Raw genomic sequence first — 72,089 nt, forward strand, 5'->3', positions numbered from 1 at the left:
TAATTTATCACACAACAAAATTAATTTTACTTGGGTGAAAAATAGACGGGTGAAATAATTTTTGTAATCAAAATTAAATTGCAAGAAATAAACGGTAATAAAAGGTTTAGCACAATTACTTCACTAAAAACTCATTTTTTTAAAAAAAAAATAATTCTTATAGTGTTTCAATTTAGAAAATCTTGTAATATTTTGAAAAACAGTTTTATAAAATTCATTTTCAAAAATACAAAGATTTTCTTTTTTTAAGCCGAAACAAACAGGCCCTATATGATGTTTATTAGTATGCAATTAAGCATTAATGATGATATGTAACAAATAAAAAACATTAATGATGATTGATGACCATTACATGGAAATAAAGACCATTTTCAAGTGTTTTTAGAGATTTTTGACCTAAATCATGAAGAATAAGACATTGATTTGAAGCTACATGCGAAGGAAGATAGCAAATAAAAATTGGTGGATTTTATAGTATTTTTACGCCTGGGGCGGGATTCTTTGCGCCTGGGGCGGAAATTTTACTGAAGAAGCTGGTTTGCTCACTGTTTTGCCGTTTCAGGCGAATTTCTTGTGCCTGAAACGAAACTTCTTACGCCTGGGGCGGAAATTCTGTGCCTCAGGCGGAAAACGTTATTTTTGATCAGTTTTATAAAAGGGAAACATCAGATCTGGATCAGTATTGAATTTTTACACGAAAGAACAGCTTTTGGAGCGATTTTTGGAGGATCAAGAGCGACCAAGCAAGGATTCCAGTGTGGAAACACATCAAGATTCTTCTTGTAATCATGCTTTCTTTCATTTTATTTGATGTAATTTTTGAATTTGCAATGTCTAGCTAAATTCTCATGATTGGTCCTTAGGTGATTCTAATTACTTTTGATCTTGAATTATGTGATTGTCATATGATATGATTAATGAATTACGAAGTTAGTTTCTATTGATTATTCTTTGTGCTTAATGCTTTGTATGAATTCGCGACTTATATGATGATTGCAATGATTTGTTTTACTATGACGATAGGAATAAATCATCGATCTAGGAATGATTAATCAATTAACTTTCACTTAAGACATTTCGGATTGTTAATTGAGATTTAAAGATTAAAGTTTTTCTTCCTCACATGATCATAGGTCTTACTAAGAAATTAGGGATTGATGATCATGAGAGAGGATTATGTTACCAAGACATTGGGCATAATCAATTATGTTTTAATCAAATCATGAAACTAATTTGAATAATTCGTTATCATACATGACATTACCAAGAGAAATAGTAATTAGATGACCCAAAAAGGACCAATCGTTTTTCTTACATCAATCTAAACACCAAAGCAATTCCAAAGTTTAAAAATTTAAACTTGAAACCAAACAAGACCCCCCTTTTACAATTTATGTCAATTTACATGAGTATGTCATCAATTTACAATTGATTTACAACAATCCCTGTGGAGAGAACGATTTTATTATACTACTTGACGACTATTTAGTACACTTGCTAAATTTCTATCAATGATATCGTACCTTATTTAAGATACTTTTACAATTTTTATGCAATACATTTTACCACGTAAATTTCCTCCGATTAAAAAAAAAATACATAGAATGTGTATCCTTCTCCGGAACCCACATAGATACCTTATGGATGATGCTCTATGTGAGCTTGGGTAGCAAAAGATATTAGAGCATCTTCAATCAACATAATTTATCAAAATTGTTCTAGGTAGCTTATCTCTTATTTAATGGGCTGCAATGTGTCACATCACATTTTTATAATTTACAATAATTTTACTTTAATGGTGTATATTGAAACAACTTGTAAGATACTATAGGTCCGTTTGGTATGATAAAAAGAAAATGAGAAGAAAGAAAATTACGCAAACCAATTAATAAATCTAGGGTTTGCGTAAATTTATTTCCTCTCACTTTCTTTCTATCAAACTAAACGGACCATATAACTTAATTATTTTCTTTTGTTGGTTGAATACAAAAATAATTAATTATATATTCATATGGAACTATATCTTAAATAAGATGCTCTACAATTTTTTATAAAACTCGTATTGCCAGGTATATATGCTCCAATGAAAACAAAAATATGCTCCAATGAAAACAAAAATATTTGAAACTTGGTGATAAAATCTTTATTAGAGTAAATTATTATGGATTATACAAATGTAATGTGACACACTAGAGCTTACCAAATAAAAGATAAACTACAGAAAATAAATTACATAAATTATGTTCAATGGATGCTATTATACACTGTAACATTCCATTTCAAAGGATCAACCTATTTAGATATACAAATGAAATAAAACAAACCGACAAGAATTATATAGTTGGTGGGTAGGTCAAAGGCATAAAACCCAACTTGATTAAAGACTACAAAGCGATGATTTATTCAAATAACTCTAAATCTAACTAAAATATTTATCATCCACAAGAGAAAAGTCACATTCCAACCAACCACAATGTCTAAGATATTCATTAAAAAACATCCTTAATTATATCATATGATCTCTAAATAATAAAAGATTTGTATGGAAGAATTTTGAAAGACCAAAGAAGATTTGGTCTCAAATCTTATAGTTGAAAAATCTCCCTCTCAAGAAAGTAGCTAAGCAACTCAAAAGTAAACTTCAACATTCAACATTCAACATTGCAACATTGCAACATCATTTAAGGATCCCAAAGATTTTAACTATGTTCTTTTTTGCATTTTCTAAAGGATGAATAATCCATCCTAGATAATGTCCTAGATGCAAATGGAATCATCCATCATAATAGTAAGTCCAAGACTAGTTGCAAGGTGGGGTGAAGTTGCACTCAAAAAATTGAAATTTATAATTAAAGCTTAGTAAAAAATCTATGGTATGACCATTTTTCTTCTTCCATTCACTCTTAGTAAAAAAATCTTAAAGAATTAATGATGAACTTCTTTTGGTGAGAAGTTATCTATGAAAAAGGAAAACTATATATGGATTGGTTTTTCACTATTTGTGTGTGTTCAAATCAAGTTGGTCATGCCCCTATTTTAAAACAAGGTTAGAAATTTGCAACTAAGCTTGATATACTATAGTATTAGTAGCTAGCTCCTATTTTAAAACAATATATTTTACAAAAGAGAAATGTTAAACAGTGTCTCAGTTAATGATTAAGGAAATAAAAATGATAATATAATTTTGAAAGTAGTACATTCAATACTTTGAATTTTTAAAAAAGAATCTTTTTCTATTTAAAAAACTTTTGTTTTTATTTTTAATTTTTTAATCATTGTCTAAAAACACTGTTTAACATGATAATTTTAAGCATAACAATTTTGTGGAGATCCAATTGAACCATATATAATATATTAATACAAGTTTTGTGGGTCATATAACTTGGATAATTACAACCTATGTTGCTAATGAGTTAAGTTTGTTCTTGTAAAAGAAAAATGGCTTTTTAAGAGAGGAATCACATATCATATACTATTGAGGAATATATAAATATATCTGGAAAAGAAAGAAAAAGAAAAGAAAAAAAGAGTATATTATGAGGGACATATTCCACAATCAAAGGTGAATTATTGAATCTTATATTCTTTATCTCTTTATTCTTTATAAATTATTATATAAATCAAAAGAATAAACCCGATAAATTACTAGAATCAATTGATACCACAAATCTGAAAAGATCACACCGGCTAAAACAACCTAATCTTATAATATATAAAAATAAAAAATATATAAATAAAATAACAATTAGATCCCCCATGAAAACGTACATGTTATTATTTTAAAAAAAATAAATATGTTATTAAGCCTAGAGAAAGGTGAGAGAATCGGTCCAAGTGATAAGAAGTAATGAATTTATTTACAACTAAAAATAAAGTACGTACATGCCATTTGAAATCAGCAAGACATGCGATTAATGGATAATTGAACTTCACTCAGTCGATATTATGTTTGACGAGTACAAACACACTGAAAATGAGGGAGTCGATCAAATATTTTGAAGTCTATTATTGTCACCAAGACTTTATATTTGGTCAAAACACAATAGAGCTAGACAATTAGGTTTAAGAACATGTTTCATGCATGTTAATAGCTGCACTATCACCATAGCGGTCGAATATTGCGAAAACCACAATGTGAGGAAGTTGCACACAATGGATTAGGTTGATAGATCATATCACGAAATGGAAAATGTTGAGTCGAACATGGGATGCCATGATCATCTATGAAGAGAGAATTCATGTACTTCTTCCCGCACAAATAGCCAAACAAGATAATATTAGTAGGCCGCTACGTACATTAATTATTATGGCCAAAACCCACTTGGGTTGGTGCATTGGTATTGGCTTGGGATCTGGAAGTGTGCTCCTCTTGAGGTCTGAGGTTCGATTCTCTCTGGTGCCAATTTGAGTGGGCTAATTTAGCTTATTCAAAAAAAAAATTATTATGGCCAATAAATCTAGCATTTGTCTATAAATATTGAACTCTATTCTTTTCAAAATACTCAATCCATCAAACAAGTACTTAACACTGGATTGAGTATTCTATAGATGGAATGAGTATTTTTGAAAAGAATAGGATAGCCCCACACATTGTACTTAACACTCGTTGAAGTAGTCAAATAATCCACAACTGAGAGATAAAAAAAAATTCTTCGTGTAATAGCTTGAAGAAAAATTAAGGAATCACTATTTAACAATAGAGTTTAAAAAAACAAAAGTTTGTGTCATCATTTATAGAAGAAAAAAAAGTGTCAATTTTAAATTTCACTAAAAAAAAGAATTCAATTTTAAATATCTAATTAAGATTTTGTAATGTTATTTGATTTTGACTTATGCATATCCTCTTGCTTATAGTCTTGTACAATACATACACTGTGAATCAAGCCCTTCTTTAAAGAGTCATTAATTTCTAAACGATCGCCTCATATTTGAGCATGATGAATCACTTTGTTCTGACCCGTTGATGATAAAGTTTTTAGCCTCATACGAGAATGGAAAAACTAGATAAGAATCGTATTGGGTGAATTGTGTCCTCGTACAGATCTCTCACTCAAAGGTATTAGCAGTATGCAGCTGTCCTTAGACAGCAGTTATGATACTTGCTGTACAGAGAATGAAAAAGGCAAGACTGCAGCAAAGTGAAATCTCATATTGATGGCACAATCAATGGAGAGCTGTTGGAGATTAAAGGCTATAATTGCAGCAATTCAAATTAGTCAAATAACCAGTATTCTTATCTCCTCAAATAAAGGAAACTTCTCTATTTTTTAGGATTCATCAAGCTATAATTATGCAGAGCTGTTGCACATTATTCTCTATATATTTATCTCTTTTCCAACTCTTGTAATCAGCGTTCACAATTTTAATAAAAAACAAAGCACTTATCTTTCTCTCAATTTTCTTTTTGGTATCACGAGCCTTTTTTTGATTTGTGAACACCCACCCATTAAAAAATCATGACTTCTCTATCCCTCAATGTTGGTAATTTTATCACTCTAAAACTCAACCCTACAAACTACCCATTGTGGCGTGAACAAGCCTTAGCCCTTGTAGAAAGTCAAGATTTGGTTGGTCATCTAACAAATGAAGACCCAGCCCCTACTCAATTCACAACCCCAGATCCCAACAACACCACTAACTCAGAACAATTTGTCCCAAAAATAACTGACGAATTCGTCAAATGGCGCAAGGCAGACCGTCTTCTCCGAGGTTGGATAATCGGAACTCTCTCCGAAGAAGCACTTGGACTGGTTGTTGGCATAGACACTGCTCATGCCGATTGGTCTGCACTCAAAGATGCATATGCAGAGGATTCACAAGAGCGTGAGTTTACACTCCGTCAACAAATGACGTACTTCCGCAAGGAAGAAAATCAAACTATTGGTGAACACATTCGCACTTTCAAAGGTCTATGTGACAGCCTTGCTGCAATTGGGAAACCAATCCCAGACAAAGAAAAGGTATTTTATCTCCTCACAAGTCTTGGCCCTGATTATGAAACCTTCACAACCACCATGTTAAAACCTCCAAGACCATCATACTCGGAGCTTATCTCACAACTCCAGAGCCTTGATCAACGGCGCAATTGGTTTTCCCGCCGTAACAACATGCAAAACTCACTTACTCCTCAAATGGCCTTTTACGGACAACAACAAAGATCTCGTCAAAATTCTTCTCGAAATCGGGGGAATTCTCAAACCTTCACATCAACAGGACGAGGGTTTCATGCTCAACAGTCTAGTAACCAAAACAAAAGTCACCCCACGCTGACCAAGCAACAACGTCGTCCTCCACCTCCAGGAGAGCGCCGCATGACTCCGGCAGAGCGAGAGCTTTATCGAAATGAGAAATGTCAATATTGTGATGTTGTGGGTCATATAGCAAAAATATGCTGGTGGGTGCCAAAGAAACCCACACAATCTGATGATATACCTCAAGCACTTGCAGTACTCACTTTGGACAACACAATTGCTGAGACAGAATGGACCTCAGACACCGGAGCCTCTAATCATATGACAGGTAAAGCAAGTATGTTGAGTAACATACGACAATATTCAGGTACAGACTCTGTGCTCATTGGTGATGGTTCTTCTCTACCAATTCATGGTATTGGAGACTCCTTCATTAAGCAAAAAAATGTTACACTACCTCTTCATAATGTTTTACTTGTCCCTGACTTAAAAAAGAATTTGCTTTCTGTAAGCCAATTAACCAATCAATATCCTGTTAATTGTGAATTTTCTAATTCTGATTTTTGTGTAAAGGAATGAGAAACGGGGGAACCAATGATTACAGGGAGACGCAAGGGTGATCTATATGTCCTCTCATTTGTGCTTGAATCATATTTTTCTTATCGCTTCAAATCTGGGTCGGCGGATATTTGGCATCAACGTCTAGGACACCCTCAAACTTTAGCTTTACAACTTCTAAAGAATAAAGGGCTAATTGATGTAGTTGGAACTTTGAAATCTAAACATCTTTGTGATAGATGTCAATTGGGAAAACTTAGTAAATTACCTTTTTCTTCGTCTGAGCATTTTAGTTTTACTATCTTTGAAAAAATACATTGTGATTTATGGGGCCCTGCTCCTATTTTATCTATTGCTAAATTTAAATATTATGCATGTTTGGTTGATGATTTCTCTAAGTATACATGGATTATTCCCTTACAACATAAATCTGACTTTGTTAATGCTTACTTATCGTTTGAACAATATGTTAAAAAACAATTTAACAAAGAAATTAAGATATTTCACTCTGATGGAGGAGGAGATTTCATCAACTCCAAACTTTCAACTCATTTTCGTGCAACAGGTACTATCCATCAGGTATCATGCCCATATACCCCCGAACAAACAGGTATGGTTGAAAGGCGACATAGAATAATACGTGAACTAGGTATGACTATGTTGTTTCATAGTGGTGTTCCTTTATTTCTATGGGTCAAAGCCTTTACTACAGCTGTCCATCTTATTAATAGACTTCCATCATCTTCTCTTAATTTTGAAACTCCTTAGTTTGCCTTGCACGGGACACATCCAAACTATTCTTCACTACGAGTCTTTGGCTCTAAATTCTTCCCCTACACATGGGACACACGACGTCACAAATTTGATCCAAAAACTATTCTTTGTGTTTTTGTTGGATATAGTGATACACATAAAGGATATAAATGCTTTCACCCTTCTAGTAAAAAAAATTTTATCTCACGGCATGTTGTTTTTGATGAGTTGTTTTTTCCATATAAGAGTAATCATCACAATACAATCCCCTCTCCTACACCACATGTAGTTAGTATATTTGACTCTTGGCTACCTCACACTAACCCTGATTCTTGTGCAGACTTGATAGAAACAGCTCCAACTCCACCGTGCTTAAGCCTATTACCAACAAATTTAATGCATTCTTCTTCCTTACAGCCCCCTACAATGCATGTCAATCATTTGGAACAACACGCACAACCTAACCCAGAAAACCTTGAAAACTCTCAACATCATTTACAAACTGAAGAAGAAATTGAGTTTGCGACAAATGCTTCAACCCTACAGCCTGAGCCTGAATCATCTCTCCAGACCCAATCTCCACAAAATTTACCTATGCATTCAATGACTACTCGTTCACAACATGGAATTATAAAGCCTAATCCTAAGTATGCCTTAATCACCACACCTAGTGCCGACATCCCACGTAATCCGCATAATATTCATTTAGCTTTAGCTCATCCTGGATGGAAGGCAGCCATGGATGAAGAACTTGAGGCCTTACATAAGAATCAAACTTGGAAACTTGTTCCTTGCACCCCTAACCTACATGTTATTGGCTCTAAATGGGTCTTCAAATCAAAACTCAAATCAGATGGATCATTAGACCACCTCAAAGCCCGCCTTGTAGCAAAAGGATATCACCAAGTAGATGGAGTGGACTATACCGAAACCTTCTCCCCCGTAATTAAGCCGGGAACCATCCGATTAATCATGACTATAGCTCTTGTTCAGAAATGGTCCATTCGACAACTAGACGTTAAAAACGCCTTTCTACATGGTGTACTTTCTGAAAACATATACATGGAACAACCTCCCGGCATCGTTGATCTTCAATACCCTAACCATGTCTGCAAACTTCAAAAAGCTCTTTATGGTCTTAAACAAGCGCCTAGGGCATGGTTTGATCGCTTTAGTTCTTTTCTTATTGATTATGGTTTTTTTTGTAGCTTGGTTGACCCATCTTTATTTATTTTGCATTCCACTGTAGGATCTTTAATTCTTCTCCTTTATGTAGATGATATACTTCTCACGGGATCCACTGCTTCTCTAGTTTCAGATTTCATTCAACTTTTGCAATCTGAATTTGCTATGAAGGATTTGTGACCTCTTCACCACTTCCTTGGAATTGAGATACTGCCGACAACCGATGGACTCCATCTATCCCAGACCCACTATGCTCTTACTATCCTTGAACGAGCTAACATGGTTGATTGTAAGCCAATGAGCACACCACTTGAAGCGAAAACCAGGATTGCATCAAATGACACTCCCCTTGATGATCCAAGTTACTTTCGTGGGCTTGTTGGAGCTCTACAATATCTCACTCTTACTCGGCCCGATCTCTCCTATTGTGTTAACTATGTATCCCAATTCATGCATTCTCCTACAATTATACATTTAAAAATGGTTCGGCGTATCTTACGATATGTCAAAGGAACAATCAATGTAGGTCTTCATTTCACTTCCAATACTACACTTGATCTCTTTGCATTTTCTGATGCAGATTGGGCAGGTTGTCCTACTACTCGACGCTCTACCACCGGATACTGCACCTTTCTTGGAGGAAATATCATCTCATGGTGTGCAAAGAAACAACACACAGTCTCTCGTTCCAGCACTGAAGCTGAATATAGGGCCATGGCAAACACAGCAGCTGAACTCACATGGTTGACATTCCTTTTGAAAGACCTTCATGTTCCCCTTGCCTCACCTCCAATACTCTATTGTGACAATATTAGTTCTCTTCACATGACCATCAATCCAGTTTTTCATGCCCGCAGCAAGCACATTGAATTGGATTACCATTTTGTTCGCGAACGAGTTGCACTAGGCCTTCTTGCCACTCACTACATTCCCACCAATGATCAAGTTGCTGACCTCTTCACTAAACCAGTGTCAAAGTTTGCTCTCGTACATTTTCAGCCCAAACTCTGCCTTCAACCTCGGCCTCGTTTGAGGGAGGGTATTAGCAGTATGCAGCTGTCCTTAGACAGCAGTTATGATACTTGCTGTACAGAGAAGGAAAAAGGCAAGACTGGAGCAAAGTGAAATCTCATATTGATGGCACAATCAATGGAGAGCTGTTGGAGATTAAAGGCTATAATTGCAGCAATTCAAATTAGTCAAATAACCAGTATTCTTATCTCCTCAAATAAAGGAAACTTCTCTATTTTTTAGGATTCATCAAGCTATAATTATGCAGAGCTGTTGCACATTATTCTCTATATATTTATCTCTTTTCCAACTCTTGTAATCAACGTTCACAATTCTAATAAAAAACAAAGCACTTATCTTTCTCTCAATTTTCTTTTAAAGGATCACCCAGATGCACGAGCACAGACTAGTGTACACTCTCTACCCATCATGAGACTTGTCCAGAAATTGATTGTTATGAACCGACTAAACGACGAGCAGAATGCTTATTTTTTATTTTTTTTTTATAAACACATACACTTTAATTTGCTTATGCTTCTATTGTATTTGATGCTATATATACAGTAAAAATCACACCATATCCGGACAGCTGGTGGTTTGCATATGTTCCCTTTCTTAAAGATCGAATAGAATAATTTTACAAGCAAGCTCAAATCAAATTATCACGAATCACAACCTTGTTAAGCAAGTTTTTTACCACTATTTTGAAACTTAAGGTCGCGTTTGTGAAAAATATTACTATACAGAAAAGTTTGTGAATAAGAGATGAGAGTTTTTTAATATAAGTTCATGAAGGAAGCTAAAATACTTGTGATTGTTACATTGAGTTAAGAGTATAATGCACAAATGTTTTTGACACCGCATTTTTTTTATATAAAGTCTACGTACCGATCCGTATAATTTACAATATGTGCTACAGTGCGAGTTTAAGACCATTTTCTTTTGTTGTGTATATTTTAGTCCATGTGAGTTGGAGTGTTGGACCATTAAGACATGTGAAAAGAATTCGCAGGTTCGCAGATTGATCCATTTGGACCCTCTATTTTTTTAATATTGAATTATATATTTTATCATTTATAATTTGTCGAATGTCTAATATTTGTTAGATCGATCTATCAAGTGTGAGTGAAGTCTCACATTAATTGGAATAGTTGAGATTGAATACTTTATAAGTGAGATGACTCATAAATCTAATGCATTTTGACTTTATTGTAAACTTTTGTAGTCTACTTTGGTACGTCTTGTGCTGGGGAGGTTGTTTGTGTTAATATATTCCATTTTAGCTTCTTCAAAAAAAAAAAAACTTAATGCCTTAAAGTTTTTGGCGAAGATGTGGTGTTAGAGTCATTTGTAAGGTTGTTCAATGCCCAATGTGTCGTTCCAATCTAATGAACGAATTAAAATTCAAAGATCGATATATTATATGAAATTAGAACACACCTACTTGTGAATTAACAGTCATGATTACGAGAATAGTCGATATCGGAACCACCGATATGTTAGACAAGGTTTTCCTCTGCCTAATCACATGCTCCAGGATTTGAGGTTTTCAATGGGGCAAACCACAAACGAGCGCTCAACTTATTGCTAGCTTGACAACGTGACGGCAAAGGGGACCTAGCCTATTTATTTATAAGATAACAACCCTAGCCATACAACCCATCATGTACACTAGAGGTTGAACTTACACTTTGTTTCTGCACAAATCAAAATTAGTGCCCAAAGCCCATTATTCTTGATCACAATTATCAGACTTAAGCATAATCAAATGAATCAGAACAACATCAACCTGTTTTTATTAAAAGTATATACCTAAATATAAAAAGACTTATACCTGCAGATTTCAGTGAAAATTCCACACATACAAAATTGGGATTAACCGTTAGAAACCCAATTTTGCACGAAAAACTCTAGAAAAGCAACTTCTTGCGGATTTTCACTAAAATTCGGAGGAAAATCAGCAGGTAATTAACAAATTTTTAGTAGTGACACATTCAAGCTCAACCGATAAAAATGTCAAAATTGTTAGATTGGATGCTATAACCGGAGTTCGAATCCCGATCACTCCGCTTTATATGTGTGAATTTCTAGTGGTCTGGCATTTCGTTTATGTAAAAAAAATCTTTGTCCTTTGAAAGAAAAACTTGAAGATAAAATCAATTGGGTGTAGTTTTAACCACGTCGACTACTAATTTACTATATAACTTGTTACCTTTCATTATGCTCTAGTAAATTATTATTCCAATTAACATATTCGCTAAATCACTCCCTTTGCAAAGATTCATTCCTATGCTATATATTTATCAAAACACTAACACCTATATAAATACATAACCATACCCTTCAACTTTATTACTCAGAAAACAATACAAACAAAAGAAAAACAATATAGAACAAACCACTTCTTTGAAAAAAATGGCACCTCAAGCAAATCTTTCTATTGCCAAGATTGGTTATGAGATTGAAAAATTCTTTGGGAGGCAGAAAAGTTTTGGCAATAATAGCAACACTCCAGCAACACAAAATCTTTGTCAATACAAATGTTATCCAACCTATGGAGCTACCAAGGTGGTGCATACTAATATTGTTGAAGATCTCACTTGCAATGAAGTTGCTTCAAGATTTATTGAAGAGAAGAGAAAAGATCAGTTGCATGTTAAAGGTTTGGTTGGACAGTGATCATCAATAATTAATGTCCGTAATATATAGATTAATAGATTAATTAGAACTCTTCTTCTTCAGCAGTCTAGTTAATTTTCCTCTTTGTATTGAATTTAGAGGACTTTTAATTAAAGTTGTATTTCTAATTTTCTATAGAAATCTTCTTCGGCAGTAAAATTTATATCTCCAGTTTGTGCTTTTAAATGACGGTCTATAACTATAATTTTGACTGTAATATAAAAGTTTTAGAAGTTTATGTGATTTTTTAAGAGTATACTAGCTACATCCCCGTGCGTACCTTCGGCACGTTATATTTCGTGGGGGGCGTTGGATCGTCAAGGATGTGATACAGATTTTAAAAAAAATATTTAAAGTGAGGTAAATTGTATATAGGGCCCGTTTGAAATTAGCTTATTTTTAAGCTTATGCAAATAGCTTATGCAATTTTATGTATTATTATAAGTTTGTCAAGGTAGTTTATCATAAAATAACTTATAAAAATATAATTTTTACTAGCATAAACTTATAAAATAACATAAAACCTATTTTATATTGCATAAGCGGTTTGCAAAAGCTCAAAAAAAGAGTATTCAGTTTGTTTACAACTAAACATAAATTACATGTAAGCTGATATTGATTAATGAATAACTAAATTCTCCTCAACCGATATGTCACACAAGTACAAATACAACCAAACATGAAGGAGTTAGATTTTTCTGGGAATGGATTCTCTCAAGTGTGATTTACACTTGAGAGAATAAAGTGTAATCTAACACCATCTAAATTCATTTTCTCTAAATTTTTATATGTTTCTCTCTCTTGATCAATGATAACAAATCACACTTTATTCCCTCAAGTGTAAATTACACTTGAGAGAATCCATTCCCGATTTTCCTCAAGCCTATACTTATTGCTGCCAAGACATTAGACTTGGTCAAAACATGATAGGACTGAACTATTTTTTATGTATTTGATGACTTTTTGGCAAGTGTACCAAAATCGTCTGAATTATTCTAATTTCGACTTAACTATGAGTTTTTTTAACTTAGTTGATTTTAAAATAGTGAGTTGGTTTTTTTTTTTTTAAATTGATTGATTAAAGAGAATTAATAATAATGAAAACAATAAGGAATTGTTCAAATACCCTTAGAATCTGGCAATTTGGGCACTAGCTATAACAATTAAACTTAATGATCACTTAACAAAATAGATCAACATCGATTCCTTAGCTCAATATCCCATTTATCTAACATATAACCCTAATTCTTTAGCAGGGTTAGCCCAACATTAAACGAGGTCTAAAGTGAACTTTAAAGTGAAGCTTATATTTTAAAAATAACTAGAATTTCGACCCGTGCAGTGTACGAGTCTAATTAGTCTAATATGTAATCAAAAAAATTGTAATATTAAAAGTTATTTTAAAAAAACTTTATTGTAAGCAAAGGATGCGAGTTCGCTGTAGACAAATTTAAGTTTTTAAATTTAAAACAGAAATAAAAAGAGAGGGAATATGAGCGGGAAAAAAAATTAAGTTTAGGGTTAGTGTATCGAAATAAGCTTAGAATATATAAGAGAAGATTATAAATGCATTTAATATTAGGTTAATATATTAGAATGACAAAATTACACTACAGGTCATTTTTCTTATTTTTTTAACACTTTTGTCCTTTATTTTTTTTGGTAACATTTTGGTCTTTATATTTTATTTGTAACACTTTGATCCTTTATCTTTTTTATTTGTAACATTTTAGTCCTTTTTATTGTAACACTTTGGTCCTTATCTTATTTATTTATAAAAAATAAAGACCTAAATGTTACAAATAACAAATAATAAAGGACGATAATGTTACAAAAAAAAAAGATAAAGGACCAAAGTGTTACAAAAAATAATAATGGACCAAGATAAATGACCAAAGTGTTAAAAAAAATAAGATAAAGGAGCTGCAGTGTAGTTTTGCCTGTTTTTTAATATAAAACTGCAATAAAAAGAGAGGGAAAATGATTAGGTTTAGGGTTAGCTTCTCGAAATAAGCTTAGAATACAAGAGATAATAGAAGATTATAAATGCATTTAATATTAAGTTAACATATTAGGATTTTTAACTTTAATCACAATTGTAGCACATGTTCTAGTGATTGAAAAACTTTATTGTAAGCAAAGGATGCGGGTTCGATTTCCACTGTAGACAATTATTAATCAGTTTGGGTATCGAGTATAAATTTTTCTAATTTAATTATATAATCAATCCTATCATTATTACCAATTATACCTTTATTATATCTCTTATATTATGTTTTCAAATATATATATATATATATATATATATATATATATATATATATATATATATATATTATATTCTATTATTTTATTTTTTTTAAGAGAGAAAACTCACATCATTTCATTCATAATAATAGTTGTAATACAAGGTGGACAATAATCGAAAAACTGGGGACTAGCATAAAAGCGAGCTACCTAAGCTAAGTCATGGGCTACTCGATTGGCTTGTCTCCGAACATAACTGACCTTATAGTTTTGATTCAATTCTAGTAACTTACGACATTCAACAATAATACTACCAAATTCAGAATTATATTTAGATCCTGAGTTAATTGCTTGCACCACTTTTAAGCAATCAGTCTCTATTCCATGGACTTCCATATGAGAGTTGTTGATCCAACGCAACACATCTAACACTCCCATAGCCTCCGCTTCCCGGATCTCAGGCCATCTCTTTGCCTTGCATAAGCTTTGATGAACCGACCATGCGAGTCCCTACCACATGCACCGACGCAATATATATTATCTTCCGTATAGCAAGCTGAATTGACGTTGCACTTGATTTTCCCGGTCGCCGTTTTTTCCCAAGTCTGGATTGCTGCAGTTCTGCCGTCATCACCTGCTGTGGTGCTTCTCTTCTGCACTTTTTTCCAGTCCATTAAACTCTCCTTAGCTCTTCTAGCAACATCAAACAATGTGGGAGTTATATCATTCCAACATTTTTGATTTCTTCTCCACCATAAGGTTTAAAGCAGTATGACAATTTCACTCATGGTATTATTAAGCTCATCAAGCATCTTAAAAAGCATTTGTATACAACCTTCAGCAGCAGCAAACTTTGGTTTCAAATTGCGCTATTCTCCCAGACCTCTATCTATGCTGCACAACCAAACAAGCAATGCCATTCATTTTCTTCATTGGTTTCGCAATATGGACATTTATTCCCGCAAGTTACGCCCTTCCGACACAATCTACTGCGGTAAGCACCCCCATAAGATTCGCCATAAGAAATTTTTTATTTTATTTGGGATTTGCAACTTCCACAATTTCTTCCAATTTCCTTCTAACTTGAGATGGTTATTATCCACAATCACTTCCATGAGGTGGTAATAAGAAGACTTGACAGAGTACATGCAATTCTTACTTAATCTCGTATGTCATCTTGTTCCCAAGAAATTTAATGGTAGCTTAACAATTTCCATGGCATCTCTTTAATTGAATAGTTGTTGTAGCATGTCGTTTCCATGTATTGTTGTTACTATTAATTAATAAGCTCAGCCACCGTCATCTCTTCCATACCCTCAATAATTTCTGTTGTAGCATTTTGTCCAGTTTACAGCTTCGGCAAGTGTATCTCGAGCACGACGGTCTTATCTACAGCTTCTTTGGCTAGTTTGTGTTTGGGTGATATGGACAGAGAGAAATCATCGCTTGTTCAAAGGCTCAACAGGCACACCTCATCTTTTGTTGGATAAGATCAAACTTTTCTCATTTAGGTGGTTGAAGTCGACGAGTATTACGTTAGCTTTGAACTACCATAGCTGGTGGTCTAGTCCATGTTTGTGTTTGAGTCTTGTTTGATTTGATTGTGATTGCATCTCTATGACTATATTGTAAACTTTTTTAGTCTACCTTGGTACATCTTGTGCTGGGGAGACTGTTTGTGTTAATATATTTCATTTTGGCTTCTTCAAAAATTATTATATTTATATTATATTATATTATTATATTATATCTCTTGTTTTTGTTATGATATTTTTATTATAAAAAAAATTATATGTAGGGAAAGATGGTAGGGAAAAGTTTCTTACGTAAAAAAAAATGATGATTACATGTTAAAAAAAAAATTAAACTTAGAGAACACAATAGCACAACACTAAAATTTTAAAGTTAGATTTTTATTATATATTTTTGAGATATTATTTCTTGTAAAATAAAAACAAAATAATAAAAGATTTTTATTATATATGTTTTATATTGACGTGTTATAAAAATCAAATAATGGTGGAGATAATAAATTAAAAATGTATGGACAAAATTTATTTAATTTAAATAGTTGATATTAGAAGAAGAGGTGAGGGGACCACACAAAAAAAGAGAGGAGGGTAAAGCTTGTTTTTTAGACCAAACTTAGAATATAAAAAATAAGAGATAATATTTTATCAAAATTATTTAGCAAGTATATCTTTTTCGATTGATAATAAAGCCAATACATTTAATTGTTGCTAAGATTTAAAGGTTATTAATTAATGAATTCTTGAGGAGTTGCAAAGTTGTTGTTACATTTTTATTATATAATATTTCTTTTCTTAGAGGTCTTTATGATTTTCTTAAATGCTTTTTTCCTAATGAGTTTATGACTTGTGAGAGGTCTTTTAACTTATTTTTTATTTTTTGGAGGCCTAAAACCCTTGTTTGGGTTACCTTACCCTTGGTTTAGTAAACAGTTAATTTAAATTCAGTTATAAAACATGTGGTTTAGTGAATTATCCCTTAAAATCATTTGAGTTGGTTGGAAAAAAAAAACTAAAAGATTTTCTTGTCTAACTAACTGATGTTAAAAGTCTCATTTGAGTTGGTAAAAAAAAAAGTCTCGATCTCACCCTATTCATTTTCTCGCATGCTTTACGAATTTTACAAAAATACCTGTATCTGCTAGTTAGGTAACAGATGCACCTCAAAAACACTCCACCTCAAAATTTTCATTTTTGTAATGGCCGCTACTTAAATAGCATAAGTGTAAAAATGAAAACGTGTAAAGCGAGTCAGAAGCAAATAAGGCGGCAAAAGAAGATCTCTTGTGAAATATTTGAATTGGGCTTGGCCCATTAAGTTATCAGTGGACTGAAACAGCCCAAAAGTTAAGCATCTGTGCAACTTGATTTCGATTAATCCCAATTCACATTTCGTTCTTCTTGTTCTTCCGGCGCTGTTACACTCTCAGATAAGACTCTTCTCGCGACCAAACCCTAATTTTACAAAAGGTACGCCATAACCCTAATTCACGTTCTGTTACGTAATTACGCTTTATGTTATTCAATTGTTTCTTATTACCTGTGTATGATTTCGTTTTACGCTATATTAATCGAATTTTAATTTGATGTTTTTATTATTGTTATTTTCGTTCCAGATTTTTCACATTTGACGAACAATGTCGAAATTCTTTGCTCAGGTTTTGAATCTCTTACAATTTTCGATTAATTTCCTCATTAGATTGAAAAAATTATTAATTTTATTATTTTTGTTGTTTATGATTATTGTTAGGCTGGTGGTGGTACCTCTGATGATGATACTGATTATGATGACTCGGTTGATGATGTACCGATTGAACCTGATACCGATCCTTCAAAAAGTAAGTACATGGTTGATAATGCTAGTGACAGCGATGAAGACGATGGTCACAAGCGTGTTGTTAGGTCGGCCAAAGATAAGCGATTTGAAGAGATGGCTTTAACGGTTGACCAGATGAAGAATGCAATGAAGATCAATGATTGGGTGAGTTTGCAAGAGAGTTTTGATAAGATTAATAAACAACTCGAGAAAGTGATGCGTGTTGCTGAGACTGATAAGGTTCCTAAGCTTTATATTAAGGCTCTTGTTTTGTTGGAAGATTTCTTGGCTCAGGCTTTGGCGAATAAGGATGCTAAGAAGAAGATGAGTAGTAGCAATGCCAAAGCCTTGAACTCGATGAAGCAGAAATTGAAGAAGAATAATAAGCAATATGAGGAGCTGATTACCAAATGTAGGGAGAGTCCTGAGAGCGAGGAGGAAAAGGATGACGATGAGGAGAGCGAGGAAGACGATGAGAGTGATGGTGAGATTATTGAACCTGATCAGCTCCGGAAGCGGGAACAAAGATCGGATTCAGAACCTGACTACGATGACGGAAATGATGATGCTGGTGATGGACCTTGGGACCAAAAGCTTAGCAAAAAAGATAGACTTTTGGATAGACAGCTGATGAAAGACCCTAGGGAAGTCACATGGGATATTGTTAACAAGAAGTTTAAAGAGATTGTGGCAGCTAGGGGAAAGAAGGGAACTGGAAGGTTTGAACAGGTTGAACAACTTACCTTCTTAACAAAAGTGGCTAAAACACCAGCACAGAAGCTTGAAATTCTTTTCAGCGTGGTTTCTGCTCAGTTTGATGTTAATCCAGGTCTCAGTGGCCATATGCCCATAACTGTGTGGAAAAAATGTGTTCAGAATATGCTGCTCATTCTTGATATTCTAGTTCAATTTCCAAACATAAAGGTTGATGATTCAGTGGAGCCAGATGAGAATGAAACTCAAAAAGGGGCTGACTATGATGGACCAATTAGGGTTTGGGGTAACTTAGTTGCCTTCTTAGAAAAAATAGATACTGAGTTTTTCAAGAGCTTGCAGTGCATAGATCCTCATACACGTGAGTATGTCCAGAGACTCAGAGATGAGCCCATGTTTTTGGTTCTTGCTCAAAATGTCCAGGAATATCTTGAAAGGAGTGGAGATTTCAAAGCATCTTCTAAGGTGGCCTTGAGGAGGGTTGAACTCATTTACTACAAACCACAAGAGGTTTATGATGCCATGAGAAAATTGGCTGAGCTGACAGAAGGTGGAGATAATGAAGGCGAGGCTAGCGAGCAGTCCAAAGGGTTTGAGGATACAAGAATTCCTACTGCATTTGTTGTTACTCCAGAGCTTGTGTCTCGGAAACCCACCTTCCCGGAGAATAGCAGGGCCCTAATGGATGTATTAGTTTCACATATATACAAATATGGTGACGAGCGCACTAAAGCACGGGCAATGCTTTGTGATATATATCACCATGCTCTCCTTAATGAGTTCTCAATAGCCCGTGATCTGTTGCTTATGAGTCATTTGCAAGATAATGTTCAGCACATGGACATTTCAACGCAGATACTTTTTAACAGGGCTATGTCACAGTTAGGTCTTTGCGCTTTTCGGATTGGATTGATTTCTGAAGCACATGGCTGCCTATCTGAACTTTATTCAGCTGGAAAGGTGAAAGAGTTGCTTGCACAAGGCGTGTCACAAAGTCGTTATCATGAGAAGACTCCAGAACAGGTACTTGCTGATCCCCCTTCCCGAGTAGTGTTTAATTACATAATGTAGGAAATGCATTTATTTATTTATTGCGTGTGTCTGTGTTTACTGCTTACCACATATTATGGCATAAATGAAAAGCATCTCAAGATACCAAAATTCATGTCGGTATGTCACTTACCCTAACTGTCACGACTGCTGCAAGGTATTAAGGACTATATGCATTGTTTGGCAGACCTTGATTTTTCGCATGATACCTTCATTCCTATATGTTTGGAGAGAATTAAACAACCAAATATATATTTTTCTTAATAAGTGAAGGATAGTTTTGGATAGAGAATGTACATTGTTGATAAATTTACTGTAAAAACTATTTTTCTTAATTCTTGTACATTGGCAAAAAAGGTCTTACATATACAGATTTAGGTGTTATAATCAACAATGAAAAGGTAAACCTTTTCCTAATAAAGACTCCATGTCAAGAATCTTGAGTAACCTTTTGTTGAGCAAATGGAACTAGGCCAAAATTTCTTTAGTCCACCCTTTCGGCATGCTGGTGATCAGGAAAAGAGACAGATTGGAATTGCATTTGTCAGCTCTCTGCAATTATCTAGTTGTGATATGCTTACATGTTTATTTGTGTTTGTTTAATAGTCTAAAATTATTAATTTTATTAGATATTATAAATTCAATTTTGAGGCATAATAAAATTCCCAATGCATTTTAAAATGTTGCTTGTTGTAAGAAACTATCAGTTTAGGATATATGTGGTTCCTGAGTGGAGAAGTTCATTACTTGCAAATATAGGTTTGAATGTACTGGGCAAGTATTGTAGGATTGTTCTTTCTTTAATCTCATTTGTGGCTTGTGGGTCTATCAGTTGTAAAATAAGTATGGCTTTTGGATTATGGAAGAGACTTTCCTTACCTGCATATCAAATAGTTGAGGTTGACTGATAGGACTCGATCTCGATTACGATTAAACATTGATCAAGTAGTAAAATATAGAACAAAATAAAGTGTTATATTGAATATCTCATAGAATCAAGGTGATTCTATGGCTGAAATTACAGTAGAAATAGAATGATAAAATGCAGAAAATGTAAAGATAGGCTAGGTAGTTCGAGACACCTAGAATCTCCCAAGTAGAGTGACTACTAAAATAATTGCCTAAAAACAATGGCAGGGAACCTTCTCCTATTTAATCAATCAGATCCAGATCTATTTTCCCTTCCCTCACCGAATAAGGAAACATTCCTATAATGGTATGATTAGTTGTATCCTTCTTCCCACGTTTCTTTTTATAAAATCTGTCATAACTATCAATACCTCCCCCTTCAAAATTCTCCTTGTCCTCAAGGAGGAATCCTGAGAACTCTTTGTGCTCTTCAACTACCGGTTCCCATGAATTCTGAAAGGTATGTAGTCTCCTCCCTTTTACTAAAACCTCAACCTCCCCTTGTTCATTCCTTCTAATTACCAGGGCTTCTTCAGGCTCATCATCCAGTCGACAAACTTCATTCAAACAAGTAACTTTAGCCATAAAAGCATTGACTTTCCCTGGGTCCCATGGTCTGATCAAAACTATTGTGTAGTTGGACACCATTTCAAAACCAAACTTATAGTCTCCATTCCTTTTGTACACTGCTATCATTTCCTTCATAAAGTGAAGGTCATACGAAACTGTCATAAATGGAACCAAGACCTTGTGTATCCATGAATCATGCCCACACTTCCAATTCATCTCAATCAAAGCACTCACAAAAACATCTTCCAATATATCAAATATATTGAATATAGTAACGAGAGAAAACTCATTTAAAACATCAAATATTGCTTTGTCTGCATTTCCCCAGAACTTGACAACCCCATAGTCATTTACTGTATCCTCCTCACAAAAAATCATGTTATTGTAACTTGATATAATTTTAGGTAAATAAGAGAAGGAAACATCCAATTCATCTCTCAAGCTTGTTGTTGTCACATATAGTTGCTCTGTTGATTCCATACTGGTGGAAAGAAAACTACATTCCCCTTCACGAATCAAATAAGAATTACCAAAGTTAAAGCCAAGAGATGTTAGAACTCTTGCTGCAATGTCTTGAATATATGAAGGTACGCTGAAAAGTGCATCTGTTGCTAGGTTTTCCTCCATCTCAATGTTTTTATCTTCACAGTAAGCCAAACCAGTTACAAAACTTAACATAATAACCACAGGCCAGTCTAAGTCAAGCTTCATAATTTCCATTCTTCTATTTTTTGATGCAAGAGCTACATGGAAAAAATTTCTCCTATTCATGATCCTTTCTCTACTCTCCTTATTAATGAACATAAGTACTTTCTCACCTCTCAGTAATGTTTCAGTGTTCGGGGACCTTTCCACTAATTCCTCAAAAATTATGAGAGCACCATGACTCATCAAAGCATTAGTTGATAGTTCACATGGACCATTGGTGGGATTTATCATAAAATTGTAATTTTTCTTAGTAGCTGCTGATTGAGGTTTTGAAAAATGATCAAGGTTACTAACCTTTGCCATGAACTTGAATAATAAAGAAGTTTCCTCTGCATTTATTTTAGATAATTGTTCTCTAGAAGAAAACAATTTTTTTCCAGGATGTGGAGTTGAAAAGTAATCCTTCCTTCTAAGCTTCAAATTCCCATCATCCTTCCTTATGGCCCGATTGTTTTTAAAGCCCAGTAACTTTATGCCAACCCATATTACTACTTTCTTCAAATTCAAACAAAAATTATCTTGGGTCTGACCCACAAGGTTAAAAAATTGACCAAAGTCTCCTTGCAATTTGTAACCATGACACATAACAGATGATAAAGGGTGTCCACTAAGTGGCACATGGGAGAGAAGATGGGATGTGTGCTGACCTGCTGAGAACACGTGTAACAAGATGCTACTACTGTGCAAAATGGACTGCAAAGATTTGTACATCTGGCCCCTTGATTTTAGGAATATACCCAACTTGCATATTTCCGACTTTGCCCCTTGGCCTCTCCTCAGATTCACAAATTCCTTCAACCAAGGAAAGTCTTCGACGACGGCGGTCTCAACTAACGGCGTCCCGACGGCGGTTGGTGGCAATTCGTCGTCCGGTGGCTTGGGTGGTGGTATGATTGTGATATGAGAACAATCCATATGCCTCCTTCGTAAACTCTCCTTCTTCAGCTGAGTCGGGTTTCTCAATGGTTGTTTCCATGGTGATTCGTCCATTATCTCCTTCCACAGTGATTCCTCTGATCGTGGATGTACCGAAATCCCTGGGTTCCACGTTTTGTGAATTACTCCAACCACGATGAGCAGATTCGGATCCGGTGATTTTGCTTGCGGTGGAACCGTAGCAACTGAGTCGCAGTATGGCGGCTCTAACGTGTCCGATGGTTGTTCTGATAGCATTCCCGACAGTTTTGGTGGTGGCTTGGTCGGTGGTTCCAGAGCAACCACTTGCTCTGTTTTCTGCATCACACTCATCTTTTCTGTCGCAACCTTCACACCAGTTTCAGATACATTCACTTCTGTTTTCGGCTGAAACTCAGATTTGTTGAGGTGAATTTCTTCTTTGCGGTCGTAGAATATATCGTTACCACCATCAGTTTGCGGTGGTTGAGATCGTGAGTCCCACGACCACGTGCTATTATCGCTCCATTCCTCTTCTTCGTCATAGTGGTGCACCCTTTCCCGTGGTCGCCCTCGACGATGTTTACAACGATCCCGTTGTTCTAGGATGAGCTCGCGAATCTGCTCCACCGTGACTGGTGGCGGTCGTGATTGTTGTTTCAGAACCAATTGACGAAGCTGCTCAACTGCAACTTCAGCTTTGCTCATCCTTTGTTCTAACGCATCAACACGTTTCTCTATTCGATGATTGGATTTTGGATTGTAACCGAGGCTCTGGATACCAATTGATAGGACTCGATCTCGATTACGATTAAACATTGATCAAGTAGTAAAATATAGAACAAAATAAAGTGTTATATTGAATATCTCATAGAATCAAGGTGATTCTATGGCTGAAATTACAGTAGAAATAGAATGATAAAATGCAGAAAATGTAAAGATAGGCTAGGTAGTTCGAGACACCTAGAATCTCCCAAGTAGAGTGACTACTAAAATAATTGCCTAAAAACAATGGCAGGGAACCTTCTCCTATTTAATCAATCAGATCCAGATCTATTTTCCCTTCCCTCATCGAATAAGGAAACATTCCTATAATGGTATGATTAGTTGTATCCTTCTTCCCACGTTTCTTTTTATAAAATCTGTCATAACTATCATTGACTTTATTGAATCAACTCATTGCCGATTAGATAATTGGTTTTGCAAAAGTGTGCATGCATACATGTTATATTTGTCCTAATGTTAAAGTTATAGAAGTATTTAATTTATACATTGGGATAAAATTAGAAGTATTTATTCGCTAAATTAGCATAATTTCTTTCAGATTAACATATAATCTTCTCATTTTCTCATTGTGATTATTCTCTCTCGTCTGTTTTGGAATTGTGATAACACATTTTACTCTTTAATATTCCTTCAGGAAAGGTTGGAAAGAAGACGCCAGATGCCATATCATATGCACATAAATCTTGAGCTCCTGGAAGCAGTGCATCTTATATCTGCTATGCTGCTGGAGGTTCCCAATATGGCAGCCAATGTTCATGATGCAAAGCATAGGGTCATCAGTAAGAATTTCCGCCGTTTGCATGAGAACAGTGATAAACAAACGTTTATTGGTCCACCTGAGAGTGTCAGAGATCACATTTTGGCTGCCACTAGGGCTCTTATTAAAGGAGACTTCAACAAGGCTTTTGAAGTTATTACCTCTCTTGATGTATGGAAATTTGTTAAAAACCGTGACACCGTATTGGAAATGCTGAAGGACAAAATCAAGGAAGAGGCACTTAGGACATATCTCCTTACCTTCTCTTCATCCTATGAATCTCTGAGTCTGGATCAAGTCACGAAATTTTTCGACCTATCTGTTCCTCGTACTCATAGCATTGTGAGTAGGATGATGATCAACGAGGAACTTCATGCAAGTTGGGACCAGCCAACTGGGTGCATTGTTTTCCAAAACGTTGAGCATTCTAGGCTGCAAGCATTGGCGTTCCAATTGACAGAGAAATTATCCATCCTTGCAGAGAGTAATGAAAGAGCCACAGAGGCAAGACTAGGTGGTGGATTGGATCTGCCTCCTAGACGAAGGGATGGACAGGACTATGCTGCTGCTGCTGCTGCTGGCGGAGGTGGTGGAACAGGGCCTTCAGGTGGTAGGTGGCAGGACTTGTCCTATTCTCAGACACGGCAAGGGAGTGGACGTGCAGGATATGGTAATGCTGGTGCAAGGCCATTGGCATATGGTCAAGCAGCTAGGAGTGGCTATTCAAGGGATCGAGTGGGGCGTGCTGGTTATCAGAGTTCAGGGAGGAGTAATCAAGGGGGTTCAGGACTGAGGGGATCCCAGGGAGATGTATCTACTCGCATGGTTAGCCTTAAGGGAGTTCGTGCTTAAACAAGTTTACTAGAGACAGCAATAATACAGGTTTTCAGCATCTAAAATTTTTGTATGCATGTCGGTTTTGATAATTTGATTTTAGTACTAAAAACTTTATGGTTTTCATTTTTGTCCTGTTTTATTTTCTTGATGTACTTCATTTGAAGTTGCAATGATGTATTTGTTGGGTTTATTTTATGTATAACATGACATGCACTTCTTTTCATCATACCATTATTGAAAGAAGTTTTGACGCTCTTAGAACTAAACTCGTCCTCCAAGCTTTGAAATTTGGTTGACACAATCCTATTGTTTGTCTTTTTTTTCTTCTAAGACCTTAAATATTAACATGCTTACTTGAGCAACTTGAGCAGATCCTTGATTTCTATGGAGACAGGAACACAAATTAACATGCTTTTCTATAACAACCTATAATCATATTGTTTTCGTTGAACTAGAACAACTAGCTTGATGGCCGAACAAACATGAAGTTCATCCTCTAGAAGATCATCAGGATCAGGGCATAAGATCATTCAAAGTATTTTTGTATCTCGTTGATCTACTTGCTTGATGATATCTCCCCTAGTTTTACTTGGTCTTTATCCTCCAGTTTTTAAGGGATATTTCCAAACGATCCATTCTTTGGTGTATCTTATTAGTCACTTGAACTGGTCGGTTCGGTATCTTATTAGTCACTTGAACTGGTCGGTTCGGTAAGTAAGGGCTAATTCGAAGAACTTAGTGAATAGGGCACATGACAGGGATCTCCTTTATTGAAGAGCCACCCTGAACTTTGGCCAGGCCCCAGTCCCAGGGTTAGAGTATTCCCTATTCAATTATTTAGTTAAAACCAAGGTTGTCAGAATCGGACCGGTCATCGAACCGGCGAGCTCACCGGTTCAAGGTTTAATTAATCGGACCGGGTTCAATCGGGGTCGAACCGTTTTTAATTAAATATATATTTTAATTAATATATAAATAAATATATATGAATAATTGCTCAATATTTCATAATTTCACACATTAAAAAGATAAAATATCACAAGTCAAAATAAAATAAAATTTATAATTCAAACCAAATGAAAAATAGATGAAAAACAAAAACCTTTCCTATTCCTACAACGTCGTTGTTTTGTTTCAGATTTTTTTTTAAAAAAAAAATTAAAACGACGTCGTTTTTCCCTTTTTTTAAAAAATAAATAATAAAAAATCTGCAAAACTGCTTGAACCGCTCGACCGGTTCGCCGGTTTGACCCGGTTCGACCCCGGTTCGCGTGTTTTTTTGCCGGTCGGTTTCCTATCCGTTTTTTGCTCAAAATCGAACCGTTTTCATGACCGGTTCACGGTCCGACCGGTCCGACCGGCCGGTCCGGTCCGGTTTTGATAACCTTGGTTAAAACAACATGAAATTCGAATTGATCCTATGTCCCGGCTCTTTGGAATACTTTTTTTTAATTTTTTATTTATTTTATAAATGTGTTATTAGTGGGTCTCCTATTCCAACCATATTTTTTCCATCCACAAGATTTCATGAAAGATTATGACGTACCAATTTTATTTACAATCTCATCTCATTTAATCACATTTACAATTGTACTATGGACAAAAGTTTGTTCTGTTGTTCAGTGGAGGGTCAAAACTTCTTGTTTTTGTGTTGTCTTTTACTACCAATTTTGTTCAGTTTCATGAACAGTTTCTAAATCAAACATAATACAACAAAAGTTGTTCAGTCCAATCTCCTGTTTTTTAGCAGGTCAAACAAACCTCATGGTTATGCTTATGAATCCAATCCTAGACTGTTTCTAGGAATTCTTGGTGACTAAGTTTTTTAGCAGGTCAAACGAACCTCATGATTATGCTTATGAATCCAATCCTAGACTGTTTCTAGGAATTCTTGGTGACTAAGTTTTTTAGCAGGTCAAACGAACCTCATGGTTATGCTTATGAATCCAATACTAGACTGTTTCTATGAATTCTTGGTGACTATTGATATTCCAATACTATATTCATCAATTTAAAATTGATTCCATGCAATGCAATGAACTAAAGTAAAGAATCAAAGACCATTCCTCGTCATAGATTGCTTCCACAATTATCAAAAGCCATTTAGGAGAATTGCGTACCCCAATCATATCACACTTGAGGATTCGGTTTCATGAGTCAATAGTGAATATGGGCATTTGAAATTTAGTGTGTGAATGTTTATCTAGTGAAAATTATACTATTATATAGAGAAATAAGAGAATAATAATCAAACCTTGATTTGTCTTTCGGTGCTTAGAATTCGATTCAAACTATGAGGAAACATGCGATTTCCAAATACGTAGAGAGGGGATAAAATAAAGGAGAATATTTGGCTTCATGAAAAATAATAGTGTAACTTAAAAGACAAAATTAATTCAAAATTTAAAGTCAACTTTAACGTAATTAAATGAGCTTTTTTTAGGATGAATCTTTTGAAAGAATTCAAGTTTGATTTCTGATGGAAATAATTTTTTGTAGACTTTATTTACTTCGTGGCCGAACTTTAGATTACCGGTCTCCTAAAAGACATTGAATTAGAGTTTAGTAAAAAAATACTTCATGATGCCAATTGAAAGATATACTAAATCAAAGATATACTAAAATACCCTTATCATTTGTTATATTTTGCCAATTGGAAGATGTTGTAATCAGAGTTCAAAAACCGTTAAAAAATAATTTTCAACCGTCAAAGAGATTATTGGGTTGAGTCATGGGTACAAAGTATGTTACACCATGCACTAATGATGTTTGAATCATGTTCTGACCGGGCTTTAAATAAGACTTTTGTTTGATGACAAACAAAGTTCTAAGTTGAAGAGAGCTGATCAGTGCTAAAAAATAATGATTTTATATGGCTAATCCAAGCGCTTATTAACTTTTTTTACAAGGTATTCAATATAAAACTTCAACTATTTGTAAATGTTGGATGAAAATAGTAACAACCATTTATAGCATTTCTATACCTGGCATTTTTTGTAGCAAAATGGAAGCTTTATGGACTTGGACTTTAAAAACTCAATTTCTGATCAAGTCTGCAGTCGCTTAGCGAGTAAGAAGCGACCAAAGTCAAAACGTCAAAGAAATCCAAGTCAGGGTTGGTCGTCGGGTGAGCAGGAGTGACCATGGAGCGACCGCAAACAGAACGTTTCAGTTTTGGTCGCTTGGTCACTCTCTCAAGCGACCATCCAACGACCAACAATGAGCTAGAAGCAAGCCAAGTTGGAGAATGAAGAACTTTTGCTTAGGAAAATTTGCTCAGCGAGCACTACATTCACTCGACGAATTTAGGAAGATATGAAAGGCGGTTTGCACAGCTGGCAGAAACTTCAAGGTGAAGAAAGCTTTTGTCGTTGAGCGACCAAATCTGTCGCCGACGACCTAAGGTGACTTATATAGTTGAGTTGGAAAAGACTTAAGAGTGAAAAAACATTTGTTGTTGGACGACCAATTCATCGTTGAGCGACCATATCAAAACCTTAACACTATAAATAGAGCTCAAAACAAAATTTAGTTTTAGTTTAAGAGTCATATTGATGAATGTACTTTATTGAACGAGTAACAAAACTTCAAATTTTAGTTTTTTCAGGGCAGACTTGAAATTAAAACACAAATTTATCGATCACGAGGACATGCATGTATGAAAAACTTCTTCCTTACAATTTTGTTTCTTTGGCTTCTTTAAAAAAAAAGTTATTAATTATCATTATTTAGGAAAAAATAATATGCATGCAATAATGCAATAGAATTGTTAATTTCACGACTAATTCAAGTGTACGTGTATTGGAATAAGTGAAAAAGGCTTGAATTGAATGAACATCTTAAACAGGTGATGTTGAAGTATCATGTAGTTGATATGCCTCGATCAAGGGATTGAAATTGAATATCGTGAAATATATAATACAGTATTATTAGAATAACGAATAAAAATGAATAAATAAAATGCACATAAGAATATACAAACAAAGTTATTAGAGTTGCACCAATCGTGTCTACATCTATGATTGTAGTTTTTGGATTGAGCATTTCTTAGAGTTTTAGAATATAATGACCAAAGTGTCCAAGTACTTTACCTTTAAACTGTTTTTTACCGAGCCAAAATGAGACTACAAAGGTTTATAAAGAGTCAAAGGAAAAGAAGCATAAACAAATCATACTAGGCCTAAACAAAACAAATGACTAGACCACCAGTTATGGTAGTTTGAAGCTAAAGTAACACTCATCGTCTTCAACCACCTATAGAAAAAAAGTTTGATCTTGTCCGACAAATGAGTCAACCTACCTTTAAACTGTTATGTTTTCTTACAACCACTTTCAACTCCACTCACCATGTTGTATTTACATGATTCTATTGAGTCGGAATTCTTTACCACGGAATGTCTAATGTGGATTGTTATGTCATAATCTCAACCATTAATCTCTTTTTAGGACAACTTTTTTGTTTTTAATATTTCTTTTTAAAATCAGTCGGCCATTAGATTATTAGAAGCATAATCGATGACAAAAGATATTGAGAAGGAGAGGATCCTTTTCGGAATCTATTAGTATTGGAACATAAGCTTTGTGAATTGAAAATAAAAACTCTAGAGTCCCACATCGGATAGTAAAGTATGTGACACAAGTTCCACATTGGTTAGATTACATTACACATATTGTTTAGATTCCTACATCATATAAAGAGTACCAAGTTCAAAACACTTTCGAGCCACTTCACGCTCTTTTTTTTCTTGTCCATTTGGAGAAAATTCTCCCTTCAATTTAAGAATGATCATAATATCATTGTGCCTTCGATTTAAGACTAAACATAGTACATCATTGTCCCTTTGGTTATGGTATCATTGTCCCTTTAGTTTAGTGATCCTAGTACCATATTGAAGTGGTCTGAGTACCGTATTATAAAGTAGTCTTAGTGTCATATTTGAATGATCTTAATATTATATTTGAAGGTGTATCTCTAAAACGGATTCTAGAAAGCAGTAAGACTCCGATATGTTGTATTTTATGGATAAAATTATTATTTTTATATCGGATAACATTAATGAATTAAATTATAATATATGTTATATCAATTATTAAATTGTTATTGTCCATGATATTTAAATATATGGTTAATATTGTATTGGACTTTATTTGAGAATGACCCGTGATGGGTTGATTCATTTGTTTGGTTAGTCCATTTGCGAGATCCCTCTCTCTTTTGGTGGTTATATATTTTAACCATCTCATTAGGTCAAAATACACACACTTAAGGAATAGGGTAATAACTCCCAAACTCAAAGTCAGGTTCTTTCTTCTCTCAAGTCAATAGATTTCGCTATCATGCAAGGTACGATTTATTCGATAATATGTTATACACATGTATCTAAGATTTAGATTTATTGTTAAATTTCAACAATTGATATCAGAGCCTAATAGTTATATTGTATGACTTTTTGAATCATATGTTTTTCTGTGAATCGTATGAAGTTATTGATAGTTTTAGAAACAATAAAAATGATATCATATAGGGATTATCTCTTTGGGCTCCAAGTTCAGGGATATTTTCCCCTACGGCGAAAGGGATGACAATAAAATTTCACGGAAGTGACTTCGGGGGAGGGATCGGGGAAGTAGCCCACCCCCGCAGATTCCCCGACCCCGACCAAATTAGGTAATTATCCTTAATTTATATATATTATATAATTTTACATAGTGATTATTTTTTTCTCTTTTTATATAATTATATTTTACAAAAAAAATATAATAAATATATATTAGTAAGTACTAGAGGAGTCGGTAACTCATGATTAGTGATCGTTCTATATTTCTATTCCCTAACCCATGTCCAACCCTAAAAGAACGCACCCTCCGTTCTTTTCTTTCTACCCACCTTCTCTTCCACTCCCATTGTCTCCTCTACTTGTTTCTTGTGTTCCCACTCTCATCATTTTCCCTCCTACAATCCTCCTCTGTTCTCATCATCACATCCACTCTTCTATGTTGATATTATTGTAATAGGGATTTTGCATATTTATACCGTTATTGAAGCAAGATTTTTTATATAAAAAAAGAAGAAGAATAAATATTGAAATATTAGTGTCGTGTTTTTTTATCAAAAAATATAAAAAAATTGTTTATTTTTAATGTTTTAATTTGTTGGGTCACGAGGGGCAACATGACTCGCCGCTTGACCACCTTTGGCATGATGACTTTTGTCATTATGTGTATGGGTCCTCTAACTTATAAAGTGTCCAACTTTCACTTTTTTAAGCAATGTGCGACTTAAGTCACCTCACATTGGCTACAACATGTTCATGGATCTACACGGATATATTGAAAATGCGTGAGAATAGGAATGAGAAAAGAAATCCCCCACCCCCACCCCACCCCCAAGGTCAAGAATGGGAACGAAAACAGAGAATATATTCGGAGGCGGAGTAGATCAGAAGTACATCTTCCAACCATTCTCTACCCCGTTAACGTTCCTACTCTCATAACGTGCTTTGGTCAATCTTATCTAAGATAGACAATTCTATGTTCAGTCTCTTAATACGTAAATATGTTAGAATTCTGTCTCTATCCTAATTCTGTTAAAATATCCTCCACTTATAGTCAATATGTGCCATAATGCTCAACAAATCTTTTCTCAAAAAAAATAAAACAACTTAATGATAAAATCAATTTGGTGTAGTTTTAACCACGTCTACTATATATCTTGCTACCTTTCGTGATGCTCTAATAAATTATTAGTCCAACTCACATATTCGGTCCCTAGGTGAAAATATTCATTCCTATGCTATCTATCTATAGGTGTTGGCTTGAGACTTTAGAATGTGTTCAGGTTTGATTTTTTTTATGCTAATTTCAGTAGGCTAATCCGTACAGAGCAAAAAATTATGACCTTAAATGGGACCTCCGCAAGTAGACGGTGGGATTGATCCTCTCAAATTAGTTGGTTCTTGAGTCAGATACCGAGTTTTAAAAAAAAGTAAACTATCTATCCATACATTATATGCACCTATATAAATACATATCCATACCCTTAAGTTTATTACTCAAAATACAATTCAAACAAAACATAAACAATATTAACCAAACAACTTCTTTGAGAAAAATGGCACCTCAAGCAGATCTTTCTATAGCCAAAATTGGTTATGAGATTGAAAAATTCTTTGGGAGGCAGAAAAGTTTTGGCAATAATAGCAACACTCCAGCAACACAAAATCTTTGTCAATACAAATTTTATCCAACCTATGGAGGAGCTACTACAGTTACCAAGGTGGTGCATACAAATGTTGAAGATCTTACTTGCAATGAAGCTGCTTCAAGATTTATAGCTGAAAAGAGAAAAGATCAAGTGCATGTTAAAGGTTTGGTTGGTCAGTGATCATCACTAATTAATGTTTGTAATATATAGATTAATTAGAACTCTTCTTGAGCAGTCTAGTTAATGTTGTATACTAGTACTATAGAAATCTTCTTCAGCAGTAAAATTTATATTACTTCTGATTATGATTTTAAATTGCAGTCTGTAATTGTATTGTAACCGTAATCTAAAAGTTTTAGAAGTTTTTGCTATGGCAACATACACAACTACAAATATTGTTGTATTTTGCCATAATATCAAGGTTTGTAGTGTAACTGCCACCACAACTGCAATTTAGTCTACTAACTTGTAGTATGTATATATGTGAAATATGTGTAAACCAGCTCGAAGACTAACACGAATTTGAAGGTCTTCGGCAACTTTAAGGGTATGTTTAGCTCGGAGATATACCGTGGAATGGAATGAAATAAACTAATTAGATTTTATGAAATTGATGTTATTGAATTCCATTTCATTCAAGATATGTTAAGAGCTAATATATACTATATGTTATAAGTTATTTTTCTCATAATCCTAACTACTTCTCTATTGTGATTTTTGTGTACAAACAAGTTACAAATCATGGCTTTGAAACGATAATGAATTTCCAAAGCTCATTTGTGGTCTTGGCAAAACCAAAATTTAGGTAAAATTTGAATAACTTAATTGAATTAACTATGGGTTGCTAGCAATGTACAACTTGCAAGAAAAAAAGAGGCTATGTACGCGTAAGGTTTCATGGCTGTCAGAATTTCCATGCATTCACGAATCAGTTATCGATAGACGTTCAATTAAGATTAGACAGTCATGCGACAATAATCCGAATACAGGGAATCCAATTTTGGCTATGCACCACTTGCATCACTAGCATGTTAATTAGTCTCAAGGTTTTGAACAACAGTATGCTAACGTGATTTTCTCCATGACATCGTTTATGTCGCATTCGTGATTGCAACTCAATCTATACAGTTGTATAAATTGCATTTGACCGCGATTCACAATGTTAAGAATCGCGGCACAATGGTTTAAAATATTAATTTTTTGTTGAGTACTTTAATTTTATGAAGTTGGTGTCAAATTAGTCTTTTCTAAGAACTAAATTGAGATTAAAAAAAAAATTAAGACTAACATAGAAAAGTAAATTCATAAAGCAAATTACTTGTATAGAATAATTTCATAGACAGAGACAGATAAAATATAAAAATATTCTCTCTTAATTTGAGAAAGCCACTGAGAGAATATTTCAGATATTGTGGTGACAGCATATTATTTTTCCACCAAGTGTTACATTTTATTTTATCCTTTTGTGCTAATGGAATGTGGTAGCTAGAGAAAATATAGCATTCCTTAGAGAAAATATTGGAAGAGAAAGAATTTAGGAATTAAAATGAATATAGAGCATAAAGTAAGAATTTAGGATTTACCTAACATTAATTCTCCACAGATTTAGATTCTAAAAAATAGAAATTAATTTTAACCATTTATTTTACCACAAAACATCTTAGCTAGAAAAAAAAAGGATCATTTCAATTTTTCACCACTTTTTTCTCCTAGCCTCCACAAGAGGCCTCTTAGTAAAAAAAACTAAAAAAAATTATAAAAGTAAAAATAAAAAATACAATAATTTTTTTTTTTTTTTTGAAATTGAGATTCTATATGGCAACTGCAACAAAAGTAGTTTTTTTAATTTTGTGTTTTGCATTAGTTTGTAATTATGTTGATGCTAATCCAAGAATTAGGCCAGAATCTGGTCCTGATATTTACAAAGGTAAAAATGTAGCCAAAGATACTCTTGCTCCTGGAGAGAAAGTTGTTAATGTTGTGAGCCTTGGAGCTAAAGGTGATGGCAAATTTGATTGCACTCAGGTAGTTTCTATAAGATTTTTATACATTTTGGCAAATTTTATTGAACAATATATATATATATATATATATATATATATATATATATATATATATATATATATATATATATATATATATATATATATATATATATATATATATATATATATTTGTTTTTTTGGCTAATTAATTATGTTGATTTGTGCTTTAATTTTATATTAGCTTTAGGGTCAAGTCTTGTTTAGAATAAGCAAGAATAAGAATGTTTATAGATAGTGTTTTTATTCACTTTTGATAAATTTTTTGAAGAAATGTTGGACTTTAGAAACTTTGACAATTAGGGCTTGTTTGAAACAATTTTGGTTTTAAGTTTTTAAAATGTGTTTTATAAATGTGTTTAAAAAATTGTTTTTATAAAGATAAAAGCAAAACTCCTACCAACATAGTGTGGCACAAGTGGTAGATACTTGGGTCCCTTAATCATTTGGTCCTGGGTTTGATCCCCGGTCGGTGCGTATGACAAAACATTTGTTGGGAGAGGTCAACCCTTAAATGGATCTCAGTTACACATTTGTTGGGAGAGGTCAACCCCTTAAATGGATCTCAGTTACCTCGAGGGAATTAGTCTCTGCTGTTGCGCGGGGAGGATACATTTGGTTTACCAAAAAAAAAAGGAAAACTCCTAAAACCTGTTTTACTTTTTCAGTTTTTTTTTTTAATAAGCTAAAATGAGATATATTACCACAACAGCCTCCTCAGCACAAGACGTAGCAAGATAGGCTACAAAAATTTACAAAGAGTCATAGAACAAAAGCAAAAAACAAATCATACAAAGACCAAACAAAGCATAGGACTAGACCACCAACTATGGTAGTTATAAGCTAACGTAACACTCGTCGACTTCATCCACCTAAAAGAGAAAAGCTTGATCTTGTCCAACAAAATATAGGGTATGTCTTCTGATCCTGTGAACAATCGATGGTTTCGCTCCGTCCATACAACCCAAACGCAAGCAAGTCAAATGAACTGTAAAAATGATCGATGCGCGCGAGAGCCACCTGCTGAAGATGCAAACTGAACAAAATGGTCACGCAGATTAGTGAACTCCACCAAAGGAATACCAATCCACGAGCGCACTAAATCCCAAAGAGAACCAACAGTACTGCAGGAGATAAATAAGTGATGGGTTGACTCGGCCTCTCCACATCCAAAAACGCAAGAGTGAGCTGTAGAAGATAAAACACCTCGAGTAACTAGGTTTACTTTCGTGGGCAACCTGTCACGCAATAAACGCCACGCGAAGATGGAAACATTCAAAGGAACCTGAGAGTGTCAAATGAGTTTATCCACATCATCCATAGTAACCGAAACATGAGAAATAAGAAGCTGATAAGCTCCTCTAACAGAGTAACCTGTGACAGGATTAGGGCTCCACTGCCACCTATCAATAGAATGAGCCTGCAAGAAAATGTTAAGAATTAAAGTCTAACACTCCCCTAACATCTCCTCCTCCTAAGCCCTAAGCTGTCGCCGCCACACCCACGCCTCGCCACCCTCCCCCCACCCTAAAGCAAACATCTCTGCCACCGTACACGATTTGGTCTCTGCCAACTCAAACAGTCGCCCAAACCGCTGACACAAAGGAATCCCATCCACCCAGGGATCGGTCCAGAAAAAAGTATCTGACCAGTCCCCCACCCTCTTTACCACCTGCTCCCGAAACCAACTGCCCTCCGTCTCACTCCCTCCATCCCTAATACGCGCTAACTCCCTCCACCACGACGACCCTCTCCGGCCTCCATCTCGGAGTCTACCTCCCTCAATCCCATATCGAGCTGCCAACACTCTAAACCACAACCCCTCTCTGTCCACTAGCAACCCCCCCCCCCCCCCCCCAAAAAAAAAATAAAAAAATTTAATGAAAAGAGATTCGATAGAGGAAATAGTACCTGAGGGAGCTTTGAAGAAGGAAAGAGTGTAGACAGGAAGAGAGGTCAAGACAGACTTTAACAGAACCAGACGACCACCAAAAGACAAGAAACGACTCGTCCACCCAGACAATCTTTTCTTTATACGAAGCAACACCGGTTCCCAAAAACTCAAACGTCTCGGATCACCCCCAATCTGAAGACCCAGATAAAGGAAACGGATCTTTCCCACTTTACAACACAGAGCAGACGCAGCTTCGCCCAACTAGGAATCAGGAATATTAACCCCAACCAATAAGCTTTTATTAAAATTAACTTTCAGGCCCGACATAGTCTCAAAAAGCACAAGGACTGCTCGCAAAGCCCGGATGTTAGCCCAAATTTTAACCCCCAACAAAAGAGTGTTATCTGCGAACTGAAGGTGAGACACCATCATCGAGCCTTGCTCACCAATATTGTATCCCGTAAACAGATTTTGCGCTATCATCGCCTCCATAAGCACATTCAGACCCTCAACAGCCAGTAAAAAGAGAAAAGGGGACAGCGGGTCGCCTTGCCTAAGACCCCGCTATAGAGGAAATTCATCGGTCGGACTGCCGTTAACTAACACGGACGCCGTAGCCGTACAAACACACTCTCGAATCCACTTCCTCCACAGGGTTAGAAATGACATTCTCCCCATAACATTATCCAAATAGCCCAACTCCACTGAATCATAGGCCTTATCAAAATCTACCTTAAACAACATTAGTTCCTTCTTATACTTCTGCGCCTCATCCACCACCCCATTTGCAATGAGTATGCCGTCAAGGATTTGCCTATCCTTCACGAACGCCGTCTGAGATTCGGAAATCACACTACCAATCACTACACGCAACCTATTCGCTAAAACCTTCGCCAAAATTTTATACAAGCTTCCCACAAGCGAAATAGGACGGAAGTCGTTCAATCTTTGGGGACTATCAATTTTAGGGATCAAAGCAATGAAAGTAGAATTTAAACCCTTAGTCAACTTGCCATTACGATGAAAATCAAAGAGAAAACGCATAATGTCGCCCCGTAGCTCAATCCAGAAATCTTTAATAAAACCAAAATTAATCCCGTCTGGGCCAGGACTTTTAAAACTATCACAATCCCACACTACTGATTTCACCTCAGCCTCTGAGAAAGGTTTGGTTAAACCAGCACTCTCAACCTGGTTCAACCTTTTGAACTGAAGGTCGTCAACCCAAGGACTTTCAAAGTTAGGTGCCTTGAAGTGCAACTCAAAATGTGAAAACACGGCTTGTCTGATAGGGATCACGCCCTCAACATTAACCCCATTCACCTGAATAACAGACATAAAATTCCTACGACGACGCTCCGCCAAAACCGAATGGAAATACTTCGAATTGGCATCACCTTCCTTAAGCCACAACGAACGGGATTGTTGTCAACTGATGTTGGCATGCAACCGCGACAACGAGTGAATATCAGACGAGACCCCATGAAGTTCCATCAACTCCTCCTCAGTAAGATCATCTTCCTCCCCCTTCTCGTCAAGAGTCGAAAGCCTACCTTTCAAGGTCTTAATGCGTCCGGGAATATTATGAGTATGAGCCTTATGCCACTCTTTTAGACCTGCCTTAATCATCTTAAGTTTTTCCTTGAGCACATATCCTCCCCATCCATCAACCTAGAACGAATTCCACTTCTCTCTCACGAACAAGTTATAGCCGGGAATATCCTTCCAACACTTAAGCATTCTCAACGGACGGGAGCCTCAGTCTTCCTCATTCGCAGACAAAACCAAGGGACAATGATCAGATAACCCTCTCATCCTAGCGACCTGTCTATAGTTAGGCCAGGCCAGACACCACTCCTCAGAAAGAAGGAACTTATCAAGACGACTAATCGAAGATCCATCCCCTTTAAACCAAGTAAACTTACGACCAATCAAAGGAAGATCAATAAGGGTATTATCTTCGATAAAACGAGTGAAAGAAACATGATCCAAAGAACGATGATCACCTCTAGACGAACGCCTTTCATCAACATGTTTAACAACGTTTAAAAACTGATATACATAAAACAATTTTTAAAAACTCTTTTATAAAATTAAATTGCAGATCAAATTTTTTAGATTTAAATTTTTAAAACTAAAAACTTTTTTTGAGAAGAGAATAAAAAAAAAACATGGTTTTATTCTTTGGTATATGTTGGTAAATATTTGTTCATGTTGTGACCAAATCATGTGAAGAAATAAGATCATGTTGGAGTTTGCAAGATGTCATTAAGCATATTGAGACGGTTTGAATGTCAAATTTCATTTTGTGCTCATTAATGATAACATAATGCATAAAAACTTCATGATTAGACTAATTTGCGTCTTGGAATCAAATGCTTGTAGCATTAAAACTTCAAAATTTTAAAACTTAGAAAAGTATATGAAGAAACAATACTCACATGCCCTTTCTTTTCAGTTTTCACCTTGTGCAACCAATGTTAAGAAAAGGTGCTTACATTTAGGATGATAGTATACCTTATGTGTCCATCAAGTTTTTCAGAGATTAGTCACTGTTTTTTTTTTTTTTTTTTGAAAACTAAGATTAGTCATTGTTATATAACAATAAATATTTTGTACCTATAATATGGTTAATAAAAAGTGTTAAGAAATCATAAGATCAATGGAACAAACACAAAATGACCAATCAAAGCAGAATCCTTGCAATTCCTGTATGACCACACAATGTCTAATACATAAAATATACGTAACACCAACACATTTGATATCCGGCACGGCTCTTCGACAGCTTGTCGCCGCACCAGACACGTTTTCGACATGGATCGTACCGACCATTTCTGACATGTTTTTGAAGTATTAGTGTCTTGTTTGATATTTGAATTTGTGCCAGTGTTTCATATGGTAAACCAATCAAAAACATTAAAGAAATACTAAAATAATAATTAAGAAGAAAAGCATCAAAACCAAAATGGGCCTTATTTGGTTATACATTTACATGCAGGCTTTTATGGATGGATGGCAAGCAACATGCAAGTCCAAAGAACAAGCCAGGCTTCTAATCCCTCCAGGCACATTCCTTGTTTCTTCAATGTTCTTTTCAGGCCCATGTTTGACTCCAGGGCCTGTAACAATCCAAGTTGTAGGCACAGTTTTGGCCACAACAGATATAAGTGAATATGAGAATAGTGAATGGCTCATGTTTCAACATATAGAAGGGCTTAAACTTCTTGGTGGAGGTACTTTTGATGGGCAAGGTCAGGATTCATGGGAACATAATCAAAATTGTGAAGCTGACCCAACTGACCAATGTGTTAGGGCCCCAAGTGTAAGTTCATTATCTAAATAATTCTTGATTCAGTTAAAAAAATTGTTAGTGAATGTTTACATTCAAGCCGTAAGATTGTTAGAATTACGATGAGTAAGTCAACTCAAACATGGATAATAACTCATATGTCATGTTAGTATGTCAGAATATTTGCATTCAGCATGACATGTAAGTCATTGTCCATGTGTGCATTGATTTGATCAAAATCAGTGGGGGCGTTTGAGCGGTATGATTGTCAGAATTACGATGAGCAAGTCAACGCACATGTGAGTCACTGTCGACATGTGCGTTAACTTGGTCAAAATCAGGGGAGACCGGCCTTTTGCAAAAGGAGTTAAAGTTAGGGGACCGAAAATACTATTATGAAAATTAAAGGGTTAAAATCGCAAGTTTGTAAGAGTTAGAGGTCAAAACTGCAATTTAGCCTAATTTAAAGTGAAAATAAGCTTAGCATTATAAGAATATTGTATTTTTGAAAATGCAGAACCTTTATTTTGATAGAGTGACAAATGGAGTTATACAGAACATCAAATCTGTAAATCCAAAAGGCTTTCACATTTTTGTTACTAACTCTGGAAACATGAGACTTCGATTAATTAAGATCAATGCACCAGCTACAAGCCCAAATACTGATGGTATTCATATAAGTCATTCAATCAATGTGAAAATATCAAGAACAAGTATTGAAACAGGGGATGATTGTGTCTCCATGATACAAGGAGTCAATAATGTTACAATCAAGAGACTCAAGTGTGGTCCAGGACATGGTTTAAGGTAATTTAATTCTTGTCTACAATTAATTTATTTGATATGTTATTGAGGCCCATCAAAATTAACGATTTATGAATTTTTATTGAATACCGTTAATTTTGATGGGTCACAATAACATATCAAATTATTTTCAATTTTCTAAAATTTGACGGAGATAATCTATGCGATATAAACTTTCAATAGATCAGTAAATATTGTAAAATTCGTATTCGTTATAGTGTTATTCACGACATCTGCAATGTGCATCGTACACCACTTAACCAACTGGTTCATATTAGACAAAGCCACACATACATTAATACACATAAATTTTTGAATGAAAAAAGTAAAATAAATATTGATATTTAATTTTTTTGGTTCTATGTATACATGATAGTATTGGAAGTCTTGGAAAGTATCAAGATGAGCTACCTGTGAATGGTATTAGAGTCCAGGCAACCACATTAGTTGGCACAACCAATGGCCTCAGAATTAAATCATGGCCAGATAAGTATACAGGTTCTGCATCAGATATACATTTCATTGGCATTACTATGGAAAATGTTAAAAATCCTATCATCATTGACCAAGAATATGAATGCGATCCAGAATGCAAAAAGAAGGTTTGTGTGTTCATATTTCTCTTTCTTTTTAATTCATTATTATTACAACAAAATTAAGATAATATAGTCTATTTATCTTATATTCCATATATCATCTATCTGGTCATAGTTATATGGTCACTTGGATCACACTTCAGATGACCAGTTCTAGGGAAGAATGTGTCTTGAGAGTTTAACATCGAAAGATGATAGATTTATAAGTGTTGAGCAATTCTCACCTTATAAATCAATTTTATATGGGTTGAATCAGCCTCGACTCAAACATTTCAAGGACTTTGGTCGTCATAGACTATATTGAATCGATTTATCAAACCTAATTGAGATAATTTTTGTTTATCTTCTTAACCTTTGTGACATCCAATTTCAAATTTGAATTGGAGCATACTAATTTAGACACTAATTATTATTTTTCTACTTCTATGCAGCCATCACTTGTAAAGATAAACAATATAGGATTTATAAATATAAAGGGAACAACAATTTCTCCAATTGCAGTAGACTTAAGATGTAGCAAGCAATTCCCTTGCCAAGATGTTCAACTTCGTAACATAGACCTCAAGCTTGGTACCAACCCTACTACATCTAGATGTGCCAATATCAAACCTATCTATAGTGGCATACAAATACCACCACCATGCCCATAAAAATTTATCTCTACTTTCGACCCCGGCCTCCATCATTCTGCAACAAAATTAGAGACAAATTTTATATTTTTTATTTTAAATTTTCATCGTCAATTTAATTATATTTTTTAATAGTTGATTTTTTACTATTAAAAAAATAATTGAGTTGATGACGAAATTTAAAATAAAATATAATAAATTTGGGTGCTATTTTTTAGCAATAATTGGTACAATTTTTTTTAACCAATTAGGACAAGGTAAAGTGCTATTTTCACCAGCTTGACTAGACATGATCTCCTATCCAACTCACTTTTACAAAATTCTCAGCCATCTTTATTTTATTAATTTTTTCTAGAAAGTTGGCAATTTGTAAAAAAAAAAATAGTGTGGATTAAGTGATTTTGGATTTGTTAGCTTTTTTAGGTACAATGTAAAGAAAAATATGGTTTTACCTTTTGATTTTCTACCCTACATTCAACCGCCCACCATCAGAGACTGAATCTGAAGGGGTTGTGTTGTTTCAAAAAGTTAGGCCATGAATTGTGTAAATTAAGTGAATGATGAAAGCAGTTTATGTCAAAGGATTTTTTATTCTTGATTTTATTTATGACACTGAACATATTTTTCAATTTCAACTGTTTAATTTTAAATTAATAATTCTAATCTTTTACCATCTAATAAGTGTCAAGTTTACATTAATCGTGTCCTTTATCTAATCTATTGGTTAAAAATAACTTGCTCTTGGTGGGGAAGTTTATTACTTCCCAATGCTAAATGCCACCATGAAAATTATCAATTTGTAAAAAAGAAAATGATATTAATAATTAATAGATTCTTTTATTTTATTCTCTCCGTCCCATTTTAAATGATTTTTTATTTTATTTTAATTTGTCACAAAATAAATGACTTATACAACTTCAAAATCATTTTTTCTAATTTTACCTTTTATGTGGCCCCTATTTATGTGTGGTATACTCAACCAATTTAATCATTACTACTAGTAATGGAAAAGGTAAGAGCAGCTTAGTAATTATACAACTCTCTTTTATTTATACATTTTTCTTAAAGTATGTGAAATGTTCAAATATGTCCTTTAAAATGGACGGAGGAGTACTAGGACTATTCAAGAACACGTGTACATAACTTATCAAATGCAACCCTTTTTACTAGACACATGGCTGCAATGTCTTGGGGCTAGGGGATTACCTATACTAGGGTGGTAGTTGAAAAATTCCACCAGGTGACCAAGCCAAAGAGGGGTTTGTGGAAGGAAAATTGAAAGATATGTAGATTTAATTGCATTTTTAGCCGTAAAATATTGTGATTTTTTAATTCAACTTCTTTTCAGCGATTTTGGTCGTTCGTAGGGATGACAATTTGACTCATACCCAGTGGATATCCGCAAAAAATACTCATAACGAGTAGGGTAAAAATTCGCATTTTGGATAGGGCACATGTATGAGTAATTTACCCGCAAAAATAACGGGCATGAGTGCGGGTACGGGTACCTTTGTAAGGATGAGTTAGGCCCAATACTCATTTTTAAGAGTTGGAATAATGTTGGATGCTATTAGAACAAATTAAAATGGTGTGTCTAAGTTTAGTTATCATATTTCTTTGATTATTATGTTGTTGAATTGTCTTTTTGAACTAGGGATGACAATTTGACCCATACCCAGTGGTCACCCACAAAAAAATCCATGATGGGTAGGATAAAAACTCACATTTTGGGTACGGGCATAGGTATGGGTATGGGTAATTACCCGCAAAAATGAATGAGTATGGGTGCGGTTACGGGTACCTTAGTATCCACCCCGCCCCATACCTGCATAATATATATTTATTTACTTTATATATATTATTATATAATTATGTATATCAATTTTAAAAAATACAACACTATTAAATTATTACACATTTTTAATAAAAAAATTTATTTATAATATAATACAAACACAATATGAATATGTCAATAAATAAATGAACTTTAACATGAGGTTAACAAAATGTTTATTTATAATTTTCATGAGTCAACATTACAATCTTTTAAAAAAAATAATTATATCAAAACGATATGATATTTTATAATTGATCAATATATTTTTAGTAAAATTGCGGGTAATAGGTACGGGTATGGGTATCTAGGTACTCATATGGTATGGGAACAGGTACAAAGGTTGTTACCCACGCGGGTATGGGGATGGGTACGAGTATTTTTTCAACTTTGTGAACAGTTTGGGAAAAAAATTTGGTCCTTTTTATCAGTGCAAGGTTGCCCTCACATAAGTTTTTATCAGAACTTGTCTTTAAACTAATTCTGCACACTTAAAATAAGTTTTTAGTATCTCCAATTGTACATTTAATACTTTGTTATCATCAAAAGTTTAATAATCTCAGGGGGGGACATTTAATCTCAATTTTGTTCCAACAAGGTTGCCCTCACATATTTATACACTTCACATCCCGGGAACCTAAGTAATGTGAGACTTCAAACAATCTCCAACAACACAACAATATATTCAACACCCACCCTCACGCCTAGCGTGGTCCTAGGTCACCTAGTGTGGTCCTGAGTCAAATGCCCACACTTCAGTCCTTAACCCGACTTTGATACCATGTTAACATCGATGAACATATGCAAAATAGATGTGACCATTGAGAAAACTAAAGCGGAGAACACCCTTTCACTTTGGGTTTCAATATGATAATAAACAAAGCATATAAAACAAGAGTTACAATATGGTATATAAACTAGAGATAGAAAAGACTAAATTACCCTTACATAAACATATAATAACTATTATCTAACAAACAACTCTTAGATGAAGAAGCACACTTTGAGCTCTTGGTAAAACATTGTTAATGAATTTCTACTTGTCAACAAAAATAGTGATCTTCCAATATTTTATTAGTTTTTCCATTTATATAAATATTGTGTCACACAAAATTTCTCAATACAACTAGTAATAGAATCAAAGAAAATATGACTAGATTATGAATTGGCCACTTTATAGTTAATTTATATGCCGCAAGTTCGGTTGTCGTTTTATGAATTTGACTTCAAAGTTAAAAATAAGGATGGGAATGGGTAGGGAACTCTTCTATCAGTGCAGACTTGTCAAACAACTGAAGAAGTTTGACACCTCGTTGGTCAATGAAGAAGTCAGACTTGAAGTTCTGACTGCTGGAATCTTAACTAAGATGCACATCATCAACACCAAACTGGTTCAGCCCAAACATAGCTTTGAAGTTAACTCTCAAGACCCTTTCTATCTGGAAGATTACCCTATCATCTCAGAACTTGACTGTGAAGAGGTGATTCAGAACTTCTTGGCTACATTAAGATATCAAGGTCATAATGTAACTAGAGATATGGTACCCCCTGCACCAACTGCTGATCCACATGGTGCCAGAAGAAAAGGAGTCAAGAGAAAGGCTTATCCTAAGGAAAAGGTTGTTAAGACAGATCTTCTGAAGCAAAAGAAGATCAAGGTGGAAAAGGAAGCTGAGAAAAGGACAAACCAGAAACATGAGGTTCCTGCTAAGAAGGTTATTCAAGTTTCTACTCCTCCTCAGAAGAGAAAACTGGAGTTTGATGACCCTGCTGAAGATTCATCAGAAACAGATACTGATGATCAAACAATTGCTACAAGACTCAGACGAGGGAAGAAAGCTCCTGTTGATAAAGGTAAATCTTCTAAGATCACTACAGAAACTTACTCTGAACTAGGTTATACTAAACCTCTTCAAACTATCCTCCCGGAAAATACTATCAAAATTGACATCTCATCCTCTGACACCAATTCAGAGGAACTGAATAAGTCAACTGATGAACTACTTAGTAAGGGTGAATCTTTCATGGCAAAGACCACCTCTGCTAATAAGTCTCAGAAGCTGGATGAACCAGTTTCTTCTGACACCCCTCTCAAAGAACTAGAAAAACACCTTAGCTCAGACACCCTAAACACTCACACCTTCACTCATGAAATGGCTTCAACCACTCCTCAACCACATCTCTCACGAGCAAAACAACCTCTCAACACACCTCAAGATTCCCCAACCAAACCATCATCTGAACCCAAACCAGATGATGACAACAACTTTCCTGCTCAATCATCTGACCCCCAACCAGATGATGAAAGCCAAAACTTGCTTGTTCAATCATCTGAACAACAACCAAATGATAATGACCAATCCTTACCTGATCCATCCTATGATAAACCAGATGTCATAGAAACTGACCCAACCAACACGAATCTCCTGTACGTGTTCACACCTGTGCACCTCCTCCACCTCTAACCATGGCTGACCTTGTTATGTCTGCTTCTGTGTTTATTGAGGCTTTTGAGCATTTTGGTGAACCAGAAGTAGATGTAGTATCATATGTTTCTAGGAAAGACCTTCTCTCCATCAAATTCAGAAGAAAGCCTGCTGAGCCAGCCAAGCCTTGCCTAAGACCCTATACCTACTCAAAAACCTCTGACCCTAAAATTGACCCTTTTGATAACCTATCTAGTCAGTTTTACTGTGATCTTCTGAGGTAATCTGAGCTTAGGAATAAGTTCTTTATCTTTCCTTCTGATGTTGATGTTGTGGTATCACCTTTCAAAGCTAAGTTGGGTGATGTTCTGGATATCATTGCTCAAGAAGTTAAGAATGATATTGGAAATAAGGTATGGAAGCTGGACGGATCATGATGCAAGCGGTTGAAAGGGCCAATCAAAAGAGACTTACTCTCATCAGCCATGAAGAAATTGAAGCTGCAAGATCTGAGGCTGCTAGAAAGGTAGCAGAAGCTAGAAAGGCTGAAGTGGAAAGGTCTATTCAACTTGCTAAGGAAAAGTTTGCTCTCATTGGTCAAGAACTGGTAGCAAAGAGGTTACAAAAAGAAGTTGTTGAGGTTGCAAGATTATAAGCAGAACGTGCTGAAGCTGAAAAGCTGGAACAAGAGAAGTCTTTGTTGAATGATATGGCAGAGTTAATTGTGTCCCCTGATGAGTTTTCAAGCTCTTCATCTGGAAAAGGCAAAGCTCCTATGGATCCTTCTATGGAAGAAAAATTCAAGGCCTTAGAAGATGCTATTGGCACTCAGAGATCAGATCATCAACAACTCGAAGGAAAAGTAGATAATCTGGACAACAAGGTGGATGGTCTACATGAGAAATTTGACAAACTTCTTGCCCTCTTTTCCTCGAAACCCTAGGATTCTTTCTTTTTGTGCACAAGTTACTTTATTTTGATTGTTCAAACATTGTTCTCTTTATTTATGCCCGTTATACATTGGGTTTTAATTTTTATTATACACTTCGTTTCATGGATGTTTTCATTCTGAGTTGGTTTCATAACATTTTTTTTAAAACAAAACAACAAGTAAAGAAACAGAAAATAGAGAAACAAGAAACATAAATTTTTATTATTATTGCTGAAAGTTCTATTACATATGAAAACTCCCTAAGAATCTACTTCATCTGATTCTTGATCAGACTCTGGAGTTTTCTTCTCAGACTCTAATGTCTCTGAAGAAACCTCTATTGGGTCTTCTTCCTCAGGTTCATATGTTGATAGATACTCAGCATAATCTGAATCAGGTATGTCTGATTCAGATTCAGACGAAATTATGATAATCTCTGGCTCTTACTTCTCCTTCTTATGTTCCTTTTTCTGATTGTTTTCTTTCTCTTTCTCCTCCTTCCTTCTTCGTGCTTCAGCGATGTGTTGGCTTGACCTCTTCATCGTTATTTGTTTCTTTCTTGGTTTGTTGCTTGATGAGTAACAAGGAAGACAAGTGATGGTTTTATAGGCTCTTCAGCGCTTTGTTTTTCTTTCAAATTTATTACTCCTATCGTTATAACCACTTTTATATTTGACTGTCTTGGTATTTTCACTTTTGACCTTGAATGTTACTTTTTGATAATGACAAAAGGGGGAGTAGTTGCGCTATTAATTGATATACTCAAAACTGAAACCACGCAAGGATTTCTTTTAAGTTTGTTATTTTTGATCGTTATTACCTATGTGGAGACTAAGTTATAAAAATGAAATAAATCTTTGTATGTAAGGATAAGGAAAGATTCCAATCTTAACTTAACCTTATGTGACTTAGGGGGAGAGCTTGAAAACCTCTCTTCTGAAGGAAAAATACGAAAATTTATCTCAATTTAAATAACTTATTCTTATACTAAATTAAGATATCATGGATAAAACTTAAAGTCAAGGCTTTATGGAGTATCAATCTTAGGGGGAGCTTTCAAAACTCATAAACCTAAGAGAAACATGATAAATTAATTTAACAACAATTGAAAATTAATACTTATGTTTGTCAACATCAAAAAGGGAGAGATTGTTGGAACAAAATTGAGATTTAAATGTTCCCCCTGAGATTATTAAAGTTTTGATGATAACAAAGTATTAAATGTACAATTGGAGATACTAAAAATTTATTTTAAGTGTGCAGAATTAGTTTAAAGAAAAGTTCTGAACAAAGGCCAGAAGATGAAGGCTCAGAGGTTCATAACGCTCAGAGGATATCAACGTCAGAAGTTGTTTCTCTCAGAGGTTGAGAACCTCATGACTTGATAACTCAGAAGTTAACTAAACTCTGGATTGATCTTGATTTCTGTGAAGACTTGGCACGAAGGTTAACACTTTTACCAATGAAGAAAACGACCTCTCAAGTGGTTAAGAATAGCCTCTTACATTATCCCTAGTCTCAAGGAGAGAACGTGACTTGTCTGGTCTCTTAGCTTAAAATGGAAATTCTTCTCTGCATCAAGTCAAAGTTACTGAAACTCTTACTCAGTTTTAGATTACATTCAAACTGTATCAAGACAAATGCAAGAAGACAATCTAATCTTCATCAACGGTAATGTGCAACGTCTATTTCATTCAGTGATAAAAATACTAGACGTAGTGGATTGCATACGGATAACAACGCACGTACAAGCTATCACTTTTGCAAATCCTTGAATACAAACACTCAACCTCTGAACCAAGAATTTCATTCTTTGCGTACTCATTGTATTTTATCTTTAAGGTTCTTTAAGTGTATTGTATTAGATTCAACAAACTTTATTTACATTCTTAAGTTTGAGAAGTCTCTTGCTGAGTGTTTGAGCATTGTGTAGAAGTCTCTTGTTGTGTGCTTGAGCAGTTGTAATCTTGTGTGATTATTAGTGAAATCCCTTGGAAGTGCAAGGGGACTGGACTACTCTCGATTTGTGAGAGGAACCAGTATAAAATTTGTTGTGTCTTGTCTCTCACTCTGAACTTTACTTATTGCTTTTGTTCTATTTTATCCGCTGCTAGTATTAGTAAGTTAGAACTTTGAAAAAGTTTTAACTTAGCTAAAACATGTAACGACCCAAATTTATTATTCACTATTTAAGTGTTTAATTATTTGGTGACGGGGTTTTTAAGTAAGATAGTAACTTTAAGTTATTTATTGAGAGTTTTAGTTAACGCGCGAGTTAGTGAGAGTTAACGCGAGTTGGGCCAAGTTAGTGGGCTTGAGGCCCAATGGGCCTTGTCTCATGAGAGGGGGGCGCTATATGAAGCCCATTGAGAGAGAAAGAGTTCATTTTTCATGTTCTTATGAAAGAAGAGAGAAGGGAGAGCAAGGGCAAGAGTTTGGAGGAGGGATTCGAGGAGCAATCTTGGAGCTTTCGTCGATCCAAGGTAAGAGAGTAGATTTCATATTCGTGGGTGATACGAGGAAGGGGAGAATGTCGATTTCTCCTCACCCGAACTTCCTCCACCCCATTTTCGTTTTAGTTGTGAATGGATTTTCTTAATGGAAATCGATTCTAAGGTTCATAACATGTTTAACATGCTCTTACCATGATGTATGAACGAAAATAATGGATAAAAACGAGTTTTATAACAGATTAAACTCAAGAACTTTGTGTTCTTGAGAGTTTTGATGAAAAAGTGTCAATCTTTACTTTTTCGATGTTTATGAGGTAGATCTGAGAAATGGACTGTCCTTTTGTGTTTATCTATGTTTGTTATGTGTGAATACAAACTCTTTTGGGATTTATAACATGAAAAATGGGATTTTTGGGTGATTTGGTGTAGAAAACGCAAGTTTTGAACTGTCCTAGCAGGAGGTGTTCGCTCAGCGAACGTGTGGCGAACAGCTCGCCACAGCTCGCTGCAGCTCGCCACGAGCAGGTGTCTCTCTGGCGTTGTTCGCGTAGGCTCGCTGAGCCTTCGCTAAGCGAATAGTTCGCTGAGGCTCGCTACTGCTCGCCATGAGTCAGTGACTTCCTGGTGTTGTTCGCTGATGCTCGCTGAGCCTTCGCTCAGCGAAGGCCTCTGTGACAGCAATTTTTGTTGATGAATGTAAGTGTAATTAGACACTTGTTGTTGGGTTTTTGTATGTTGGCTACATTTTGCAAAAACATCTTTTAGCCAAGTGTTGAGACATATGTGCTCACGCCAAGTGTTGCGACAGATGTAACAACACTTGTATGTCTGATTGTTCGCGCCAGCTAGCGTTTTTATTTTCTACTCAATCTTTCGAAGATTTGATTGAAGAATTATTTCGTGGTTTCTTATACAACAAGGCGCACGTGATCAATGTGTTTCAGAAGGCAGCTGAACCCTAGTTCTATTTTCTAAAGGAATTATATTTTTAGAAAATATAATATTTGTTTCAAAAATATATCTTGTGAAGATTGCTGCAGAAAATATAAAAGATTTATTTCAAATAAATCTTTGTGTTTCCAGAAGATTAGAAGATTTAATTTTAAAATATATTTACAACAATTATATTTATGGAAGGAATATTTGATGCAAAGAAAGATTTGATAAAAATATATATTTTGCATCTAGAAGATTTATTGGAGCTGAAGCATTATGAAAAGCCCACGAGGCTATGCTATTTAAAGGGTGCTGCTAACCCTGTTTTATTAACCGAAACTTGAAGCTAAAATAGAATATCAAAGATGTAGTCTTTTAAGGGTTTCGTGTCTTTAAGCCACTCTCTAGGAGAGTTGGTGTAAAGTGAACCACTCGGGTTGTGAGATGGTCACTATGTCCTCACTCAGAAACCTGTAGGTAATGAGTTGAGTATTGTATTTGGAGGAAGCTTTTAAGCAACTCCAAATTGTGAACTTAGTCGTTGGCTAGGTGGTGATGTTATTGGAGTGTGTCTTCATCTTTGTCAAGGAGAGTGTCTCCATTATGTTGTTATAGAAATCCTTACTGGTTGTAAGGTTGAGGGGAGTGAGACGGGGTCTCATATCTAGGAGTTCCTAGGTAGAAGTGTCATTGGGTAGGGATTAAGTGAGGAGTTGTAAACGGGGGAGTTTAGCTCCGAATTAATACTGCTGATAGTGAATTTCCTCCTGGATTGGTATCCCCCAGATTAGGCTGTTAGGCTGAACTGGGTTAACAATTATGTGTGTCGTTTATGCTTTTCAGTATATGTTTTTAATGCTCTGTGTTATTGTTCTTACTGCTAAGACAAGTGTTGCGACAAGTGTCGGAACATCGTGGACAGCACTTGTCTACTGTGTACCAGAATTTCACTTGTAACATGTGATTAGGGTATTCTAACATACAATTAGGTGTTTATAACCATGATTAATTGTATTGTGATGATAATTGTTGATTATAAGTGTGGAATATAATTGTTGTTGATTGTGTTGATGATGTTTGTTTAAATGTCAAAAGAAGTATATTAAGGTGTTAATCAACTTAATAAAGAAGGATATTAGGATTATGTTATTCTAATAAAGAAGTATATCGAATTATATTATTCGATAAAGACGGATATTAAGGTATTGATTATCTTAATAAAGACGGACGTTGGATAGTGTTCCACGTTATTGTTGATGGGCTATATGCCAAAATTGTTGATGTATATATTCATGAGTTTTGAGTGCATGCATCATGAATATTTAGGGATATTGGCTTGTCCAATAAAGAAGGATATCGAACTATATTTGTTTGATAAAGACGGATATCGGAGGTGAGATACTCTGATAAAGACGATGGTACCACATGCATTAGAGGTGTCTAGAGGACATAACATGAATGTGAAGCATTAGATTGCATTAGGGATTATGTGTGCATTTTATAATAAATGATGTTTGACACATACTTGGTAAATGTTGATTGTTAATCCGTATGTGAGGAGCAGAGTCCGTCATGACTATAAAATGAACAACGCAGGGTCCGTCATGACCATAATCTGAACAATGTATTTGTTGATGTCTTGGTATTGTCCGAGACGACGTGAAACTATATGTTTGGTGTATTTTGTGGATGATTGATTATGTGATAAATGAAGTATATGCATGATATATGAATATGCATGAATGATGGTGATGTATATGTATAATGTATGAATTATGCATGTTTTTATGAAGAAGTGTTTAAGTACCATTTACTTACACTTGTATATTTTGAGTATGTTGTCTAACTCTCTTTTATGTGTTATGTGCTGGACCGTTGGGGGTCCAGATTTTACAGGTTTTTGTGGTATTCGATGTCGAGTCGTCGGTGAAGCTTCGCTCTGATTGTGACACGGGAAAAAGGGGTTTTATATGTATATAGAGTCTCCTTATCTAGGTTGTTTTGTATAGCTAATAAATACATTAGTTGATTTAAGATTTGTATAAACAAGTATTTTTACTAATTAACTACATTAGTATTATTTTGATTGAAGAATGTAATACTCGAACCACAACTTTTATAATATCAAACATTATTTTCCGTTGCGTATTTTGAAAAAGATTTTACTAAAGGTAGAAATATATAAATAATTGGTTTGGGTGTTACAATTGGTATCAGAGCCCCGTTGTCTTCGAACTGTGTGGGTTATGTGTCGATCAGAGCAGGTCTGTGCAGTCAGACCAAGTGAGTGTTGTGTGTCAGTCGTGTTTGTCAAACAATTTTGTTGTGATTGTTGATGCATGATTCTAATTGTGCTTTCAAGTTTATAATGATGTTATATGCTTGAAGTTTTGGATTTTGTGGATTAGTGAGTCGAGAAAACGAGAGTTTAGTGAGCGTAAGTTCAAAACCGTAGCAGAGCACCCTGATTTTTTTGATGTGCTCGCTAGGCAAAGAATGAACCTCGCTGAGTCTCGCTAAGTCTTGCTAAATCCTGTGAATGTTTTTGACTTGTCTCGCCGGGAGCTCGCTAGCCTTTGCTAAGCGAGGGAGCCAGACAAGAAATTTTATTTTGTTGATGTCTTGTGCTAAGTTGATTGAATGTGAGTTTCTCGCCTTCTTGTGTTTGTTAGGACTAGAATAAATGTGAGTATGAATTATTGCTATGCAATGTTCATTTTTCTTGTGTTGTTTTGATTTCCTAACTTTGAGAAGTGAGGGAAGTATAGGTTACTTGAATGCTTGCATGAATTTGTGTTAGTGTTTAGGTATCGTGGGTTAGGTTTTGTCCCTTTTATCCGACATGCGTGTAAACGATGTCGATACTAGTTTCTTCTTAGGAAGAATATGTTTAGAGACGATAGAACCGTTAGGTGTGAGCACCGGAAGTTCTAGTGGAAGAGTACGAGTGAGTTTGAGATAAGTGGGGGAGAAGGTTATATCCCTCCGAGATGTTTCGAACGTGAGAAGATGAGATGAGTAGAGATGTTCTTGAAGCGAATATTCAGGAATTGGCGACGTTGTTCGAAGTGGAATGAATGGGCGCAACAAGTTGTGAGAAACTACTAGAAGAGAATTTGTCGGACCAAGTGTTTCGCCGTGGGGCGTTAGTGAGATTGGTTAAGTGAGATGAAGAGTATGGAGGCGTGTTTTGTGGACCAAAGTTGAAGTATTTGTTTGATCGAAATGAGTCGAATATGAAGAAGAGGGAGTGATTAAGATTCTTGAGGAGGTGATGATTTTGAAGTAAGTTGTCATCCAAGTGGATTGGATGTTGTACCAGATTCTTGAGTAAGAAGCTTTATGTGAGTCATGCATATGGTAGTAGGTTGAATTGGTTGAACAATTTGGAGTTCTAAGTCTAGTGTGTGAAGTGATTTTCGGAAGAGATTTGAGAAGCTTAGAGAAAGAGATGTTAAGATTAGTGAATCGTTGGAAGTAAGGATTTTGTGAGAGGCATGTTGAAGAAAGAGTAATTGGATTTGGATAATGACCGGACAATTGGTGTCACATGTTGAATGAGAACGTAGAGTCTTGGAGGTTGAGATGAAGCTAAGAGAGTAGTAACGTCTTAGAATGATTAGAAATAAGAAAGTTAGCCGTTGAAGAACGTGCAGAGGATGAGTAGTAGGAGGTCATGTTGGAAGTGACTTGTGTTAGGTGAGAGTTTGCGAAAAGGATTATCGCACATGTGAGTAGATGTTGTGTTTGAGCACATATAGTAAGGGGTTGAAGGTGATGCCTAAGGTAAGTGTCAGAGAGCATTTGGTAGTGCCCACAAGATAAGAGTGAGTAAGTATTTGCTAAGGAATTTGGATTTGTGGAATAGGAGAGTCGGTAGAGACTACTTTTGTTAGATGCATCGTGGATGTTGGTGTAGTATGGTCATAATTGGTGATAATGGAGTAAAGGATTTTAAATTGTTTCATCATGGATGATGGAACGGTAGTGATTTGGTGCATAACTTAAGATGTATTTTGGACAAGAATTTTTGGAAATTTTCTATAAATGTCAGATTGAGAGTAGACAAGGAGTCATTAGTAAGAATACTAAGACAAGGGTTGATTAGAATTTAATGGATGGGATTAGATCGTATGACGAGTATTTGAAGCTTTGTGGATTTAATTCAAGAGTTTAATTTTGGTATCGAATGTACTATGGGGGAGTTTAAAGATAGCTATCCATAGAAAGATGATGATTGGTAGAGGTCGGAGGTGAATAAGAAACCGATGAGTGAATAAACGGATAAGAGTATGCTTGTTGCAATGCAAGATGATGAGGAACATTGATAGATGGATTATGGGCGAATTGAAGATGACGTTTGGAGTCAACGAGATAGACGTTATGGTTGTTTGGAGAACCAATTTTAGGCGGTAGTCTAATTTTGAAGTAGCGAATTACTAAGGGATTAAAGAGAAGTGGTATTGGAAAATGTTGCGTTAAAGAATGCAAATGTTGGTTAAGAGATGACTTGAGAACGGAATAGTCGTGTTGGGATTCGACTCAATGATTGGAGATATGTGAGAAAAGGAATTTGACGGTTAGAGACGGTAGTGTTTTTAGCATGTGTCAATGAAGTTTGAGAATGTTGGTCATCAAGTGATTGTTGGAATTGAAAACATCGAGTGATAAGTTGGAATAAGATTCGAATATGAATAAGTGATGTAACACGGTTAAGTGATTCATGAGGGAATCAAAGATTTATGAGAATTATGGAGTTGTGGAAGTATTCCACGGAAGTATCTTTCGGAGTAAGTTTGATTGGTTGTACCTATTTTTGGGTAACGTTGTGAGGTCGTAGAATGTGAGTCTGTGGATGTTTCGTGCGAAGTTGACGTTTTAGCGGTTTGATAAGAATGGTTTATGCCGATATCATGATTGTTGACTATCTATCGACAATTTGAGGAACTGGCCGTCCTTGATCTCTTGTTGATAAATGGACAAAAATTGTGTTGGATGGGATAAACTAATTTTGTCAAACTTGGTAATGTGTAGTGTTTTGAGCGTTTCGTTGGAGGGTCGGATACAGGAGTTATCCGGAGTTGTTTTAGACGCGTAATTTTCGAGGGCGAAAATCTTTTTAAGTAGGGGAGAGTTGTAACGACCTAAATTTATTATTCACTATTTAAGTGTTTAATTATTTGGTGACGGGGTTTTTACGTAAGATAGTAACTTTAAGTTATTTATTGAGAGTTTTAGTTAACGCGCGAGTTAGTGAGAGTTAACGCGAGTTGGGCCAAGTTAGTGGGCTTGAGGCCCAATGGGCCTTGTCTCATGAGAGGGGGGCGCTATATGAAGCCCATTGAGAGAGAAAGAGTTCATTTTTCATGTTCTTGTGAAAGAAGAGAGAAGGGAGAGCAAGAGGAGAGCTAGGGCAAGAGCTTGGAGGAGGGATTCGAGGAGCAATCGTGGAGCTTTCGTCGATCCAAGGTAAGAGAGTAGATTTCATATTCGTGGGTGATACGAGGAAGGGGAGAATGTCGATTTCTCCTCACCCGAACTTCCTCCACCCCATTTTCGTTTTAGTTGTGAATGGATTTTCTTAATGGAAATCGATTCTAAGGTTCATAACATGTTTAACATGCTCTTACCATGATGTATGAACGAAAATAATGGATAAAAACGAGTTTTATAACAGATTAAACTCAAGAACTTTGTGTTCTTGAGAGTTTTGATGAAAAAGTGTCAATCTTTACTTTTTCGATGTTTATGAGGTAGATCTGAGAAATGGACTGTCCTTTTGTGTTTATCTATGTTTGTTATGTGTGAATACAAACTCTTTTGGGATTTATAACATGAAAAATGGGATTTTTGGGTGATTTGGTGTAGAAAACGCAACTTTTGAACTGTCCTGACAGGAGGTGTTCGCTCAGCGAACGTGTGGCGAACAGCTCGCCACAGCTCGCTGCAGCTCGCCACGAGCAGGTGTCTCTCTGGCGTTGTTCGCGTAGGCTCGCTGAGCCTTCGCTAAGCGAATAGTTCGCTGAGGCTCGCTACTGCTCGCCATGAGTCAGTGACTTCCTGGTGTTGTTCGCTGATGCTCGCTGAGCCTTCGCTCAACGAAGGCCTCTGTAACAGCAATTTTTGTTGATGAATGTAAGTGTAATTAGACACTTGTAACATGTGATTAGGGTATTCTAACATACAATTAGGTGTTTATAACCATGATTAATTGTATTGTGATGATAATTGTTGATTATAAGTGTGGAATATAATTGTTGTTGATTGTGTTGATGATGTTTGTTTAAATGTCAAAAGAAGTATATTAAGGTGTTAATCAACTTAATGAAGAAAGATATTAGGATTATGTTATTCTAATAAAGAAGTATATCGAATTATATTATTCGATAAAGACGGATATTAAGGTATTGATTATCTTAATAAAGACGGACGTTGGATAGTGTTCCACGTTATTGTTGATGGGCTATATGCCAAAATTGTTGATGTATATATTCATGAGTTTTGAGTGCATGCATCATGAATATTTAGGGATATTGGCTTGTCCAATAGAGAAGGATATCGAACTATATTTGTTTGATAAAGACGGATATCAGAGGTGAGATACTCTGATAAAGACGATGGTACCACATGCATTAGAGGTGTCTAGAGGACATAACATGAATGTGAAGCATTAGATTGCATTAGGGATTATGTGTGCATTTTATAATAAATGATGTTTGACACATACTTGGTAAATGTTGATTGTTAATCCGTATGTGAGGAGCAGAGTCCGTCATGACTATAAAATGAACAACGCAGGGACCGTCATGACCATAATCTGAACAATGTATTTGTTGATGTCTTGGTATTGTCCGAGACGACGTGAAACTATATGTTTGATGTATTTTGTGGATGATTGATTATGTGATAAATGAAGTATATGCATGATATATGAATATGCATGAATGATGGTGATGTATATGTATAATGTATGAATTATGCATGTTTTTATGAAGAAGTGTTTAAGTACCATTTACTTACACTTGTATATTTTGAGTATGTTGTCTAACTCTCTTTTATGTGTTATGTGCTGGACCGTTGGGGGTCCAGATTTTACAGGTTTTTGTGGTATTCGATGTCGAGTCGTTGGTGAAGCTTCGCTCTGATTGTGACACGGGAAAAAGGGGTTTTATATGTATATAGAGTCTCCTTATCTAGGTTGTTTTGTATAGCTAATAAATACATTAGTTGATTTAAGATTTGTATAAACAAGTATTTTTACTAATTAACTACATTAGTATTATTTTGATTGAAGAATTTAATACTCGAACCACAACTTTTATAATATCAAACATTATTTTCCGTTGCGTATTTTGAAAAAGATTTTACTAAAGGTAGAAATATATAAATAATTGGTTTGGGTGTTACAAAACACAATTCAACCCCCGCTTCTTGTGTTTTCACACCTTCAAACCTCACTCTTTGAGCTAGCTTTTGAGGATGAGATCCTAGCATATGAGACCCTTCGTATTCTTCGTTATCTTCGGGGAACTCAGTTTCAAAGTCTTTTGTTTCCATCATCTTCTTCCTTAGAGTTACGTGCTTACTCTGATGCTGATTCGGATGGTGACCCTAATGATCGTAAGTCTACCACAAGGTTTTGTATCTTTCTTGGAGATTCTCTCATCTCTTGGAAGAGTAAAAAGCAAGACATTGTTTCTTGCTCTTCTACTGAAGCTGAATATCGTGCTATGGCATCGACAACTACTGAGCGTGTGTTTGGTTCTGCGGCGGAGAGAATTGATTTTGGCAGAATTGATTCTGTAAAATTGATTCTGGCCAAAATTGATTTTAAGCTGAAGTGGTTTATGTTTGGATATATTCATGAAAAAGTGAGTTGAACAAAAAATTTGAGTGTAAAAATCAATTCTAGAATCAGAAGCTACGATTTCTAGCTTCAAGTAGAATCAATTCTGGAGGTAGAATCAATTCTACTTTTGAAAAACCAAACAAGTCAGAATCAATTCTACACGTCCAGAATCAATTCTGGATGCTCCAGAATTGAAACCAAACATACACTGAAATAGTTTGGTTGCGTTGGTTACTTTCTGATATGGGTGTTCTTCTTTCTGAACCAACTCCTATGTATTGTGATAACAAGAGTGCCATTCAAACTGCTCACAATTCGGTATTTCATGAACGTACCAAGCACATTGAAATTGATTGTCATTTTACATGTCATCATCTTCAGCATGGCACCATTACTTTGCCGTTTATTTCATCCTCCTTGCAGATTGCTGATTTGTTCACAAAGACACATTCTATTAAACGTTTTCGTTTCTTGATTGACAAACTCTCGATGCTCTCTGCTAATGCATCGTGAGTTTGAGGGGAGATGTTAGATAATAGTTATTATATGTTTATGTAAGGGTAGTTTAGTCTTTTCTATCTCTAGTTTATATACTATATTGTAACTCTTGTTTCATATGCTTTGCTTATTATCATATTGAAACCCTAAGTGAAAGGGTGTTCTCCGCTTTAGTTTTCTCAATGGTCACATCTATTTTGCATATGTTCATCGATGTTAACATTGTTTTCTTTGGAAAGTAGGAAATCAATCTCTTTTTGATATTTTTGTTTTGGCTTAATGTCTTGCTCTTCACTTTGTACTTTTTTGAGTCTAATCTTTTGGTTAAACCGACTCCATAAACTTCTTTTTATTGGATGTGAAAAATTTTATCCATCTTCAATGCGCACTCAATAATTTGTTAGACAACTATAAACTAAAAGGTCACTTTTTTATAACTTGAACAATATTTTTATCAAAATAATTTGAATTCTTTAAGTAGCTTTTGTGTTCATCGTCTTGAATTGACATGCAATCATAGAAAAATGTTGGTTTTGATAATATGTTTCGATGTTGATTTAGTTTTACAATATCAGTTTATTTAAGAATTAGAAGCATGCCAATTAGGGCGAAATTCATTTATATTATTCTACCAATACTTGCAAGTTGCAACAAAACATAAAATGGATCATCTCAAGTGTGATTTTTACGTATTGCTTATCTTATCAACAAAATATAATAATTGTCTTTACCAAAAAAGAAAAAAAATTATATATATTAATTGTACTTACCAACTTGGACAAAAATGAATAATTGTTACAAAATATGTGCTATAAGATATAATTAATTTTGTCTCAATTTCATTGAAGATTTTTTTTTTGTTTACAATGAGCTGAGGATCGAACTCATGATCTATAGTGTATTACTCAAACCCTTCATCACTAGACCAAACCTAGTGGCTTGAAGAATTTTAAATTAGAATGTCTAACTCTAGTTTTATTGTTTTTAGGAAAAATCTTTTATTTTTTCTTACCATATGATTTTTTAACCAAGTTTTTACTGCCAATGAAATCTCCGTCGGAGAACTCTATCGGCACACATGGTGGATTCTTCTCTCTCAACCGAATTTTCTCCATACGCATAAGTTGGAAATCTAGTTTAAGGAGTCCAAAACCCTTATTGACAAAATCTAGTTTATTGAAAGTGCCCAAATGGTCTTACACTCTTACTCGCTTAAAGTCATAATAATCAATTTATGACTATATATGTTTCATTGCCTTTCATTTATTAGTGGTCATAACAAAGAAACTGTACACCATAACAATTAACAAATGTTGTAGCTGTTTTTAAATTTACGGTTAAAAATTCAAAGAAAATTTATACAATATTTGTTTGACATTTATTGTACCAAAATGTTGAGCATAATTCAAGAAACTTGAGATTATAAATAAAACATGTGAATAACCACATTGTTTTGTGTCAAAGTATTACTGACATAGTTACTAATTATTATAGTAATTTTTTTCAGCAGCAGTGTCCAAAATGAAGAACATGTTAGCATTAAGTATAACTATAGTAATAGTTTATACATTTAGTTCTCAATTTGGCATAGCCTTTTCAAGAGCTTTTGAAATAGAACATCTAAGTGATTCATTTACCCTTGATAGCATACTTTCCGATGACTCGGCCGAATCACCAGCACCGTATCACAGTCCTCCTTATGACTCGGCCGAATCACCTGCTCCGCATCAAAGTCCTCCTAATGACTCGGTTGAATCACCTGCTCCGCATCACAGTCCTCCTGATGACTCAGCTGAGTCACCAGCACCATATCACAATCCTCCGGATGACTCGGCCGAATCACCAGCCCCATATCACAGTCCTCTTGATGACTCGGCTGAATCACCTACACCGCATCACGGTAATCCCGATGACTCGGCAGAATCGCCAGGACCAACCATCAGCCCTTCTGATGAATCTACTCAGCAATATGCAACAAACTTAAGATATTTTGATGTAACACTTTAGGAAGCAGAGGCTGATATATAGGGACATATATAGTGGCTACATTTGACGAAGGAGTTTTCAATTTTGCAGGATTTGTAGCTTCTTTTAAGATTTGATGTAGCTTGACACAAAATAAAACTAATTCAACTAAATTAGCTACAAGAAAGTAATTAACCATCATGTTTCAGTGTTATGGTCATTAGATCATAGTACTAATGAATTAAGGACTAATATATTGTGTAATCAATTTTGAATTTTTAGTACTTTTGTGACAAATCTATAGTTCTCAAAAGGGACGTTCTATTTCTACCTTAGTCCATTTTGATTTGCAAGACTAATTTTCAATAATCACTCTCCAAATATAGAGACAATGGAACGTTTGAAGGCTACAAAACCTCAAAATGATTACTCCTCCCTTGGATGAATTTTGATCATAAATTGATGTGAGAGGTCACTTTGAATGTTGGTCACTTCTAACAACATGGACTATGATTTTTTTTTGTCAAGTAGTCTCGCTTAAAGTGATAATAATCAATTTATGACTACGTCTGTTTCATTGCCTTTCAGTTATTAGTGGTCATAACAAAGAAACTGTACACCATAACAATTAACAAATGTTGTATCTGTTTCTAAATTTACGGTTAAAAATTCAAAGAAAATTTATACAATATTTGTTTGACATTTATTGTACCAAAATGTTGAGCATAAGTAGAGAAACTTGAGATTATAAATAAAACATATGAATAACCACATTGTTTTGTGTCAAAATATTACTGACATAGTTACTAATTATTATAGTAATTTTTTTCACCAACAGTGTCCAAAATGAAGAACATGTTAGCATTAAGCATAACTATAGTAATAGTTTATACATTTAGTTCTCAATTTGGCATAGCCTTTTCAAGAGCTTTTGAAATAGAACATCTAAGTGATTCATTTACCCTTGATAGCATACTTTCCGATGACTCGGCCGAATCACCATCACCGTATCACAGTCCTCCTTATGACTCGGCCGAGTCACCAGCACCGTATCACAATCCTCCTGATGACTCGGCCTAATCACCTGCCCCATATCATAGTCCTCCTGATGACTCGGCTGAATCACCTACACCGCATCACGGTCATCCCGATGACTCGGCAAAATCGCCAGCACCAGCCATCAGCCCTTCTGATGAACCTACTCAGCAATATGCAACCAAATTAAGATATTTTGATGTAACACTTTATGGAGCAGAGGCTGATATATAGGGACATAGATAGTGGCTACATTTGATGAAGGAGTTTTTCAAATTTGCAGGATTTGTAGCTTCTTTTGAGATTTGATGTAGCTTGACACAAAATAAAACTAATTCAACTAAATTAGCTACAAGAAAGTAATTAACCATCATGTTTCAATGTTATGGTCATTAGATCATAGTACAATGAATTAAGGTCTAATATATTGTGTAATCAATTTTGAATTTTTAGAACTTTTGTGACAAATCTATAGTTCTCAAAAGGGACGTTCTATTTCTATCTTAGTCCATTTTGATTTGCAAGTCTAATTATCAATAATCACTCTCCAAAGATAGAGACAATGGAATGTTTGAAGGCTACAAAACCTCAATATGATTACTCCTCCATTGGATGAATTTTGATCATAAAGTGATGTGAGAGGTCACTTTGAATGCTGGTGACTTCTAACAACATGGACTATGATTTTTTTTTGTCAAGTAGTCTCGCTTATAGTCATAATAATCAATTTATGACTATGTATGTTTCATTGCCTTTCATTTATTAGTGGTCATAACAAAGAAACTGTACACCATAACAATTAACAAATGTTGTATCTGTTTCTAAATTTACGGTTTAAAATTCAAAGGAAATTTATACAATATTTATTTGACATTTATTGTACCTAAATGTTGAGCATAATTCAAGAAACTTGAGATTATAAATAAAACATGTGAATAACCACATTGGTTTGTGTCAAAGTATTACTGACATAGTTACTAATTATTATAGTAATTTTTTTCTGCAGCAGTGTCCAAAATGAAGAACATGTTAGCATTAAGCATAACTATGGTAATAGTTTATACATTTAGTTCTCAATTTGGCATAGCCTTTTCAAGAGGTTCAAGAGCTTTGGAAACAGAACATAAACACAACATCTAAGTGATTCATTTACCCTAGATAGCATACTTTCCGATGACTCGGCCGAATCACCTGCTCCGGACCAAAGTCTTCCTAATGACTCAGTTGAATCACCTGCTCCGCATCACAGTCCTCCCGATGACTCAGCCGAGTCACCAGCACCATATCACAATCCTCCTGATGACTCGGCCGAATCACCTGCCCCATATCACAATCCTCCTGATGACTCGGCTGAATCACCTACACCGCATCACGGTCATCCCGATGACTCGGCAGAATCGCCAGCACCAGCCATCAGCCCTTCTGATGAATCTACTCAGCAATATGCAACAAAATTAAGATATTTTGATGTAACACTTTAGGAAGAAGAGGCTGATATATAGGGACATATATAGTGGCTAAATTTGATGAAGGAGTTTTTCAATTTTGCAGGATTTGTAGCTTCTTTTGAGATTTGATGTAGCTTGACACAAAATAAAACTAATTCAACTAAATTAGCTACAAGAAAGTAATTAACCATCATGTTTCAATGTTATGGTCATTAGATCATAGTACTAATGAATTAAGGTCTAATATATTGTGTAATCAATTTTGAATTTTTAGAACTTTTGTGACAAATCTATAGTTCTCAAAAGGGACGTTCTATTTCTATCTTAGTCCATTTTGATTTGCAAGTCTAATTATCAATAATCACTCTCCAAAGATAGAGACAATGGAATGTTTGAAGGCTACAAAACCTCAATATGATTACTCCTCCATTGGATGAATTTTGATCATAAAGTGATGTGAGAGGTCACTTTGAATGCTGGTGACTTCTAACAACATGGACTATGATTTTTTTTTGTCAAGTAGTCTCGCTTATAGTCATAATAATCAATTTATGACTATGTATGTTTCATTTCCTTTCATTTATTAGTGGTCATAACAAAGAAACTGTACACCATAACAATTAACAAATGTTGTATCTGTTTCTAAATTTACGGTTTAAAATTCAAAGGAAATTTATACAATATTTATTTGACATTTATTGTACCTAAATGTTGAGCATAATTCAAGAAACTTGAGATTATAAATAAAACATGTGAATAACCACATTGGTTTGTGTCAAAGTATTACTGACATAGTTACTAATTATTATAGTAATTTTTTTCTGCAGCAGTGTCCAAAATGAAGAACATGTTAGCATTAAGCATAACTATGGTAATAGTTTATACATTTAGTTCTCAATTTGGCATAGCCTTTTCAAGAGGTTCAAGAGCTTTGGAAACAGAACATAAACACAACATCTAAGTGATTCATTTACCCTAGATAGCATACTTTCCGATGACTCGGCCGAATCACCTGCTCCGGACCAAAGTCTTCCTAATGACTCAGTTGAATCACCTGCTCCGCATCACAGTCCTCCCGATGACTCAGCCGAGTCACCAGCACCATATCACAATCCTCCTGATGACTCGGCCGAATCACCTGCCCCATATCACAATCCTCCTGATGACTCGGCTGAATCACCTACACCGCATCACGGTCATCCCGATGACTCGGCAGAATCGCCAGCACCAGCCATCAGCCCTTCTGATGAATCTACTCAGCAATATGCAACAAAATTAAGATATTTTGATGTAACACTTTAGGAAGAAGAGGCTGATATATAGGGACATATATAGTGGCTAAATTTGATGAAGGAGTTTTTCAATTTTGCAGGATTTGTAGCTTCTTTTGAGATTTGATGTAGCTTGACACAAAATAAAACTAATTCAACTAAATTAGCTACAAGAAAGTAATTAACCATCATGTTTCAATGTTATGGTCATTAGATCATAGTACTAATGAATTAAGGACTAATATATTGGGTAATCAATTTTGAATGTTTAGTACTTTTGTGACAAATCTATAGTTCTCAAAAGGGACTTTCTATTTCTACCTTAGTCCATTTTGATTTGCAAGTCTAATTATCAATAATCACTCTCCAAAGATAGAGACAATGGAACGTTTGAAGGCTACAAAACCTCAATATGATTACTCCTCCCTTGGATGAATTTTGTTCATAAAGTGATGTGAGAGGTCACTTTGAATGCTGGTCACTTCTAACAACATGGACTATGATTTTTTTTTTTAACATCAAATCAAATTAAATATTATTAATAACCTCAAACCAAGGCATAAGATAAGACATACCAAGGGAGGGATAAAAGATTAGAGACATGGACTATGATATGAAGTTACAAAGCTTATGGATGATAATTTTTATTTTTTTTTGTCAAGTAGCCTAGTGGCTAAAAATTCCACTTTTAAGGTGGATAATTGGAATCACCGGGGTTCGAACTCCGGCCCCTACATATATAATGCAATGTCCTACCAACTGAGCTAAGCTTACGGGAATTTAAAATTTCACGAATGATAAATGAAAGGTTTCATGTAAGGTACTCCGGGGAATTTTATTTTTTTTAGTTTACAATGAGGTGGGAATCGAACTCAAGACCTATAGTGTACTACTCAAACCTCTTATCACTAGACCAAACCTAGTGGCTTGCTCCAGGGAAATTTTAAAAGGTAGGGAAGTCTTAACCAAAGGTGTATTGGATTGAAATTTTAAAAAAATTTAGAAGATATATTTTTAATAAAAAAAATTCTTTCAAATTTATAGAAAAAAGTGCATCTTTCTTTTTTTAGGTTTCGAAAAAGACAAGGCCTTACAACAGCTCATTCCCGGAAAGAAAAAAAAAAAGAAGAGGATTATCAGCCCGCCTAGAGTATAGCTTCCAGCTCGGCTAACTTTATTAAAGTTTAAATAAGTCTTACGGTATTTAATTAAAATTTGTTCCATTTGTCTCGAACAGTAACTTATCGGATTTCTTGAACTAATTTACACTGAAAATTTTTAGAATGAAAAAAATTAAAAATCTTATAATTTTGGTTGGGCTTAACTGGTCAACACCTAAAAAACCGATTTATAAAGTAAAAAGTGCAAATAATTTTTTTTTTTACCTTTATGGTATTCATAAATAAGAATTATAGACATCATTTCTGAATTTCAAATGAGAGTTATTTTTCATCAAAATAATACTCCTTCCGTCCCAAAATATAAGGACCAATTGATCATTGTACGTACACCAATACTAAATTTTGATTACGAATATCTTTAATTGTGTATTAGTAAAAATTATAGAAATTTGATATTTAGAAAATATTCGTCGAAACAAATCAAAAAAGATCTTATATGATAATATTTACATTTATATATTTTTATAAAAATACGATCAAAACAAGACATATGAATAATGCATTTAGTCAAATGAGTTCTTATAAAATGGGACGGAGGGAGTATTATAGAACAAGATTTTTTCACCATTAAAATGAACAACACATCTTAAACTTATCTTATTTTAAACTTGTGGAATTACTGCATCTTAAGATATTGTACTTTACGATTAGGTAGTTTAATAAAATGTTATTTTTTTATTCGGTCCTAAGGCCGGATTCCAAGTTTTAAAAAAAAATTAAATTATTTTTTAGGGTTTGGATATTATGCAGGAAATACGTGTCCGATGTATTGGATATAACCAGCCTGATCTTAAAATGAATTATCGACATTGTTTTTAGTACTTATTTTATGAAAGTAAAATGTAAATCGTTTGATCTCAAATTAATGGTTTAGATCCAGTACAGCGTGCAACTATGGCATTTTCTACTGCAGATGATCCTAGTCTTAATTTTTAATAACTTTATTACATTTTTTTAATACATGTAAAAAACAAAAACGACAATCATTTTAAATCAGAAAAATTGTTGGATTTCAAGTGTGTATTGTAAAATTAAACACCGATTATTAATGACAAAAATTGTTGTATTTATAAGAGGTGATTCATTAATCTGATATGTCTTAAGACTTTAGGTGGAGATATAGTGTCTCTGTTGTGATCCATAATATTTGACCAATGTTTCTTCCGAGCTTCTCCAAACTCCACAAAAATTGATAATATTAGAGCCATAGTTCGATCTAATGGAAAAATATTAATATCTTCTCTTATATAATTCTAATTCAGAAATATTTGACACGATACTTCTCTCGAGCTTTCATGAACTTCCTAACAAAAGTTTATATAGAATCCAAAAGGCGGCTTAAGTGCACAGCAGTTGTTTAGACTTGAAGGGGAGGTGGAGAGAGGACCACGTTGAAAAATAATTGCGGCTGAAAAGTGAAAGTACTACCTTCTGCTTATGGGTTAGTGGACTGAAGTTGAACAGTGAACACACACGGTTACATACTTACATGACATGCAACAACTTGCAATAAATCTGTTATAAAGAAGAAACAAAACATGGAGAAAACCTTTCGAAGTGTGCAACTCATTATTGTACGCTAGCTAGCCTAAGGGTAAGAGTACAGTTGTTACATTATTCTTTGGATAAAGTTGTTAGATTATTATTTTTATTTTTATTATTTTGGATAAAGTTTTGTTAGATTATGTTGATGATGATATTTTGGTTTTCAAACATTTCATGCATTTGGGATATTAAAATTGTTCGATAAAATCGGATGATTTAAATTTAAGTTTAATATTTTGAATTAAAAAATTAAAATCTTCTTTTTATTTAAATTGTTTAATTTTAATTAAATGACCATCAATATTATGTTCTGAATGTGCGATTCTCATGAGAGGATTTAATTTTTTTATAAGAATTTACATCTAAAAATCTACTAGTACGATGAGATTGGAACTAAAATTAAGTGTGATTATGTTAAATTGGACGGTTCTGATTTAAATACAATATTGATGGCCAAACCCATAATACTTTACAACACCCGCCTAAAGTTGAAACTAACCCTACCCATTACTCAAAATAAAAGTAACATTTACCAATTGGTCCGTCACTATTTTTTTTTTATAATTTCCAAAATTTTGAGGCCCTTGTAATTTAGCTGCTTTGTGTGAAGGGTATTGATGCCTTTGGCCAGAGACAACCATGTACAAAGGGTCTTATGCCCTTGGCATAGACGACTCTGTACTGAGGTCTGAGGTATCCTGCAATTAGAAGTTATAGGTTGAGATATGAAAATCAATTTTAAAAATTGATATCTCCTAAAATATATTTTCATACACACCAATCAAAGTTATATACAAATCTTTTAAGTTCGGACTTATAAGTTATAACCACGTTTTCATGAGACTCAATTATCTATATTTGAAAGTAAAGATTAACTAGTATGAGCCCCATCGCACAAAGTGAGATTTTCTTAGTGTACTATATACTCCCTCCGTCCCAAAATATAAGCAAAAGTTGGTCAACAAAAGTGAATGTATTTGGTCCAAATCTTTAACCAAATACATCAAGTTTCTTTGACTCATTTTTGCTTATATTTTGGGACGGAGTAGTATATATCAAGCATAATTAGTATTTAATTATTATCATTATTATTTTAGGATTTGTATAAAGTCTATAGAGTCAATCACCTTAATTGTTGGAGATATTTGTTCCTTAATTTACTCCAATTAGGTTACTATACTTGTGTATATATACACCTCTTGTAAACTCTCAAATGTAATGCAATATACAACTTTATTCATTCCTTTATATGGTATCAGTTGGTAACTGTAACGACCCGATTTTTAGTAAATCGATATTTTATATATTTGCATATATTTTGGGTTAGTGTTAAATATTTATTTACGCGACCTATTATTGTTTATCGCGAACATAAGTTTGTGAGCGAAACCTTTGTCGTGTTAGTGGGCTTGGGGCGTGTGATAGAAGCTTAATGGGCTTAGGCTATTGGGCTTGGTTCATGATCCATAGGAAGTGGTATAAGTAGCAAGTCAAACCAAGGAATAGTCTCATAACTTGTTTTTCATGAGAAGTTGAAGGTTGTGAGCTTAGAAGCAAGAACCCTAGGAGAGCAAGGAGAAGAACACGAGCAAGGAGAAGAGTTTAGAGACCAAGAATCATCCTTCAATCTAAGGTGAGAGTGGTTAAGCATAAGCTTGGGTGATCCAAGAGAGGGGAGGTGTCTAGCCTCCATTCCTGAACTCTCTCATCCAATTTCTTTGGGGTTTGGGTGAAGTTTTCTTTATCATAAACATGTCTTTTCATCTTAGTATGCTTAATGAACATCTAGGAGGGAATATGTATATGTTTGATGATGGTTTTGCATGTTTATGCAACTTTGCTTATTTTGCAAGAAATTGACATGATTTTGTATGTGTGATGTGTTTTGGTGTTTTTGATTGTTGATACATGTATATATGTATGGTATATACATGATTGATCACTTGTTATGCATTTATAACATGTCTAGATGTATTTTTGAGTGGATTCAAGGTTAAACCGCCTTATTGAAACTCAAGAACAGATATTTTTCTGGTGTAGTTCGCTAAGCGACCAGGAGTTCGCTGTAGCGAACAGGTTCGCTGAAGCTCGCCATGAGCAGGTGACTTCCGGGTAGGGTTCGCTATGTCTCGCTAAGCCCTCGCTTAGCGAAGGCCTCAGTGACAGCAATTTTTGCTGATGTTTGTGAAGTGTGTGTATCCATGTATTTGGTTTCGTTTTGGTTTGGAATTATTATATGTTTAATAATTGTGTTGTGTAATGGCATTTATATAAAATGTCAAAGAAGTATGTGTATTTTGTATATCGGATTGTCCGATAAAGAAGAATATCAGTTTGTCTGATAAAGAAGTTTAATGGATTATGTTATCCATGTAGTGAGCAGTAGCTTCGTGCTAAGTGATTATCATATGTTTGGTAAATGCATGGCATTCATAAACTCATGCATTATTTAGGGATATCAGACTTGTCTGATAAAGAAGGATATTGGACTTGTCCAATAAAGAAGGATATCAATGGTAAGTTCCTTGATAAAGAAGATGGTACCACATGCATTAGTCGTGTCTAGGTTGGCATGACATTGAATGTTTGGCATTAGTCGCATTTGAGTAAATGTGCAATTATGTGTTATGTGTTATGTGAGTTCTTTGTGTTGTCCGAAACGACGTGAAACTATCTGGTTGTGTATTTGTGAGTATGTGTTATCTGGTTGGGTATTTGTGAGTATGTGTTATCTGGTTATTGCTTATGGAAGCATGCGTGTGAGTTAGTAATACGTGATAGGTGGAATATAGGTGCGTTTCTATATTCGTATGTATGTGATTATGTTTACTAACTCTCTACCTAATTGTTATGTGCTGGACCTTTGGGGGTTCAGGTATTCAGGTCGAGGTTTCGATCGAGTTTTAGCTGCAGATCGTTTTGGTGTGGAGCACTTTTGGTGAGGAGCTAGTGTAGGCTACCTTTGTATAGTTTTGTTAAGTTAGTTTGGTTGTGATGTATATTAGTGCTCTGGTAGTTTGTAACATCGAGTCGGGGATCGTTTGTATTCCGTCGTATATCGATGTGAACATCTTAACTTATGTTTTATGTAAATGAATTATCTTTGGAACTATCATGTTCATTGCTTTGAAAATCCTTTATTTAATGTTTTCCGCTGCGACGTTTCGTGTCTTGTGCACGATCGTTTTGAAAATGTTTTTCCGTAGCGCTCCGGCTACTTATCTTTAAAAAGTTTTTAAGATCACGTTTTTAAGGGTAGCTAGCTGAGGGTGTTACAATAGTTGGTATCAGAGCAGGTCGGTTCATGTGAGCCATTAGGATTTTCTTTCTCTTGTATGAAGCATGTGTTGGGTACACTGTTAATACATTCTAACGTCGAGTTGTGATTCGTTCAGGAATCATGGCTGCTGCTAGGACCAACGCTCAGATTGCACAAGCTTTGACTGCTTTGACTACATTGGTGGTAAGGGATAATGACCCGGGAAGAGATAGTGAGAAAAGATTGGAAAGGTTTATGTCGCATAAACCAACTCTGTTTACCGGAGGCTATAACCCGGAGGGAGCTATCAGGTGGTTAGATGAGGTTGAGATCATCTTTGAAGCAATGTGTTGTTCTGAGGAGAACAAGACTACTTTGGGAACTTACGCCCTTAGAGAGGAGGCAATCGTTTGGTGGAGGAATGTGAGACTCAGGTTAGGAGTGGACGGTGTTGCTATTGTTTGGGAAACTTTCAAAAGGGAATTTTTAAGGAAGTACTTTCCGGCTGATGTGAAGAATAAGAAAGTGATCGAGTTCATGGAGCTCAAGCAAGGAAATTTATCGGTCGCCGAGTATACGGCTAAGTTTGAAGCTTTGTGTGTGTTTAGTCCACACTACAACACGGTGGAAGCCGAAGAGGATAAGTGTGTCAAGTTCGAGAGTGGACTTCGTCCGGATATCAAGCTTTTGATTGGATTTTCTGAAATCAGGGATTTTCCGACCCTTATGACCAAGGCAAGGATTTGTGATGAAGATAGCAAAGCCAAGACCAACTACTATAAGGTTCTGAATGATAGGAAAGGAAAAGGTTTGGATCGTGGTAAGCCGTATGAGAACAAGGGCAATGGAAATGGAAAGAAGAAGCAAGGAAGTGGAAGTTGTTACAAATGTGGAGAGCGGGGTCATATGTCATATGATTGCCCGAGGAAAAGCGACAAGTGTTTCAATTGTGGACAGTTTGGGCACAAGGCCGATGCTTGTCGGGTGAAAGTGTTTTGTTTCAATTGTGGCGAGGAAGGTCACAAGAGTCCGGTATGCAAGAAACCGAAGATGCCGCGTTGAGGGTTCGTTCTCTGTTTTATCTCTTAGGAAATTTCGAGGGCGAAATTCTTTTAAGGGGGGTAGAGTTGTAACGACCCGATTTTTAGTAAATCGATATTTTATATATTTGCATATATTTTGGGTTAGTGTTAAATATTTATTTACGCGACCTATTATTGTTTATCGCGAACATAAGTTTGTGAGCGAAACCTTTGTCGTGTTAGTGGGCTTGGGGCGTGTGATAGAAGCTTAATGGGCTTAGGCTATTGGGCTTGGTTCATGATCCATAGGAAGTGGTATAAGTAGCAAGTCAAACCAAGGAATAGTCTCATAACTTGTTTTTCATGAGAAGTTGAAGGTTGTGAGCTTAGAAGCAAGAACCCTAGGAGAGCAAGGAGAAGAACACGAGCAAGGAGAAGAGTTTAGAGACCAAGAATCATCCTTCAATCTAAGGTGAGAGTGGTTAAGCATAAGCTTGGGTGATCCAAGAGAGGGGAGGTGTCTAGCCTCCATTCCTGAACTCTCTCATCCAATTTCTTTGGGGTTTGGGTGAAGTTTTCTTTATCATAAACATGTCTTTTCATCTTAGTATGCTTAATGAACATCTAGGAGGGAATATGTATATGTTTGATGATGGTTTTGCATGTTTATGCAACTTTGCTTATTTTGCAAGAAATTGACATGATTTTGTATGTGTGATGTGTTTTGGTGTTTTTGATTGTTGATACATGTATATATGTATGGTATATACATGATTGATCA

At 35.0% G+C, this 72,089-nt stretch overlaps 5 protein-coding genes across 5 annotated transcripts; all 5 read left to right on the forward strand.

Annotated features, from left to right (window-relative positions):
- The first annotated feature begins 8,966 nt into the window (after positions 1-8,966).
- LOC123886585 (uncharacterized mitochondrial protein AtMg00810-like) lies at positions 8,967-9,812 on the forward strand. The gene has a single exon (XM_045935889.1). The coding sequence runs from the start codon at positions 8,967-8,969 to the stop codon at positions 9,810-9,812; it is 846 nt and encodes a 281-aa protein (XP_045791845.1).
- Positions 9,813-17,481: 7,669 nt separating this feature from the next.
- Positions 17,482-25,460, forward strand: LOC123883716 (eukaryotic translation initiation factor 3 subunit C-like). The gene is made up of 4 exons (XM_045932613.1): positions 17,482-17,623; positions 17,770-17,811; positions 17,904-19,706; positions 24,235-25,460. The coding sequence occupies exons 2-4, from the start codon at positions 17,791-17,793 to the stop codon at positions 25,207-25,209; spliced, it is 2,799 nt and encodes a 932-aa protein (XP_045788569.1). The 5' UTR covers positions 17,482-17,623; positions 17,770-17,790; the 3' UTR covers positions 25,210-25,460.
- Positions 25,461-39,302: 13,842 nt separating this feature from the next.
- LOC123886586 (polygalacturonase-like) lies at positions 39,303-41,676 on the forward strand. The gene is made up of 4 exons (XM_045935890.1): positions 39,303-39,659; positions 40,144-40,433; positions 40,807-41,032; positions 41,458-41,676. Exons 1-4 carry the CDS (start codon positions 39,303-39,305, stop codon positions 41,674-41,676), a joined length of 1,092 nt encoding a protein of 363 aa, XP_045791846.1.
- Positions 41,677-60,103: 18,427 nt separating this feature from the next.
- LOC123886587 (pollen-specific leucine-rich repeat extensin-like protein 3) lies at positions 60,104-60,589 on the forward strand. The gene has a single exon (XM_045935891.1). It carries the CDS (start codon positions 60,104-60,106, stop codon positions 60,587-60,589), a length of 486 nt encoding a protein of 161 aa, XP_045791847.1.
- An 804-nt stretch (positions 60,590-61,393) lies between these two features.
- Positions 61,394-63,063, forward strand: LOC123886588 (pollen-specific leucine-rich repeat extensin-like protein 1). Its single transcript, XM_045935892.1, has 3 exons — positions 61,394-61,596; positions 62,589-62,632; positions 62,741-63,063. Exons 1-3 carry the CDS (start codon positions 61,394-61,396, stop codon positions 63,061-63,063), a joined length of 570 nt encoding a protein of 189 aa, XP_045791848.1.
- The last annotated feature ends 9,026 nt before the right edge of the window (positions 63,064-72,089 follow it).

This window comes from Trifolium pratense, linkage group LG5, assembly GCF_020283565.1.
Source record: "Trifolium pratense cultivar HEN17-A07 linkage group LG5, ARS_RC_1.1, whole genome shotgun sequence".
Lineage (NCBI taxonomy): Eukaryota > Viridiplantae > Streptophyta > Magnoliopsida > Fabales > Fabaceae > Trifolium > Trifolium pratense.

Coding starts and splice junctions, on each gene's coding strand:
- LOC123886586 (XM_045935890.1), top strand. CDS start 39,303: ATGGGCCTTATTTGGTTATACATTTACATGCAGGCTTTTATGGATGGA. Junction 39,660..40,143: donor AATGTGTTAGGGCCCCAAGT/GTAAGTTCATTA, acceptor TTGAAAATGCAG/AACCTTTATTTTGATAGAGT. Junction 40,434..40,806: donor GGTCCAGGACATGGTTTAAG/GTAATTTAATTC, acceptor TATACATGATAG/TATTGGAAGTCTTGGAAAGT.
- LOC123886587 (XM_045935891.1), top strand. CDS start 60,104: ATGAAGAACATGTTAGCATTAAGTATAACTATAGTAATAGTTTATACA.
- LOC123883716 (XM_045932613.1), top strand. CDS start 17,791: ATGTCGAAATTCTTTGCTCAG. Junction 17,812..17,903: donor TGTCGAAATTCTTTGCTCAG/GTTTTGAATCTC, acceptor GATTATTGTTAG/GCTGGTGGTGGTACCTCTGA. Junction 19,707..24,234: donor ATGAGAAGACTCCAGAACAG/GTACTTGCTGAT, acceptor ATATTCCTTCAG/GAAAGGTTGGAAAGAAGACG.
- LOC123886585 (XM_045935889.1), top strand. CDS start 8,967: ATGGTTGATTGTAAGCCAATGAGCACACCACTTGAAGCGAAAACCAGG.
- LOC123886588 (XM_045935892.1), top strand. CDS start 61,394: ATGAAGAACATGTTAGCATTAAGCATAACTATAGTAATAGTTTATACA. Junction 61,597..62,588: donor TCGGCCGAGTCACCAGCACC/GTATCACAATCC, acceptor TTTTTTCTGCAG/CAGTGTCCAAAATGAAGAAC. Junction 62,633..62,740: donor TAGCATTAAGCATAACTATG/GTAATAGTTTAT, acceptor CATTTACCCTAG/ATAGCATACTTTCCGATGAC.